Below are 72,089 nucleotides of genomic sequence, written 5' to 3'. Positions count from 1 at the left end.
ACTGAGATGAAATAGGAGATAACATTGATCCATTTAAATATGACATCATAATAGAATATTCTAATTAATTAAATAATTAGTTTCAACACTTATGATATATATTCAATTAAACCAATTTATTTTAATTCCCTCTTTATGTGTATTAACTATAGGTGATGGATTTAATTTAACTAAATTACTTGGGACTTATAATTAAATTAATTCAATTAGGAGATTAATTTAGCTAATTTCAATCAAGATTTAGGAATTAAATTAAGTATGTGATTAATATAGATTAGTATTTTTCTACATTCAACACTTAGGTCAAGTCAAGATGATCAGAATTAGAAATACCTAGTACAATAAGACTTAAATTTGATCAACAAATAGATGTTGTAAGATTAAAACATTGAAATCGGTTCAGTATACCAATGTGCCAATTTAGGGGTATTACACTCCCCATCCAATTCACCCTTGGGCCCCCTCTCCTCTCTCCTATTGTTGTGGCCTCTCCTCTTATAGTCTTTCATCTCCCTATCCCCTCTCCTCCTCATCTCCCTCCTACTATCTCCTCTACTATGGTGCCTCACCCTACACTACCATCTCCACCCATTGTCTCAACCCCCTTGCCTTATATCCCCCCTCCTCACTTATTGGATGATCTCTCTTGTCACCGATGTTGCCCTCCCCACAAGCCTTAGCCTCTGGAACTAATCCATGTACCCCTATGTGGACCTAGCATCTGCTAGCCCCCAAAACCAATCCCAATCATGTGGTAGCATGTCCTACCATGTCTAGAATAGCCCCTCCCTCTATAATGGTAGCCTAAATAGGATCATTGACTCTCTCATCACCTACTGGTACCACACCAGCTCCCTTGGCACATCCTGTAGCCATCCAAATTATCACAATACCTTATCAAGCTGATACTACTCAACTATGTAATCCCACAAACCAAAAATAAGGTATGGTAATTTATGGTATATGGAAGTTGTTTCCTCTCCTTTTCCAATGGCCTAAGACCTAAGTATGGTCTCCAAGTCACCGCCTTGATCTCACCAATCTATACTCTCTAGTAATGCACTTTCTCTTTATGGTGGTAGGTCAACAAATCTCTCCAACTATATGCCACGGGCTCCTTTGGATGCCTATCTCTCCACCCCACCAATCTAAACACAATAATGTGATCCTACAATCACACTTTTAATAAGGTCAAGAAGCCCATACTCCTCCCCTAGTGGCATCTTGCACCCTGGTACATAATCTGATGCAAATCTTGATAAAGATCTAATAGCATCAATGAACTAGATGTGGCTAGGACTCCATCATCCATGATCTGGATAATCATCAAGATCAAGGCCAATGTCACTCCAGTCTCACCTATGTCTATAGAAATATACCCCAAAACTAATCCACAGATGTAGAAATAAATCCATCTATCTGGCACCACCTGATCCAAATGCTCGTCAAACATGAATTGCCCCCTTTGGACCTTGTACTAGACCCTAGGCCCCACCATCCTCCTCATTTCCCTCTCTTTTGTCACTCCCTTCATAACCATCACTGGTGTATCTTGCACTGGTAGCCTGAATATCTTTTATACATCCTGTAGTGTCACAATCATCTCATTTGTTGGTAGGTGAAATCCCCATGTCTCACTATGCAAACAAAGTATTCATGGTGACTAAGGTATTGTGAATTGAGATACATTACAGAATTAGTTAGAAGAGAATGGAGAAAAGAGGTTAGAAGATAGAAGAGATACATTTGATCAAAGGAGGATCAAGAATATATGCAAAGAGATGATATGTTATCTAGTAGTAGACTGTTAACCACGGGATCATTGCTAAGACATTCTAACAGGTGAATTAGTTAAATCTCTTAACAAAGTAGTCTTAACAGGTTGTTGTAAATATTTTAATAGGGTGCTTACTTAATTAAAAGTTAAAGTCCTTTTACTAGGCACACTTCTAACAGGGTTTTGAAATCCTTTAACAAGGTAAGATCTAACAATCTTTTAAGCCTTTAACAAGGTAGACTTTTTACAGGGTAGATCATGTTTTATGATCAAACATTGTAACCTTCATTAGATATACTTTATTACTACAATAGTGGAGATTTTTTAGTGTCATCCCCACCCCATTTTTACCTTCTCATTGGAAAGTTTCTAGGTAGCCAAATTTCTTGTGTCCCACATGTGTTGAATGTTATTTTTTTCCATACTATGGATGAATATGTTTAGGTAGCTATTGTAGTTTACATGCAAATTGTGAGATGGATGTGTGATGAATGAATTTATGGTTAAAGTTTTGAAGGACTGATTCATTGCCCCGCCCCCCCAAACCCCCCCACCCCCCGCTCTCAAAGTTTACTTTCCCTATTTTATTTCTAACACTAGATTCCTTTATTTTAGGAGATAAAAAATTTTAAGAGGATTCAATATAAAATTCATGGGATTGATTCCCTATTAATATTCCTAAAAAATATTAGTAGCACCCGCTCTATTTTTAAGGAAGTGAATGCTCATGGGATAGTTAGAGTAATTAGATATTTCCTAATTAATTATAGTTCACTTAAGCTAAACTTTAGGCATATAATAATTAATTATTATTATGAAACCTAGGTTAGAACTTTTTAGGGTTTTAATCTCCTTTATAAGGATGATCTCTCATTATAAACTCATAGTTCAAATAAACTCAACAAAAGAAAAAAATCACATTAACACAAAATGTTAAACCCATAATTTAGCATGTCAAGCCACTATAAAGAATACAACCCACTAAAGATTTATCATATTGGTTATAAATGGTGGGCTGAATGGAGGAAAAAATAGGGTAGATTTTTCAATTATCCAAGAAGTTTTCATGCACATTTGCTTCCATCCACAGCTAATAGGAGCTTTTTCCTTTCTGTCAAGGTTGTAGATTTTTTGAAGTTAAAGTAGGATAACATGTCCTTGTAGTGGGCAACCTTTGCATTACACATTTTTTTCAATTTTTTAGGGCACACTTTTCTTCCATTGTGAAATAGAAAAATATGCTTAACATGGAAGGTTTATCTATTTTTAAAGGGTTGGAAAGCATATTTGTTGTGACATGTAAAATCACTACAACTTCAAAGGGTCTATGGCCTTAGAAAAAAAGAAAAAGTTCCCAACAACTCCAAGAGGGAACCACTATGCACGTACACTTTCTGCAACATCAACCCTACTATGTACAAGTATCTACAATAAAAGAAATCAAACAAAGCAATTAACTGGCTTTTTAAAATAGTTTCCCTTTAAAAATTCTTGTTCCTTTCATGAGTTGGGGAAGCTAAAAATAATGTCAAGTATGAAAGATATACTACTGCATCTCGAAAAACCTTCCTAGTTCTGAGAGAAAGGAATCTCTCCAGCACTAGGACACCTTAAATTTGAGCAAGACATGCTTTCTCCTCCACACTAAACTCACCCTCATACTTTGAAACAAGCATTACCAAGGGAAACTTGTTCTTTTTCTATAGAGATAGATGCCTTATGGGGAATCCTCTTGATGGTACTAGGTAAAAGTAGTTAGCATTGACGTCTCCAGTGTGTTGCGTAATGATGGCATTGTGTTGGTTTGAAAGTGACTCATCCTTTTCTTGTGAACATTTCATTTCCACATCTTCTATGTGACTACTGTGAACCACCTCCTTCAGAGCTACTAGTATAACATGGCTCTACATATGTTGTTGCTACAACTCTTGAACTTTTGATGAAAGAATAGATTTATAGTTGTCTTTGGATAAGAAAAAAATTTCCCAATGATCTCAAAAATTATCTTCATCATATTCTTCTTGCTCCCTTGCAGTAGTAGGAATAAGTTGATAGACAACCTCATGAATATCGACATGATCTTCTCCAAGCAGAGAACTATCCTTGGGGTCCTCTTTCTTATGCTATGTATTATGGAGGACTTCATATTCTTCTAGTTCTCGGTCTCATCAAGCTACCTCTCCTATACCAGCAATTACTCACTTTGTTCATGAAGCCTCATTTCCATTTGCATACCCCTTTCTTATAGCTTTAAGTTGATCTGGCTTTGGAATCCCAACATCATATCTTCAAGCTTTTTATATGGGGTTGTTGGGACTCGTGGAGAAGGGGAAGGAGGATGGTAAGGATTTTGAGCATATTGGTTATAGCCATCTTGAGGTTGAGATTGGTATTGATAGTTTGAGGGCTTAGGAATAATATTTTCATTATTTAGGGGGGAATGGTTACCTATAAAATTGATCCATGATTAGAACTTCATCAAAGCTGTAATTCACATAAAATGTTAAAAATCACAAAAGGCTAGGAATGGTATTTACATACCAGCTCTTGATCTTCTTGAAGCTAGTAGATATTTGAATTTAGAGTCATCGTGGAGTTTGATGAAATGCCTTATAATGTTGATATCAATGAGAAAAGACCCAAATTCTTAATGAAAAATATTTAAATGGCTACTGGTGGACTTATGTATGTCCCGCCATGCATGCTAAAAACTCTTGACACAAAATTTATAACCCATGCATGATACATTATCCCACAAAGACCTTACATAGCACAAAAACAACCTCTAAGTGTGGGGACATGCGCTTTGAGGTTGAATCTCCAAAGAAGGTTGGCTTCATTAAAATCATGACCACAAAACTTGTAGGAAGGAAACTACTTTGACAATTCAATTAGTGCCTTTGTTTAATTTCATTTTGTTGTAAATGCATGTACATAATAGGGTATGTTTTTTCAGATTTCCAAGAAGTACATGTACACAAGCTTTCCCTCCAAATATTTTTCCTTTTTTCTCAGGTTGTAGATTTTGGGATGTTAAAGTGGGCCAATGCATCACAGATTGCTAAAACATCACGTTAATGGAGTTTTGCTATTTCATAGGACACACTTTTCTGACCCTACTAACTAATGAAATAGGCTTTACATTGAAGGTTTTTCTATTTGCAAGGGATGAAAAGTGTACCCTCTAAAATAATGAAACTCTCCAGCACTGGGAAACCTTAATTTTGAGCAAGACACACTTGTTCCTCCTTGGTAAACTCACCCTAATGCTTTAAAACAAGCAATGATCAAGGGCAATTTGTTGTTTTTTTACAGAGCTAGATGCCTTATAGGGCATCCTCTTGATAGTACAAGGTCTAAGGAATCAGCCTTAACCTCAATATTGTTTTGTGCAATGATGGTATTGTATTGGTCTAAAAGTGTCTCCTCCTTTTCTTATGAAGATATGATATCCACATCTTCTTTGTGATGTTTGTGAACCATTTCCTTTGAAGTTTTTGATATGGTGTCACTCTCCACTTGTTTCTATTGTAACTCATCATCTTTTGATGATGGAATAGAATTCTTGGTGTGTGTGGATAAGAACAACTTTTGCAGCTCATCCCAAAAATTATTATCATCATATCCTTCTTGCTCTTTTGTAGTAATATGCATAGGTTGAAGGGTGACATCATGCATATTGACATGTTCTTCCTTAAGGATAGAGATATCCTTGGGGTCATCTTTCTTATCTTCCATATAATGGAGGACTTTCGGCTACAATGATTGATTTTCTTCCTCATCTACTTGCAAAAAATCCTCTGATTTGTGTGCAGGCTCAAAAGTCATTATTTCTTACTAAAGAGAAGGATATTGGTGTTGATAGCCTTATTGATAAGTGTGATCTTGAAGTGTCATTTATTTCATTACGGCCATTAGTAGTAGGATAGGATCCACATTTTTCTTGAATCTACACACAACCTTTTATTATTGTGTGATACATTGCTCTTGGTGGCTAGGTTCATCTCATGTCAAAAGAGGGAATGTGCCATCACACCCCTATGGGAAAATTTCATTGACATATCATGCATGCTTCATCACACATGCTAAAACCTTGTCACTACTGTATTCATAAAATACATTTCCTTTCTTTTAATTGCAAAAAATGATAAATGGCATGTGTTTTGAAAAGTTTCCTCAAATTTTTGATTCATGGTTGTGGCCATGGGTCATTGCGGAGAACATTGTGTCAAAACTATTGTAGCAGAGCCATGAGTCATGGCCATGGTCGTGGATCATTGCAGAGAGTTGTGACTTTTGGTAATGGAGGACTAATAATGTTGTGATTCAAATAGAGATCTTTCCCTAGCCATTACTAAGCCCTTGTTAGTGCCCTAGCTATCTCCCCTCCTCTTTATTTCCTAAATACATTCAAGTTGTGTGCAATCTCTCTATCATGAGCAACATTTTGAAGCAAATTCATGAATTGTGACCATGGTTGTGGATTGTTCTAGAGAGTTGTGAGTTGTTGCAATGGAGGAGTAATGGTGTTGTGATTCAAATAGAGATCTTTCCCTAGCCATTACTAATCTATTGTTGGTGCCCTTGCCACTACCTTGAAATAATGCTACTTAGACAACAGTTCCAGATGGTTTCTATGGTGCAACTAGAATTCATTCTTCCATAAGAAATATTTGAATCAGAGTCATGTTTAGTCTCTCCATTGTGAGAAACATTTTGAATTAGAGTCATGTATAACATTTGAATCAGAGTTGTATGTAGTCTCTCTACCGTGAGCAGTGGCCTTCGAGTGTTGGGTGTCATGAACTACCATGAGCTATGCACATGTTCTTCTATAATTTATAATTTGAATAGATAAGAAGCATGTGCCATATGCAAGCAAGGTATGGAGTTGCAAAGCTATCATGAGCCCCTGCCATGATCAGGAATCATTATATTGTCGGGGTGTTGGTGCACCAAACCAAGTGTTTGACAATATAACTTTGTAAGAGTATTATCCATGGTACCCTAATATCAAGACCAAATTGCATGAGAACCATTTGACAGAATGTGTGGTATCATATCTTCTTTGGTTTAATCAAATACGACTTAGTATTGTTTATTATTTTTCATATACTATTTAGTATTATTTTGAATCATGGACCCCCCACCCATTCCAGCAACACTATAGTAGATAGTTGACTGCTTGACATTATTAGAGAAGGATAATGTAGCTCTGAAAGTCACAACTCTTTCTCTCTTGGTAGTTTCCCAAGGTCTCTTACTATAGTTACAAAAGTTCAAATTAGTGAACCAAACTCACTAGGATACTATTCACTCCCTATCTAAATCATTAAATGACTTGAACCAGTAGGTTGTGGCTAATTCTTCATGCATCCAAGACCTCTTTGAAACTTTTATCACACAAACAATAGGCATTACAAAAGATATTAGCTCCATTATTAAAGAATTTTGGGATATTGGAAACCTCAAGGATAAGCAGACCAAGCTTGTTTGTAAACAAACATCTCTCTTGACTAAAAGAGAGTAGCATATTAAATCTTGGGCCTCCACTTGCAAAAACTCCAACACTACGCCTCTACCCAAGGTCAAAAAAATTGTCCAAGAGAAGTTGGTAGAAGACAAGGTTAGGCACTTTAGGGAACTCAACCTTCAAGTTAGAGGTCTTCCTTCATCCTCCATTGATCCTCTCCCCAAAGGCTACTCATTTCTCAATTTATTAGATAGAGCATGGTTTGGACATGATGGTGCCCTTTTTCTTAGGTTTCTCTCACTAGCTAATTGACTACAAGCTCTTAGGGAAAATAAGAAGCTCTTCCTTCTTCCCACAAAGATACTTCTTGATGAGGACCTCACAAAATCATAAGTAGCTAAACTAAAGCACTCTAGGAGTCTCATGGTAGAAGCAAGGAGTAATGGAAAATGGGTAGTAATAAGGAATCTAAAAGTAGTCATTTGTGACTCACCTCCCAAGGGTTGGGATACCAGACATACCCAAGCCAAATGAAGGTCTAAGCACCAATAGTTGGGCAAGTCTAAGCCCTCTGTCGGCTCTCTATTTTTCAGTTGTTGAAATGGTAATGGCTCCCTGTGGTCTTTGCTAGGCTTACTGCATGATGTAGTTGGGTATGTTATTTTTTTATTGTTATCAAGACTCATGAGAATCTTGCTTAGCCCCTTCTAAGTTATACAGGGTATCAGTGGCTTTCAATTTGCAGGGAGTAGGTCTGCACTTTAGGTGGTGTACATGGTTTTGGTGGGCTGTCTTGCTTGATTAGAGATGATTTTTTTAGTACGACCATTTTGGTTCTTTTTGGAATTCATGCTAGATTTATGTGGATCCAGGTTGGAGGCACCAGTTGTTGTCAAAGAGATCTCTTCATTGTTGTATGTTACTTTTCACTGACTTCCTCACCTTACACCATTCATAGTGTTGAAGATGGGAACCCTTTTACAGACCTATTCGAGAGCATCTCCAAGTTTAGGGCTATGGGTGACATCATCATCTTAAGATATTTTAATACGCTGACTAAAAATCTCTAGACCCCCCAATGTGACCATGGGTCTGACTTGATTTTACTATTGAGAGGGATCCTACTAGTATGGGGCTTCATTGTTTATCTGAGGATCAGAGTGGACCTCTAACTTTTTGGTCACCACCTTCTCTAGCTCTGTGCATCCTCCAACTTGGTGATTCTAAATGGCCTCTCTTGCTTTTTGGGTTTTGAGCTTTTTACATGTTGGCCTCATAGTGGGAGTGTGAGTGTGGTTGATTATATCCTTATTGTTGCTTCTTTCCTCCCATCCATCCAAAACTTTACTATCTCCCATCTTTCCTTGGTTGATCATGCCCTCCTTAGCCTTTCGATTTGTGTTTCTTCACACCTTCTACCACCCATCCCTCATCACCCTACCTAGATTCACCCCCATAACCTTTTTTTTTTTAGGATAGTGATCAAGACCTCTTCATTTTTCATTTGAGAATATTCCTCTACCCTACTAGCTTCATGAATCACAATCAAGTGTCCACCATGTTTCACTCACTAGCTACCATGATTTGGGAGTCATCTCTCCTCTCTATCCCCTACTGCTCTATTCCCAGCACTTCCAGAACTATTCAACAGAATACTTGTCCCATGAACCTATGATTTGATGATGCCTATAAAACTTTTGACCACTCCTTATGCTTGGATTTTGATACTCATTCCCCTGCTTTCACCAATTTATGACTCTCTTACAAATGCTTTCTTTGCCATAAGAAATGATTATTTATTGCTTCACAAGGCAGATCCCTCCATGACACACTTATTCAGTATCCCAAGTTTTTTTGGAACATCATGTTCCCCCAGCATAGCCAACCTTATTCCACCCTTGACCTTTGCCTCCTTGATTCTCATGTCCCCACGTTGTATGACATCTCGAGTTAGCTCACTCCTCTTCCTAGCCCACTTCCCCATTGTCACTTATTCTCCACCTCTAGAATTTATGAGGCCATCAGACTTATGAGATGCATTAGGGTGGCTGATGAGGAAGGTTTTTAGGCTAAGCTCTTCAATCTTGGTACCACGATCCTAGGCCCTTATCTCTCTACACTCTTTAATAGATTGGTTTCTTTTGGTTTTCTAGACTCATGGTTGAGATACATTATTCACCCAATCCATAAGTTTGGGATAGCCTTTGATCTTGGAAACTATAGGACCATCATGATTGGGCATACATTTTCCAAACTTTATGCTACAGCATTGAATACTATCTTATCCAATGAACTTGATATAATGAGGAATTGCAGGGCTAAGGGTCAAGCAAGATTCAAGGTAGACTACCAGACCATGGATCATATCTTTACACTATGGGCTATTATTGAGGAGGCTCAACACCACTTGAACAAAGTCTACTATTGTTTTGTGGATTTTTGTAAGGTTTTTGATATCATCCCTAAAGTGGCCCTCTTTTAGAGATTGAGAGATATTGGCATTTTTGAGATCTTACTAATGGCTACCATGAGGTTAAATGAGACAGTGATTGGTAGACTTAGGAACACAAATGTCCTCTTTAAACCTATCTAGAGCACCATTTGGGTGAAGCAAGGTTACCCCCTCTCACCCACCTTGTTTGAGATCTACATTGATGAGCTTGAGGCTTTTCTCAGCGACTCATCGCCTTCAGGTGATGGTTGTTATCTACATCAAGTATTGATCTCCATCCTTCTCTTTGCTAATGATGTGGTTCTTCTTGCCTCTTCTCTTGAGGGTCTTCAAAGGATTTTAAATAGACTTGCATCTTTTTGCAACATGAGACAGCTGGTTGTGAACCTTGAGAAGACTCTTGTTATGGTCTTCAACGGTCTGAAGACCTCACATCTCCATTTCCACTTCCAGGGTTAGGAATTTGATATTACATCATCTTACACATACCTTGGGGTTAAGTTTTTTAGATCTCATTTCAGCTTGAGACTAGCCATTTAGCCTCAAATCAGTAAAGAGTTGGGTTCCCTTGCCATGCTCGAGAGACAATGCTTCAGACACCACTTTCAGGACACATCATCTAAGCTATCCCTCCTAGATTCTTTAGTAAGACCCACAGTGCTCTATGGTTTGATGGTTTGGGGTCCTTCCCTTTTAGACTCAAATTGAGCCATGATCAAGCATACCTAGACTTTTCTCCTCCATCAGATTATCAAATGTCATAGATCTACCCCCTACAGCATTATTTTGGCTAAGTTTAGAGCTCACCCATCTAGGCTTGTAGCCATTTTTTACCTAATCTAGTTTCTCCACCATCTTTGTGTCTTTTTATACTTAGCTAAAGGCCAACACAAATATCCTTACTTAGCCTACTACTCCTCAGTTTCTATTATAGACTCTAATCTAGCCATTAGAGCCCATTGTTGGTATGCTCAGGCTACTATCCTATTGAGTTCATTTGAGATCAATATTGGCCATCTCCCTCCCTACTAGATCTCATTGGACACTCCTCCTTATCTACTTCCCTCTCAACAAGAGTTGAATGGGAATGTCAGACTTAACATCTACAGGCAGTATATTATACGGACTTGGGTGGATCATCCAGGGGGACTATGTTCGAGGATGGCTTTCTATGCTAAGCACTTCTTAGATATTCAAGATGGGATTATTGTATGCCCTAAGTAATTACATAGATACTGGATACATGCCCTGCATATCCCCCTTGGTTCCTTTAGGGTGGGCTCACATAGACTCTGGATCCAGGTCAATGACCATATTGCTAGAGAGGATTGAGTGTGTAGACTTTGTACCTTAGTAGAGGTAGAATCTGAGATCCATTTACTTTTCAAATGCCCCATATACTACAAGATTAGAAGGATATTTTATTGTCTATTTAGATATTTTAGATCCCTCTCAGATTTTTTTTAGGTACACAGATTAGTGTTGCATTGCACTCTATCTTTGTGAGTCCTTACAACTTCATGACCATACTTTATAGCTTTCATTTCCCAAGAGTCAAACAAGCACAACTTATTACAACCTTTGTCTCACCCTTAGCTCTGGCTCAAGGTGTGAAGTGACCGTATAGTTTCCCTAACATGGGCCATTCTAGATCTATGAGACCCTACAAGGGATCTCCTCACTAGTGACACTCCTTTTGTAGCACTCAGCTTCATCACAGGGCCTCTGGTAGCCACACAGATCAGTCATTATTGGACTTTTTCCCTATGAGGAAAAATACCTATTCTTTTCCATGATGTCTCCTACTTTCTTCTTCTTTTTTTGTACTTGTTCTTTTATTGTTTGGTACTCAGTTTGTCTACTTTCTTCTTGATGTAAGTTTCTAGTCCCATACACCCACATTGTGGTATTTTGTTGGACATTAATAAAATTACCTTATCTTATCTTATATGTTACCATGTTCCTTCACAAGATTTTAGCTTACATACAACTTGTGTAATTAGGGGAATATAGGAATCCTATGTGGCACCTCATGTTGTTTACTAGTTCTAAACCTTATCTAGGACTAGTGGTCCACTTAGGTTATTCATTTGTTGGGACACTTCGGTAGTCATCAGAACCATCAATAAATTAGAGGTCATCATTCTTATCATCAATCCATTCACAAAATTAATTTTCTATTAGAAATGTATATCACCCTGCATATTCTTATCTTGTGTCTTGCTTTTGTAAATTGTGTGGCACATTTCACATTTATGAACATTCTTATATATGTTATCTTTCATTTGATTGAACATGTTAGTTGTTAATAACATAGAATCATACAATGTATCAACTAGAATGGAGATTTTGAGGTCATACTCCTTAAGATCCTTTATGTGTAGGCTATAATTTTATCTTCTAGGACAACCTTGTGCCTTGGCATCTTCATATATGACTGATGTATTCCAAGTTGAAAATTTGTATTTGAGTGCACATTGGGACATTCTTCATTTATCACATATGTGATTAATGTAGTTATTGATGTCATGGAATTGCCATATATGCCAAGATGAGTTTGGTCTCAAAGGTGAGAAGGGAAAGGGCGATAGGTTTTGCATGCCCACTGGTCATAAACACACATGCTATTAAGCTTATCATTGTAATATGCATGTGTGTGCACGTGCATGTGTGTGTGCGCATTATAAATTGTTAGAGAAGACACATTTTATAGGAGAGATATATTTGGAAGTCACACTAGGCATGCAAAATGTGTGACATTCGTTATTGCAACATGGGAAGATACACAAATTATATGAACATACATATACAAATATATATAAATATGAGTGCTAATATGAGTGTGTGTGCTAGTAGAGAAGGCACATTTCACATGATAAACCTAGAACTAACTTGTAAAGGACATTGTATTTGGATACTAATCTCTAATCAACAAGCCAAACCTAGTTTTTGCTAACTTAGAATTGTCCATCTTTTCTTCTAGATCAACTTGATGTTGTAGAAATAAAAGAAATACTCTCAACTGCACCTCTCCAACGTACAAATTAAGCATTGGATTCAAAATTATTACCCATCAGCATCCTATGCAAGTAGAACTCAAACATTTGGTTTTGCAGGATTTGTGGAGAGCTAGTATAGTCTTCCATAAATTCATAGTCATTTTCATAATCAATCTTCCTGTGTAATTGTATCTAACTAACTTTTCATAATATGAATTATTCTTTTAAGAATAATGCATAGAGACAAGAAGAATTCCTCATAGAAATTATCATATGCAAAAACTAAATCATTTTTTAAATGGTCTATGTACCCTCTGGGAAAAAGCCTTTTTTATTACCCATGAGATCTAAGAGGTTTAATCTTCTCTTGAATTTATTCCAAAAGAAAGATTGACTTCCTTTACAAGTATTTCTAACAACCCCACATTCATCATCCCGAAACTCAATCATGTTAAAATCTCCTGAAATGATCTAGTATGCTTTGGGTAGGGAACCAACCATCCAGTCCCAAAGGTTTTCTCTATCATGGTAGTCATTAGTAGCATAGATGTTACATATCCAAATTATCAAATAGATTCCACTCAAAATGAGTAGCAAAAACTAGTTTGAAAATGGTATGGTCATGTCAACACTACTGACGACTTGTTTATGAATATAAACCATGGAACACCGTTCTTATCATTTGTTTGGAACTACGTGGTTTAACCTTTTCTTTTTTGGTAGTTAACTATTCTTCCTTTTGGCAAGCACGCTCTTCTCCATCAATGAGGTCTCTATGTTTCCATTAAACTCTATTTGATAGAAAGAGTTTGAAGTCATCATCTTGGGCCCACACCCAATGGATGGTCATCCTTGGAACGCATGTCTTTATGTCATTTTAACCATTGAACATGTCACTTTTTGCGTTAGGATGGACAGCTCCTTAGAATATTGGTCCCTAAGAAGAACTTAGAGTGACAAATGTGTATTCATTTTAGAGTTATCAGTACGATCATAGTAAGATATTGATTTCCCTTTTTTAGAATGGATGATATAATGGATTATTTGAGTGGAGCAAAGTACTTTATTAAGATTGATTTGAAGAGTGGTTAATATCATATCAGAATTAGAGAAAGTAATGAATGAAAGATTGAATTTAATGATATGTATAGTTTTTGGATTAGATTACAAGACTAATGAAGATTTGTATGAATGGTTGGTAATGCCTTTTGGTTTAACTAAACGTCCTATTACTTGAAAGAGATTAATGAATGAGTTATTAAAGAATATCTTGGATAAATTTTTGATTGTGTACCTTGATGATATTCTAATTTTTAGTCAGAGTAAAGAACATTGCTACAATTGAGACAAGTATTGTAGAGATTGAAGGAAGAAATGGCGTTGATCAATATAAAGAATTTTTTTTCATGAAGGAAGAAAGTGTGTATCAAAGATTTGTAATTTAAGATGAAGTTTTGAAGCTAGATTTTGAAAAGGTTAAGGTAATTTTGAAATGTGTTACACCAAAGAGTGTTGGAGAAGTTAGATGATTCAATAGATTAGCTAGTTTCTAAAAGTTTATCAAGAATTTTAGTTTAGTTTGTAACCCTATAATAGATACTATGAGAGATGAGCAGAAGAATTTAAGATGGGCACATAGTGCAAACTAGAGTTTTAAGTTATTGGAGTGGAAAGTTTCTTAACAACTAGTTTGGCCTTACTAGATTTTAATAAGGTATTTTAAGTGGAATGTGATGCAAGTTAGATTTTAATTGGACCTATTTTAATTGAATGGTAGACATGTTTCTTTTTATAGTGAGAAGTTGAATTATGCCAAGAGGAAGTATTTTATTTATGATTAAGAGTTTTATGCCATAGTTCAAGCTTTGAAGAAGTGGAGACCATACTTGTTGCTGAAGGAATTTGTGTTATACACTAATTGCAAGACATTTCAATATTTAAGTAGTCAAGTGAAGTTAAATCAGAGACACGTGAGATGGGGTTGAGTTCTTGTACTTTTTCATCAAAACAATGAAATAGATAGTCAAATAGAGTAGCTAATACATTGAGAAGGAGAAATTTTCTAACATAACTAAGGATATAAATTCTTGGATTTCATGAATCAAAGACTTTAAATGAGATAGATCCTAATTTTGTAAACGCATGGAAAAATCTTGCAAGGAACTAATAATAATTGACTGAAGAAAATGGTTGTATTTTTTATTCAGGATGATACGTTGTTCAAAGGAGTTCAACTATGCATGTCTAGAGGATCAATGTGAGATCATCTAATTAAGGAGAAACATACTGGAGGACTTGCCAAATACTTTGGTATTGACAAGACATCAAGTTTGGTAAGTGAAATGTATTATTGATGTATCAAGAAATTTATTAGAGTTGCATAATTTTTCAAGTTGCTAATCATAGTAGTCATAATATGGGATTGTAAACACCATTTCTTGTACCTAGTAGACCTTGGGAGGATAGTAGCATGGATCTTGTTTCGGGATTTCAAAAGACACAAAGAGGTCATGATTCTATATTTTTGGTTGTAGATAAAATTTTTAAAGTGTCATATTTAATTCCTTGTAAGAAGACATGTTTTTTATTAGGAAAATGGGTTTTGAAGGGACTCGTAAACACAAGTACAAAGCAGGTGCCAAACTAAGCAACTTGCAAACCAAATCGAGAGATATACAATAAGCTCTTCAAAAAGAAATGAGGTAGAGACACATGAAAAAAAAAAAAAAGAGGGTGCCACACAAAACACAACCCCCACCAACACAGTCTATGGTCAAAGATAGAGAAATCCTTTAAAAATTGACCACCCAACAAAATGGAAAAGATTACAGAGTGAAGAATTTCCCTTAACCCCCAACTTATGGGATTTAGGAGAAGAAAAAGATGGAAGACTTTTGAGTGTTTTCCTTTAACTATAATCCATCCCACCTGAATCTTGGTAGCCATAGATTGCCAAGCCAATGAGCCAGTTGAAAAGTGAGAATCAGACGACCCACCTCCAATAATGATAGGGCCAACAGGAACGCAACTAGAAACAACAGATCCATATTCCTCACATACATTAAGGATAGGGACAAAATCATTAGACTAACCAATGGAATCTAAAACACGTCCACTTCCCACAGCATCAAACAACTTGCCTTGCTAAACTAAGCTAGCAGCAAGTAAGGAAAGCACAAAGGCTCCTTGAACAAAACCAACCACATGGGGTGTTAGGATAAACCACAGACAGAAATTAAAAAAACTACATGCAAATATAACCAATAACAGAAAATAATAGATCACACATAAATGAACACAAGGCACCAAGATTTAACGTGGTTCACCCAATCCCTGGGCTACGTCCACCAAACAGCAAGTTTGATCTTATTACAATCTAGTGATTACAACCTTATTACAATCCGTAATCCCTTACAGCTCAATACCGCCGCAAGAACCAATTTTGCATCACAACATAATGAAAAATACCCAACCCTAAGCTCTTTTTATACAAGTATTAAACCGCTTTAAGGTTATACATATGTCGGCCATAATATGTCGGCTACCATGTCGGCCACGGCCCAAAAAAATTTGTATGTACAGTACTTTTTTGATCAGTCACCACAATCTAACAATCTCCCACTTGGGGACTGATCAGGCTCCACACTAAACAACAATCTCCCACTTGGAGACTGATCCTGTAGCAATACCACTACCACATGGGGCTACCACTGGATCAAACCACCCTGGACTCTACTGTTCTTTTATTCATGTTCAATCTAAAAGACCAACCAAAGCTAAAGAGGAGTTCAGCTTCTCCCTTGTTACAACCTTTGTCAACATATCTACTGGATTTTCATTGGTATTTATCTTCTCCATCTTTAACTGTCCATCCTCCAAAACTAACTGAATGAAATGGTACTGCAACTATATGTGTTTGGTCTTAGAATGCAGCGCTGAATTCTTAGCAAGATGAATGGAACTCTGACTATCTGTGAAAAAATAATTATCCTTCTGAGGATGTCCCAATTCTTCCAAGAAGAACTGAAGCCATATCATCTCCTTGGCTGCTTTTGTTGCAGCAACATACTTTGCCTCTGTAGTGGATAGAGCATTAATCTTCTGTAACCTAGAAACCTAGCTCACGGCTGCCCCACCAACAGCAAAGACATAACCTGTAGTACTCCGCCTGGTATCAATATCCCCAGCCAAATCTGAGTCAACATAGCCTTGTAAATCAGTATTAGAGCCCCCAAAGTGTAAACACTTATTGGATGTTCCTCTCAAATACCTGAGAATCCACTTGACAGCATTCCAATGCTCAAATCCTGGATGACTCATATACCTGCTAACGACTCCCACTGCATGTGCAATATCTGGCCTAGTGCATACCATAGCATACATCAAGCTTCCTACAGCTGAAGCATAGGGTACCTTGGACATCTTATCCTCCTCTTCCTGTGTCTTGGGACACATTTCCTTAGTCAATTTAAAATGATTGGGTAAAGGTGTGCTGACAACTTTAGTATTCTCCATAGAGAAACGTTGCAACACCTTCTCAACATAATCAGCTTGAGATAGCATCAATGTTTTGTTCTTCCTATATCTACAAATCTTCATACCAAGGATTTTTTTTGCTGCCCCCAAATCCTTCATAGCAAATGCATGTGCTAACTGGCATTTTAGCCCCTCAATATGATCCATGTTAGACCCAGCTACAAGCATATCATCAACATATAAACATAAAATAATGTAGCTATCATCATCCAACCTCTTAAAATAAACACAGTAATCTGAATGACACCTATTATATCCATGCTCGTGCATAAAACTGTCAAATTCCAAATACCATTGCTAAGGTGCTTGCTTCAAGCCATATAAACTTTTCTTCAATTTGCACACTAAGTTCTCCTTACCTTTGACCTCAAAACCTTGTGGTTGAGCCATATATATTCATCCAAATCACCATGAAGAAAGGCTATTTTAACATCCATCTGCTCTAAATGAAAATCTTCAGTAGCCACAAGACTTAAAACAGTATGAATAGAAGTCATTTTAACAACAGGAGAAAATATCTCATCAAAATCAATTCCCTTTTTCTGTGCAAATCCTTTTACAACTAACCTGGCCTTAAATCTTTTCTTACCTCCTTCCTCTTCTTTCAACCTGTAAACCCACTTATTCTGTAAAGCCTTTTTACCTTCAGGCAACTTACACAAATCCCATGTCTTATTTTCCAGCAAAGAGTCCATTTCATCGTTCATTGCAGACTCCCACTGAATCTTAGTATCCACCTGCACAGCTTCATCATAAATTTCAGGTTCACCAGCATTAGTAAGTAAAATAGAATACAAAGAGGGAGAAAACCTTTGTGGAGGTCTAATTTGCCTCGTTGACCGTCTAACATTTACTGGTGTGTGTGGTATTTTTTGTTGTAGTTGTTGCACATCATGAGGAATGGCTAGAACATCAGCTTTTGGAGTATCATCCAGCACTACATAATCATCTTCTTTCTTCTCATGTTGTTGCAACAGATCTTTGTACAACACTTTCTCATTGAATATGACATCCCGACTTCTAACAATTTTAAGATTTTCAAAATCCCAAAGCCTATAACCAAATTCATTAATGCCATATCCAAAAAAGACACATTTCTTTGATTTAGCTTCTAGCTTGGTTCTATTTTCAGAGTCTATATGAGCAAAAGCTTCACAATTGAAGGTCTTGAGAAAAGAATAACTCGCCTTCTTACCAGTCCATGCTTCCTCTAGAATACCACAGCCCAAAGGAGTAGAGGGACCTCTATTAATCAAATATACTGTAGTATTGACAGCCTCCGCCCACATGTGTAAGGGCAACCCAACATGCAACCTCATGCTCCTTGCGCGCTCCATTATAGTTCTGTTCATGTGTTCAGCCACTCCATTTTCCTGTGGAGTCCTTGGAATAGTTTTTTGTCTATGAATACCATTAGTGGAGAAATAATCTTCAAATTCATGACTGCAATACTCACCACCATTATCAGATCTAAGACATTTTAATTTTTTACTAGTCTCATTTTCAACCAAGCATTTCCATTTCTTAAAAGTTTGAAATACATTAGATTTCTTTCTAAGGAAATAAACCCATACTTTTCTAGTTGCTTTCATCAATAAATGTAACATAATAATGAGACCCACCAAGGGAAGATACCTGAGCTGGTCCCCATACATCTGTATGCACAAGCTCTAATTTCTCCTTTTTGTTTTCCTTCCCAGTCTTTACAAAACTCACTCTCTTTTGTTTTCCATACACAACTTTCACAGAAATCCATATTCACACATTTCAGACCTGGTAAAAGTTTCTTTGAATGAAGTACTTTCATACCTTTTTCACTCATGTGCCCAAGTCTATTGTGTCACAGCGTTGTATCAGAATCTATAGCAGCTATTTGTTCTCCCTGCTTAACTGCAGCAATTGTTCCTGAACATTCATTTTTCTCTGAAATAATCAAAGTAGAAGGAACAATATGACCTGTAAAAAGATATAAGGTTCCTACTTTCACACCTTTTTCTACTACAAGGGAACCTTTTGAAACCTTCCAATTTTGATCATTAAAAGTAACTACACAACCCTCATCACCGAGTTGCCCTGCTGAAATTAAATTCCTACTCAGCTTTGGAACATGTCTTACCTCATGTAGTAGCCAATGATTCCCATTTTGCAACTTAATCTTAATTTTCCCCTTTCCAACAATTTGACAGGGTTCATTATCCCCCAAATAAACAAGCCCAAAATCCCCTTGGACATAATCAATGAAATAACCTCTATGAGGTGTAGCATGAAATGAAGCGCCAGAATCTAAAACCCATGAATCATCAACACTCTCTAAAGACAGAAGCAAAGCATCCTCTTCGGATTTGTTACTTACCACATTTGCCTCCTTGTCTCCATCTAATTTTTCTCCTTCATTTTTCTTTCGATTCCAGCAATCTTTCTTTTTGTGTCCTGGTTTCCCACAGTACCAGCAATCATTTGGTCCTCTTGATTGAGACCTCCTCCCCTTTGACTTTCCTCTTGATTTCCCATGATTTCCAGAGTTACTTCCTCTTTTAGTCGTTCTGCCCCTACTTTGTGCATTCAAAGCACTTCCTGATGTAGATCCACCTGAGGATTTCCTACGAGTTTCCTCACTCAAAACAACACCGATCACATCATCATATTTTAGGGTACTAGATCCAAGAACAGAATTACTCACCGCCATTACCAAGCCATTCCAGCTTTCAGTCAAAGAACACAAAATCAAGAGAGCCCTAATTTCTTCATCAAAATTGATACCCACATAAGATAACTAACTAGTAATAGTATTAAACTCATTTAAATGATCTGCAACAGATCCACCTTCTGCCATTTTCGTATTAAATAAACGCTTCATGAGAAATACCTTGTTTGAAGCAGAGGGTTTTTCATACAGTGTCGCTAGGGTTTTCATCAAATCTTTTGTCGTCTTTGCTTTTGTAATATTAAATGCCACCGATGGTTCCAAGCATAACTGAATGCTTTCGAGTGCCTTTTTGTCCAAAAGATCCCATTCAGCCTCTGACATAGTTCCCTGATTCTTGTCTTTGCCTTCCAACGGCTTCCATAAATCCTTCTGATATAGATAGTCTTCCATTTGCATCTTCCATAACTGGAAGTTCTGCCAATTAAACCTATCAACCCTCAGCTTACCCTCTTTTGCCATCACTCCCACTCAACCGTGAGACTCCCACTTAACTGTGAGACTTTCCTGCAGAGGATAACTGAAAAACAACCTTGCTCTGATACCACTTGTTAGGATAAACCACAGACAGAAATAAAAAAAACTACATGCAAATATAACCAATAACAAAAAATAATAGATCACACAGAAATGAATACAAGGCACCAATATTTAACGTGGTTCACCCAATCCTTAGGCTACGTCCACCAAACAGCAAGTCTGATCTTATTACAATCCAATGATTACAACCTGATTACAATCTGTAATCCCTTACAGCTCAATACCGCCGCAAGAACCAATTTTGCATCATAACATAATGAAAAATACCCAACCCTAAGCTCTTTTTATACAAGTATTAAACCGCTTTAGGGTTATACATATGTCGGCCATAATATGTCGGCTACCATGTCGGCCACGGCCCAAAAAATTTTGTATGTATAGTACTTTTCTGATCAGTCACCACAATCTAACAATCTCCCACTTGGGGACTGATCAGGCTCCACACTAAACAACATGGGGGACTGAAGCAACAGAATTCATCTTACTGGGATCAATATCCAATAAATTATCATGAGAGGGGATAACATCTTCTTCCTAACACTAAACAATAGTAGAAGCATCTGAGGGAGCTACACCTTCAAGTATAGGTTTCTTGATTGTCGAATAATTTTACAACAAAGCACCCTACCACCATGAGGAGGGCTTCTTAGATTTGGACACCTCACACATAGCCACAACATGTCTAGTGCTAAAACATTTTCTAAATTTGAACAAAAGGCCTTTGTAATCTAAAGACTACATCCAGGAACCAAAGGGAGTTCATATTTTGATCTTAGTCAGAAGACCATTAGATGCATCACTATCAACAAGGATCCTTGCGTAGGTTGAATGAAAAATATTGAAAGACTCATAATCCACCATTAGGAAGTCACATAAAGCCTCACCAATTACCTCAAGAACAAAGTCATGCTAGAGATGAAGAGGGAGGTTAGGGAGACGTACCCAAATAGGCATTTTGCAAAAAGATTCAGAAGTAGGGTTGAAGCCTTTGTGCTAGGGTTTGATCATCAAGGGAAAATAATTTTCCCATATGACGAAATGGTCACAAAGAGTAGATCTCCTATCACCCACATTATCAAATCTAGCAATAAAAAATCCCTTCACCGGGGAAAATATTTGGATAGATTTAGTAAGATATGGTTCCCAATGCTTAATAATCCAAGCATTAAGTGCCTTGAGAGAAGGCCAAAAACTCCTGAACTGACAAATAATTGGATCCATCTCAAGAACCTCTTCCCTTTATATGACCTCTGAAACTGTGTCTTCATGCAAACCAATAGTAATAGTTTTGCATGTAGGAAAGGGTTTAGAAATTGAAGGCTTAATGCCAAACCCCAGCCCCCCACGTTTACCAGCAGCTTGGGCATAGGAGGGCCCATTTGTACCCCCAAATCCCCCACAATAGCCTCCTTCCAAGCCCTAGCTTCACATAAGATCACATCATCCACAATAGAGTGAAAAAACAAAGATAGCCTAGAAGAAAGAATGCCCTTATCATTTCCCTCAGTCATTGAAAGAGGAGGGACCAAGCAACAATCATTAACCATGATCTCCTTGGAAGCAGACTTAGACCCGCTCAAGACACCTTCAACGACTAAAGAAGCCAAACTAGTGGAGTCTGTTGAGCCATTAACATTCATCGGCTTACACAGCATAGAAGAAGAAGCCTACAATATGCAAGAGTGGACTCGTGTGCACTTAGGGACTTGGAGATAGCCATGTACAGGAAGTCAGCAGCATTCAAAAATCTCAAAAAATGGTTAATGTGTGTGCCTTTCCATGTCTTGTAAGAATACATGTTATCTAGTGCATGTAACTTACATATTTTTTAAGAAGATTGTAATATAGCATGAGTTACCAATGAGTATGGTTTTGAACATGGATAACAAGCTTGAAGGTTACTTTTTGGAGGAAGTTGGATAATGATTTGAGATTTAGTTCTACTTTTCATCCACAAATTGATGGATAAATAAAGGTAGTGAACAAAAGTATAGGAAATTTGTTAAGGAGTTTGAATGCAGATAAGTCTAGTAATTGAGATTTAGTTTTGGCCTGATTTTGCATATAAAAATTTGGTGAATAGGAGCACATGTAAGAAACCATTTGAAGTAGTTACTACTATGAGTCCTAAGGGAGTTCTAGAGTTAAGAGATCTCAAGTAGGAGGATTAAATGGGTGCTGAAGTAGATAAATAGTGAATTACATGAAGAGGTTAAATATGTCATTTGGATGGTACAAATCAAAAGTATAAGGATAAGGAAGATATGACTAGAAAACATAATTACTTCTTAGTAGGGGATGAAGTTATGGCTCATTTGAAGAAATGAAGATTTCTAGTTGGGACTTATAAGAAAATGAAGATGAAGAAGTTTGGTCCTTGTAATGTTCTTAATAAATTTGGTTCCAAGAACTCTTATGAAGTTGAGTTTCTTGAAGGTGTGAATATTTCACCTATGTTTAACATTGCAGATTTGTATGAGTATCATAAGGCTGAAGGAAGTTCAAATGATGAACTAGATGTGAAGCAACAATATACAAATTAGTAGTTGGACAACATAGAGAAAATATTGAAGCATAGAGGAAAAAGAAGTACAAGAGGTAAATAGTATAAAGAGTGTATGATCAAGTGTAAGGACAAAGCACTTGAAGATTCTTCTTGGATTTCTCAAGTTGAGTTGGATCATCTTGATTTGGATCATACATGGAAGTGAGAGACTTACTTTCTTATAAACATTGAGTGTTTTATACACAAGAATCTTGGCTTTTGAGGAATCTCGCATCAACAAAAAAAATTTTATTTCCAATTTTGTCAGTTTCACAAATTAAGTTAGTTTATAAATCATTTCAGCAATACTTGTTTTATTTGAGTCAATATTTACAATGTTTGAAATATGATCTATACCTAGCCTAGGTCCTATTCCTAGGTTCACATCTCATTTAGATCTTTGTTGCTCGAGTTTTGATTCACTTTTTCTTGGTAGCATGTTCTTGTTAGTTTTCATGACTATTAGTAGATTTCAACCCTAAAATCAAAATATACGATTGTGGATCTTTGGTGGCACATTTAGAAATATTCTTGGATCATGTGAGCACTTAAATATAGAATCACAATCTTTTAAATGGTTTATAAACATGTTTCTTATGATTTGAGACTGGACCTATTTATTATTTTAAAAAACCTGTTCTTGGAGAATGTTTTAGATATTAAGGCCAAATTGCATGTTACTATGCCTATATATTGTAATGGAGTGTATCTCTTGAGGCAATTAGCTCTTAGTATCTAGGTAGTAGTCATTGGAATTAGATCTAAGGTCTTTGATTGAAGATTGGAAACAATGAGGCATGTGTGAGTCTAACATATAAGAAGATAGATTATTGAGCCTTTGTACATTTGATTATTTGCAAATGAATGTTGATCTCGCTTGATTTTCTCCAAACATTTGTTGTTTTTGTTGTGTTTATTCTTGTTGCATGATTGAATTGATCTCTCTAAGGTCTCTCCAACTAGGGATTGCATAGTGAATGGCATGCAAAATGAGGAAAACCCCAAAATATCAAAAATTCAAACATCTTAGAATTAAATGAAATTAAAACCCTTTTTCTATTTTCCACTAAAAATAACCCAAATCAAATAAAATTTTACTTTTTGGGCACTAAAAAAATTTGAGAAAACTTAAATTTGAACCCAGTCATTCATAGAAAGCCAATCAAGTCACCAAAAGTTACAAGAATATGGGGGCAATACAAACTCTTATCCCAAAATGCATTTACAAAGAAGAAATAGAACAAATCCTTGAGCAAAGAACAAAATTTTGAAGTCCCTACCTCATAGCTAGAGGTGAAATTTGAAATAAGTGGAATAAATTAAATCCGACATGGAAACTCTATAGCTACACACAAATGGAGACATGAATCCAATGAGCTACCATATGTCTAACAACCTAGTCAATCACAATGAACAAAAGAACAAATTTATCCAAAAAAAAATTAAAGCAAATTCCTAATTCTTGTAAAACTCCAAAGTAAAAAGTGAGTTCAAAGTAACTATTTTTCACAATATAAGGCACTATTTGCCAAAAAACCAAAAAGAGAATTTTAACAAATCACTTGAATGAATCAAACAGTTATAATTTTTCGAAGTCAACTCAAACATTTTCTCAAAAAAAATGAATTTGATTACAAAAAATTAGTGATAGAAAAAAATTAATTTAATTTAATCCCCAACTATTAAAATCAACATATTAAATTAAATCCTTTGGTGATAACTAAGTGGACTCTAAATGCACAAATAGTCACTCATCTATCACAAATTCAATATGAATCTAAATTTATCAATTACATAGAAGAGAGATACAATCAATTATGATATCAAATATGTCATCCATAAGATAAGATAAATTTATTAATGACCAACAAGAGACCAACGAGGGTCTAAAGGACTAGAAACAGTACATAGGGCAAACACTAGCAAAGGGAGCATCAAACAATGTCCGCAGAAAGAACGTGAAAGCAAAACAACAAAATAACCAAGAAAAGGGAATAACAACAACTCCTCACAGACGAGAAGTAGTCTAGAGTGGAAAGTTGGACATTAGGGAAATTAGGTACTCTGGAAGGTCGCCTTTGAGGTCTACTAGAGGGACATTGTTGAGTGTAATCTCTATGGGGTTTCACAAATCTAGTTTGAACTAAGATAGTGCAAAGAGGTCACTTCGATCCTTGGGCAGGAACTATAGGACTGAAGAAAGAGTTGATAACCTATGTAGGGGTTGATGTCGAGCAAAGTTGGAGCTATATAGTGTGCTCGCAAAGCTGCATGGTCTCCTAAAGATAGAGTACAAGATAATGTTGTTCAATATATTTGAAGAATGAGAGAAGAGACCGACCCTCTAAACAAATAGTAGAATATCCCTCAGACCTCATAGTAATTGGGACAATGAAAAATAAAGTGAGACTCGGTCTCAACCTCCCCAAGGTGACAAAGCTGACAGATCCTATCCTCCCTACCAATTTGGTGATCTGTCTAAATACGTAGTCGGTGAGAACCCACCCTGAAAGATCCCAAGGAGATGTGAAGAGCATGAGTCCAACAACAGGTGAGGTACTAGGGACATAAGATGATCCCGCCCTAGATCTCCAGAAAGTGCCCAGCATAGAAAGCCATGCATGGATGGAGCCCACCTAGGGGATTCCTTCAGGTCGTGATAACATACTATCTGTAGATGTCAAGTCTAACATGTTCATTCAACATATGGGGATGAAATTGGTGTAGGATGCAAGGCCAAAGCAATTGTCACTTGTGCTACTATTGGGGATATAGACATTTAATTATTAAAGCTCGGGCATAATATCTCTAGTGTTTATTCACAAAAACAAGAAAATATCAAGTCTATATGCTCACAATACAAATAGTTGAAGCACATAATAAACATGATACAATTAGTGAAGGAGAGCGATAAATTGTGTAGATCTTATGAATGAGTGACTACAACTTTGTCTCAGTTTCTATTGATACAAAGGACATAACACATAACAATTGTGTGGTAAAGCAATAAACATCATATCATTAAATTAACATTACATTTAAATAAAGTATTTTAAAGATTTTGAGCATAAATCACTAAAAGTAAATAACTATATATCAAAAAATATGAAGGGCACAATAATCAAGGATACCTAACTTATAGTCTCACATCTAAAAATATGTCAAATATCATCATAAAGCATCATGTCACATCACTAGCATCAACGTGCAAGTATGATCAAACCGATCGTTGTAACACAATTTAACCATCTTCACAACCAAAATATTAGTGAACAAAATCATAAACTATCACTGATGCATCTCATCATTGAGATAATCACATTAAAAAAAAATTAAAAAAATAAACAAGAGCGCACCTCATATCAAAATTATCATAGCATAGCATACAAACACGAGAGGTACTACATGAAAAAATAGTTTTAGCTGTCTCTTTGTGATTTCACATTTTGCATGAGGGTTGTCAATTTGAAAGCTCCCATGACCTTTTCAATAAATAAAATTTCCATGACCTTGTAATCCATGTGACACATTTTCATTAAACAATTTTGGTGTGTTCTTAATGCAAATAGAACATGCACCTATGCCTTCAAATCATATCATTTGATTCTTAATAGTGGTAGTTCTTTGCAAGATCTAAAGCCTATGTGATTTATCACTGCTTTCACATTTTGATTGCAAGTTGAACATATCATTTCCAATTATAACATCTACGAAAAATCATTTGTCCTCTCTTCTTTTCTTGAAAGTTTGGAGCTTCCTTTTCATTCAATGTATTTGTGCTTTCTTTGACATTTTCATTCTCTTACATCTGTGTGTAGTTGTGTTGTTTCAATGTGCCCATACCTTATGCATGGGCTTCAAAATATATCATTTAATTCTTTATTTTGCATGTATTTTTAGTAGGAAACTAATGTGAAAATTACTATTTCAATAATTAATTATTAATCTCCTATCTTAAACAATTATTTAAATGCCAAAAATTAATCCACAACTAATATCAAAAAATAACACAACTTCAACTTCACCAATAAAAAATGCGAAGAGAAATTTGCAAGACAATATTTTCAGACAAATTGTCCTTGGAAAAATCCCCAAGGGAAAGCCAATTCTACATATGAGGAATTATATTAAACTTTAGGAAATCAAGAGACACAAAATTCATTGCCTCTTACTAGCAAAACTTCGATAACCTCCCAATTTCTCCCCCTAATATTCCCCCACCACTATCCCCAATGTTGTTGTTGCACCCTTGCTAACACTACAAGACTATTTGTTATCACTGCAAATATAGGTGACAAAGGTTATAGAGTCAACTTTACAATTGCTTTTTGAATTTATATACGAGTTTCAAGAAACACTTCTCTACTTCTACATTTTACCATAAACATATAGTATAGTTGCATGACCCATGAGATGAAGCTCAACCTACTTTAATTATACTTGGGATACACATGTTCCTCAAGAGCTTCAATGAGATTGCTGAAGTCCCATGACTGTGCTTTGACATCATACATGCAAAGAAATACAAATTTCTTGAAATAATAAGAGTTGCCTCATTATAGAGTATTGCCATTAGTACAAAAATAACAATATATAACTAAATAAACTACTAAAAATGTAGATATGTGACTAACTTTGATCACGTGACTATTAGTAGTTTATTGTCGATCATTTATCTCGCAACCAAATTTATGACTAAACTACTTTAATCATTTATTTGGTTGCTAAATGTTATTAAATAATAGTTTATTTAGTGATTTATTTGGTAGTTTACTATATTTGGTAGTATTTTTTATAGTTTATTCAGTAGTATATTTGGTAATAGATTTGGTAGTTGATTTTGTAGTTAATTTGGTAATCGATTTGGTAGTCGATTTGGTAGTCGATTTTTTAGTTGATCTAATAGCTGACTTGGTAGTAGATTTGGTACTTTATTTGATAGTCAACTAGTCATTTATTTAATAGTTAATTTGATCATTTATTTGTTAATTTCCGTTGATTAGTACTAAATATAGTTATGAAATGAATACTTTATTTGTTACCATTAATTTTAAAATACAATAAAAAGCATTATATTAAAGTTGAACTAAGACATTAAAGCAAATGAAAATATTACACATGGACAACATTAAAATTAAAAGATTGATTCAATAACACGATAACAAAAAGGTAACCTACAATTAAAATTTTAATACAAATATTTATAAGTAATAAAATGTTTGAATTGTCCAAAGAGTATATACATAAATATTATTTTAAAATGTCAAAAGAGTTTCCAACTCTTTCAAATTAACCTTGAAAGTTAAAATATTTAAACAACACGATCAAAATACTACAATATAAAACAATGAGTCAAATTGTCTAACAAATAACACATTGATTAACTATGCCATTTTCTCCAAATACTTTAGTGGCCATCGTGTGTAGGTTCCCTCTTTCTCTTTGAGACGAACAGCTCCACCTATTTTATCTTCATAAGCAAGTGGTACATTACTTGAGACTGTTATAATGTTTACATTGGCATCTCCAGTTCCATTTAGGTTTGTTCCATAGAAAATAGATAAGGAGTGAATCCTCCCAATACCAGCATCACGACCATCATATGGATCCAAAACTTTAACTACTTCCCCTTCTTTGAGTTTATCAAAACTTTTCTGCAAAATGAAAAAACAATAGCATATTAGATATCATCGATAATTAAAGGCCAAAAATATAAATTGCGATATTAGTCTAGTATTTATGATAAAGGTTCATTTTTCATTGCTAAAGGTAAAAATATTCTTTGTATAAAAATTGGGGACACTCACAAAATGTTATATAAATTAATAATATTATTAATTTATTTGCATCTTTCTCAACTTAAAAACTTTCAAAGATTAATTTGATAGTTAGAAAGACAAGCATGATTGGTTCCATCTTCTATGTGTTAAGAGTAAGTTAGCAATGCAAGATAATAGCAAGCAAGGAATCACAGATGCATATAACATATAGACAACAAGTGTAAAGAACACTTGAATATGGTTGTCAAATTCATTGAATGCATCTTTTATCAACGATGCATCTTTTTATGAATTTTATATTCTTATCTTTGTATTGTTCTTATTCAATATGTTTTGTTTGTCTTTAATTACCAACAAGGAGATAGATGTATTGTTCATATTCAATATATTTTGTTTTGATTGAGGTGGATGACAATTTAGCTTCAAAGTGGCGAGAGGCTTAGGATTCGCAAATGATTGAGGGCTACTTAACTAGGAAGTTCTAGTTCAACTATTATAACATAAAAATTTGAATTTTGACTTGTTTTAAATTGGCAAATAACAATGTGTAAATAATACAGATGTAGATGTATTTTTATAAATTTAGAAACCATATTTGTTCATATGCAACTATGTCAAGTTGAAAATAAGGTTGTCCTTATAATACCTAATAATGTCACCTTGTGTTTTGTTGATTTTTTTCAAGTGCAATAATCTCTTTATCATTTAGCTACTTGAGAATTTGTTGGAAGTTTTACCTAGGAGCTGATCCACTACAGTTGGAGCTTTGACCTAAGGAGTTGATCCTATCTTTCCAGTTATGTATTGACCACTATAATGTCCCCTATACACCACTTGGTAGAATTGGAATAATTGAACCAACTCTCCAAACTCACTCTTAGAAACTTTCACTTATGCTCAATAGTGAAGATTATGTAAGATAACATTCTCTATTCCATATTCAATCCATAAACGTATGTTTGATATCAATTAAGTTTCGTCTAATAAGAATGGAAATGATGTCCAATGATATTCTGGTCTAAAACTCATAAATCTAATTTATTGTTTCAGGTTATATTTAATTCATGTAATAACCCGTATACAATATCTCCCTCCTATTTGGTTGAATAACAACTTATATATACAATATTATATGCCCCAAATAATGAATGCTTGAGAATGTCTAAGAAAATTAAGATGGAATTGAACATTTTAGTTTTCTCTGGACATCTTATTTATTAGTGGCTTTCATTACCCAATACTGATAGGTTTATTTCTCATTGAAATAGAGAAACAATGTGTTTCAATGAAAAAATAAGACCTTCCATACAAAAAATAAAAACTTTCGGTTATAGCGATGGGGTCAATCTCTTCTCCTTTATAGGCCTCTATAATCGCTAATTTCTTTGGGTTTTGTATGAGTTGGAGACAATATTTTATTTTTGTCATATTAATTCCTGTTGCAATATTTCCCTCTAATCGTATACTATCCAAACTACTGTATGGACTATTTTTTCATTGTGGGATGCCCCCTAATCACTGTTTAATATTTTCTTATATGCTAAGTTTATCATTTCTAACCTATTTATTGGAATGACTCGTGTTTGATTTTGTCATTGAGATTCTATGTTGCAAAGATTAATATCAATACAATCGAAAATCTGGAAACTATACACTTTGCAGCATCATTGATTGGGTAGAAAGAGCAGATTTTATCAAATGCTTTGTAGAGAAAGACCAATTTTGCTTGATTTAGGCTGACATGCTTAGGCTTGATCCAGAGTTGGTCCTACATCATTTACCACTGGTGCAAAACCTATCAAGCAAAGCCTAAGAAAAATGCACCCTCAAATTGTTTTATTTGACCAATACACTTTGTAGTAGATATAAAATCTAGTACTATTCACCAAGCCGATTGGGGGCATCTGAATCTATACTGACTTCAGATATTTGAACAAAGCATGTCCTAAAGATGACTTCATTCTGCTCCTACTGCAGCCTTCTCAGCTAATAAAATTCAACACTCAGTGCTGCTCAAAACTCCCTTCACACTGATAACACGGAGAAAACAAAGGGCATGATCTATCGGAAACCAGACTAAAAATAAGAAACAGCCAACAGTACAGAACAGTGTGACTCATCCTTGATTGTTTTACTCATTGACAAAAATAACTATTTATACATGTAGCGATTATGCTAACTCATCTGACAACAAACTGAAACTATTGCCAGGTTCTGTAACTGATTGGCAGATAACAAAATATTATTGACAACAAAGTAAAGCTAATGAACAGAAAACTAAAGACTAATAACCAGAACTAAAACTAACACCTAAAAATTGTTGGAGTGTGTATATCAACATTCCATTGTCATGACCAACCAACATGTCAAGGATAAGTTAGATTGCAAATCGAATTGTTGTAAAACCACTTAGTGTTATCAAATAATTGCATGAGAAGACTTCATTTCACATGATTTGATTCTATTTGGTTTCAATAAGTAAAATGGAAAATCCAAATTGGTTGATATGCTTGTCCCATTAACTAAGAGTGGCAATATCCATACAGTCCCAGGATTTGGCATGAAATATGTGTATCAGTATTTGGATCTCCAAAAGAAGGTTTCCACAAATTGCACAATAGGTAAAGAAGCTGCTTGAATGGATCTACATGCCCCTCGAAAGTGACTTTCCTAGCATGTTCATTTAAGAGTTAATGATAAAAAATTGTAAAATATATCATATGAAATTACACCTGAATCATGTGGGACAACTGATGCTGAAAATCTCCTTCCCAGACAGTTTTTACTTGTTTTCCTTAGCTAGTGCTTGTTTTCAGCCACAACTATGTACATCATGACTTTTGAATATTAATTGTGCTGTTTTGTAAATTATTTTTGCAAAAATTATTGCTTTTCAGATTTCTGCAATTGAGTTGACACCTAATTTACTAGTCAATATGGTGTTATTCTCTTCTATAACCATTGAACGGTTCCCATCTGCACTCATTTTAATACAGCACCTGCACTAGGTAATTTACATCCAAGAATTTTGCAACAAATGGTATAAATCTAACACTTCTCCTTAAAAAAAAAGGAGTGAGTTGACACACATGTATGCGTCACCTTGACTCGCTGAGAATCAGAGGTAATCTTCACTTCTTGCATCACTTACAATAACATCAGAAAGTTAAGGCGCCTGGTAAAATTGACTTACAACCTCATTCAGTCAGATAAATGAGCAGTTAAAGCTAGCTAGATTTGCATAACAATATGCTTTGAAAGAAACAAATCTTACCTGTTGATATCCTGATTGCATAAAGTGATAAGCATGCCATTTAACTTGCAGAATTTCATATCTGTTAACTATTGTCTTTTTTAATACTGCCCTTACTATTTACATTGCCTTATGTAAATAAGGTTTGTGATAAGGATTAGTGCTTGCAGATTACTGTCAACAAGTTGGCAATCAGCCCTATGATTAGCATATTATTCTTTTTCATTCCTGATAGTTAATAATTTGTTAGGAGTTGGCAGTTTTTGTTCCAAGATCTCAAGTTCAACATTAGAAGTTAATATTTATTGTGACTTTGATGATGAGATTCAGCGAAATAGCTTATGAAAGACTGAACAGGAATGTATTGTGGTAAGCAGTTAAGGTACCTGAATTATGAAGCAATGAGAACCATTAAAGTTGATTATGAACATACATTCATGTACATGTTAAACCTTTATGCAATTCCATAACTGTTTCTAGTTATGAAACATCTAACAATCATATCCTAATCAAGGAAACGTTAAGTTTTATAGCACTCACCTCAAGTTCATCACTGCTAGTACTATAAATATCGTGTGCATCCTCTTCAAAATCAGCATAATCACTATCAACATTGTCCTTTCCTTTTTTATTTGTTTTCATTTGATTGCTCTCTATGTGGTTTAATCATCATGCAAAGTTTACATAGATCAAGTAAAGAATGCAAAAGCTTAAATATTTTTCTACAACAACTATTATATTACCTCAGCTTTAGCACAACTATGATTGGGCTGCGAGTTCTTATCCACTAGTTCATCATGATCACTATCAATATTGGCAGCTCCATTGCCATCAAAACATTTTTGTTTTTGCATTGTTTTGATAAAATTGTTCTGCATGTAGTTAAAATTAGTAAAATCTTGGTGAGAGGAAATAGCATAAGACAATGGTGTGAAAGTGCAATAGCAGCAATGCCATGTATGAGAATCAATGCTTAAGGATAGTGTTATATATATAGAAATCTGAAAAGATGTTCATCAAAATGATGCCTTCAACATGAAAAGCTACATTAGTATGACCTAGACTTAACTCATCGATAGAGCCTCTTACCTGATATGAACTTGTAGAATTATGGTTATTCCATGCAGAAACTATAGGCTCAACTGAGGAAGTCAACTGAGAAACTCTCTCATTGAGACGAGAAACTCTCTCGTTGAGACTCTGTAAATAACTCATTATATGTTCATACCCTGCATTTGAGTTAGCGTGATTTGGAGAGGCTCTTACTATGTGTTCCACAGATGGTTGTGAAATCTCTGCTGACAAACTAGATTTCCCCTTCATACTACTCTTGCATTTAGTAGGATCTAATGCTGTCATATAATTGACAATATCTTTTTCTCCTGCTTCTCTATTACTATTTTCCACCTAAATAGAATGTCAATTTTAACACATAGTTTAATAAAAATTTGAAATAAATAACACAATGTAAAATGAAATGAAAAGCCATACACTTACTCCAAGTTTGTTTATTTTGGCCTGCAAACCGCCTCGGCCAAATGTATATTCAGCCCTCACATGATCTCTTGCTCTCTTTGCTTTGTTACTCTTTGTCAAATATTCTTCAGAACGCATACTTGCTTTCAATGTCTCCCACTGTTCGGAAGTTAAAGTGGAGTCTAAACTCTCTTTTCCCTCCATGATTAATTTTCTGCAATTGTATCTAAAGCTGTTCATTAGAAGTCTCATCCTGCTCTTGTAATACTTTCTTGAGATTTGTCCACCAATAGTGTCAAAGGTATTTTCCATTTTCTGTATAACAGATTCCACATGTTGTGGATCTTGCTCCGCAAAATTTGATTTGCAAATATCCAAATGGGACCGACATCTTATGCCCAACTCGGAGGCCCACCTTGCAGCATTTTTCCCAATGGGTTCACCATCTCTTGATACCTCAACAATGAATGGCTTCTTCCCTTCTGCTTTCCTTTCTTTTGCATGTCTCTCTATAGATCTGTACAAATCTTGACTCATTTTCTTTCTTTTAACAAAAGCCAACGCATCTTTTGTTGAACCGCTACCAATAGGTGCACTCTGAGGCACATCAGATGCAAGTGGACTCTCTTCATGACCTTCATCAAGATGCACATCACCATGTGCTATATCAGGTTGTACATCATCACAACTACCTTTTTCACCAACTACACTTGTTGGATCACAAAAGCGTTTACTTTTACGAACTGGCAGCACTGTATCTTTATTTGCTATTTTTTCTTTCTCTTCATTTTCTCTGAACTCTTTTTCTATCCTATAAAATCAACAAAAAATATCATATCAAATCTTACATACATAAATATACTGCTTATAAAATTTCCTCAAATAGTTTTAAACAAATAATATAATTCTTAGTTGATTTACAACTTGCCTGTTTGCCAAACCAAGAAGCAATAAACATTCATCATTCTTGCCCACATGTTCTTCACGAAAGCGCTCATTATCTGTCACTGGAATTTCAGCATTCTGTTTACTACCAGCTAATTTCCGCCTTCTATTCTTTCTCTTCATTTTCTAATGTCCAAAAAAGCAATAATGTATAAATTAGTAACTTTATACAGCCATACTTAACCATAGTAAAATCTTCACATCAATTTAGATGACTTGTGCGATAAAGAGAGAAAGAATATCCTAATCAGCAACGGCTCGTGGATGCTGGACACAGGATTACACAATAAAGGGAATAAGAGCAGCAATAGGAGAGCATTAAGGCTAATGAAGGTAATGTCATTGGACAAGATTAGTTAATATAAAAGCAATGAAGACTGTGATCTACATAATTACACATCATTGAACTTCTTCTTACCTTATATTGTTCCATACTTGGACCAGTGGCATACACTACAAGATAGCATGGAGGAACATACATAGAACACAATTTTTTGTGCATCGAATGATATTCCCATTATTCAAGAACTGGAGAAGATATCATCGGTGATATAAGTGATCAGGAATGATAATTGGGGAAATTTAATGTTGCTTTAGTTGTGTGCTTTTGGTATTCAGTGAGGATGCTAGAAAATAATTTTCTTGTCTTTAGGATTACACATCATAGGGAGTCTCTCAAGCCTTGAGCCATACCTGCATAGTAGGGTGTCAGATGAGATGGCTGCATTAGGCTTTACAAAACTTGTACAGTTATAGTCAATGAGAATGGTTGTCACTCCCCTCATGTTCAAAACATAACCATCAGGAATGATTTTGTCTCCAAATTGGCTTCAGGTAGTGCCATATGACATGCAGAGATTGTGACTTTTGTGCCTCCTTTCAGCTCATTTCAGTGACATGAAATTGCTGAGTTTTAGTAAGTATGCATTAGTGATAAAATCAGATAGATGAAAATACAGGTACACCAATAGATCTATGTTTATAATCGGGTGCACAGAAATGTTTGCCAAATTACACCAAACTTAAGTTGAAACTTTGTATAACTAACATAAAATGTTTATAACAGATTTCAACATGGTATTTATAACAACTCTTGTTAAATACTGGTGCTTACCACAGCAACCTACAATCGAATTGATCATTCTTTATTTTACCTTGTTTATTAAATAAGGATAATGATGGGATAATGATATGGCAACCTAGACTCCTAGTCACAAAACCTAAGGAATTGTAGATGGACATTATTTTTACTTGTTATGTGACCTAACCGAGATATAAGGAAAAGAAAAATCATACCATAGAGATAGTTGAAAGAATTCATGAGATTTGTGTTGGTGTAAATAAGTATTTACTTATTACACTTTACCTAAGTTTACTTAAGTCAATGCATTATTTTATCATTTCTTAGGTGAGACACTTAGGAGTTTGCGTACTCTTGAGAGTTGTCATGTTGACAACATTGGAGTAAGGAACTCTAATTCAGCACATGGTGTCTACAACACTGGAGTTTGCATACTTAACTGAGTTGTCATGTAGACAACACAGTTATTAGCACTCTTAATTAAGCACATGGTGTCTACAGCATAATTTTGCGTGCTACATCTTTGTAGGCTTATCCTCTCATCATCGCACTTACTCCTATGCTTAATGGAGGATAACCCACATATGGTACACATGTGCTTGGTTGTAAGACTTATCAGTATGTTGATTTCTAAGCATTCCAGAGGCCTTTATATACAAGCACTCCTAATGTACTTTGACAATGAATTGTATATCATATCATTATTTTGATCATACTCTTTTGCTCTACTGTTGTGCTTGTGCTTAAGTTCCTTGGTCTTAGGTGAATTTTGCCCTAAGGAAAATTCTTACAATTTGAAATAGAGATGATCATCAAACATCTTAAGAGAACCTTAAGGTTGAAAGGGATGAACCAAATAATGAAGAAAAAACTATATAATAGTTATAGATATTGTTGAAGCATCCTAAAATTTATAAATCAAGAGGGACAAATTGTTGAAGCATACTAAAATTTATAAATCAAGAGGGACATATAGGAATACAAATCCACATGTAGGAACAAAGAATTGGCATATCACGTGAAATTTTGCAACAAACATTGCAGACTTTACATGCAAAATTCATATAACCTATAGATATGGTAGACAAAATTTTCACAGTTGAAACGTATGTTCATGCTATGTTTTCTCAAAAAAATCTTAAATTGTATGAGCTAATGTAAGTTAACCTCGAGAAATTATGGCACAAATATATATTATATACGAAACGTATAAATTATATGAAAACCATATTGATATTGCATCTTAATTTATATATTAAAAAAATCCAAATGACATTCATATAGAAACCTTGTTCAACATTAAAACTGAAATATGTATAAATCTGAAGGACAATGTCCTCAAAACATAAAATAGTCGTAAAACAACATAAAGTCTTAGATAAAAGGTCATAAAATGGGAATCATCAACAGTGATTTGCATTTCCATCAAGATCAGAATCATGATCACTCATGTTTGTATCTACTTGATTTTCCTCCTCATCCCCATTTGTGACATGCAATACATTCTCTCTCTCTCTCAATTTCCTTATTAGTAATCAAAATCTTTTCTTCAAACATAGGCTCATTATCTTCATCCACTTCTGTAAATGTTTCTTGTAAATTAAAATATTGTCCATCAAGCATTACATTGACAACTTCCATGAATTTTTGTTTCGAATGAGATTCTATTTAAATGACAAATGACCAACCTGGACTTCTTACATCATCAACTAGAAATGATTGATTAATTTGAAGAGGGGAAACATATGGCTCATTTGTCTCTACTAAAAATTGTCATGTATTTGCACGTGTAAATCCATACTCATTAACTTGTACAACAGATGGTCGAATTCACTTACATTTTAATAATATACAACTATTTTCACCAAAATCCACTTGAATAATTTCTTGGATAAATCCAACATAAAATTTATTCTCTTGTTCATTAAGAAATTCAGCACTAACAACACAATGACAATTTGTCTTTCCTTTGTCCTTTTCTTCCATTCTTAAATGACTACCATAAGCCCACATTCCACTAAAATGAATAGCCCACATATATAGAGTTCGAGAAAGCTCATTTTCCTCTATTGTTATATCTTGACCTTCTTTTTTTGCATCACTGATTGCATTAGCAATCCACTCTTCAAATTTAGAAAAAGATTCTCTTTTAATCAAATCATGCCTTCTCCACTTTTGAGGTCGATGTTGCAGCCAAGTTTGATTCTCTTCTTCATATTTTGAATTGGATTAACGACAAACAAATACTAGATCAATAATAGAAATGTGTACATACAATTGAGTAGATAAATTACTGTAATTTCTTTACCTCTGCCACTTGTCGAACGAAGATGTGTTTTGAAGAATATAGGTATGTATTGCAATTCTTTACTGAGATCGGAGCTTAGAACAACATACATTGTCTTCTAATACTTCACTTGCAACTCTCTCATCTTCATCATCATCCCATACACATCAACTGACATTTTTAAAATCCTTCATATATTTTGTGCAAAACCCCATAACCTCTTGCATTGAATATCCCTCAGACATGTTGCCTTCTAGTTTTTCCCTAGTCCAAACAAATGTTTTCAAAACCTTCATAGACCATTCTATAGGATACATCCATCTCGTTCTTACTGGACCACAATGCTCTAATTCATATTCTAGATGTATCAAAAGATGCATAGGAATGTTAAAGATTTTTTGTGGAAATTCTCTTTCTAATAAACAAAGGACTTAAAGTCTTAAACAACCTCCTCTCGCAAACAATCAAAGTCTGAAGGATCTAATATATGTAAACTCATTCTCTTTAATATTAGGCCCAACCTTATAATCGTCATTCTTGGCCCTTTTGCCAAACTTGACATATTTACCACAATAGGTAAAATATTCTTCAATTATGACATCATAATCATGACTCTTGAGGCCTATCAAGCTATTAATATGTAATGGGCACCCTGGAAATGCCCAAGAACTGAACCAACTGCTGATAGTGATTTTAATGTCTTTGCATAAATTTGGAAACCATATAACATGAACAAGAAGGAATTTATGCAAACTGAAGATTGAACCGTTGCTGAAATAATATTAGTTCTCAAACTAATAAAATCAAATACATAACAATGAATTCCAAAGACCAAACCCCAAGGGAATGACGTCTAGAATGTCACAAGAGAGGATAGATGTCCTCTAATGCCAAGAACAAATCTCTAACTCACACCTGCAAGCTCTTATCAAATGCAATTCACAATAATCTGATGCTAAAAAATGAATATCCTACCTCTATTTATACTTTTCCTTCACCCTTCTAGAAGGAAATAAAATATTAATTAATTGCATTTACTAGAAGCTTCCCCCTTCCAATAATTAATGCATTCTCTAGAAACTCCTCCCTTGCAATACAATAATTAATTGTGCTTCTAAAAAATTAAATTACTAGAGGCTTCCCCTTTCCAATAATTAATGCACTTTCTAGAAGCTTCTCCCTAGCAATACAATAATTAATTAAATTAATTAAGTATTAAGTCACCTTTTAATTTTAATTTATGTAATGACTTTATAAGAAATTAATTTAATCAATTTCCCCTTATTTCTCCACTTAGTCTTTGGAGAACGTGAAGGCTAAGAACTCCACTTAGTTGGTAAAAAGATGGGGACAGTACATATATCAGTTTGGATGCAAAAGAATATTTATACTCAGCTATCAGATAGATGCACAAGAATGTTTATTTATGAATAAGCAATATCACATAGATCATGACAAATCATTATATTAGATATTTTTCATTTATTTCAATAATAGATAACATATGGTCCATAAGTGTTATGATTTTTTGCATAGTTGAAAAAAACCTCTCAAGTACCTTGTGTTTTATGCACCCAAATAAGCGGATGTTTGTTATTAATCTGGTGGGGTGCGGGGGTATTTCTCATTTATCTAAAAAACAGATGATGTGAGGTCTGTAGGTGTTATGATTCTGTGTAGAGGTAAATGAAAGCTCTCAAGTGCCTTATGTTTGATGGACCTGAATTAATGAGTATGTAGCTTTATGGTTTGAGGTGCTCCTTGCTTAAATAGGATTGAAATAATGTCAATGAATTGTGGTGGTTGCAAATGAACATACACAACCTTTTTAACTAACTTGATTTTCTTGTTGTACTCAAATGCATCATTCAAGGTATGCATACAATTGGTTTGACAAGACTGTCATAAGTAGACTGAACTGATCTACTTGGTGCACTACATACATACTGCATTAATAACTACCTGTGTAGGACCACCCTTCTCAATGACATCTCTTTGGACCTGAAACCAAAATTCAATATCCTTGCATTATCTGGAGCAGTGAGTGGCCATAAGGAAGGGAACTCTTTCTTGCATGTAACTATTACGTTTATGAATAGTTTGTGTGTAATTATTACTAGCGATGCGATCTATGTACCCTTCATATTCTCCTTTGATAGGTTAACATTGGAATAATGATTCATCAAAACTGTGGTCCTCAATTCGGTCTCACCAAGAGGTGAATAATTAACACCAATTATTATCACTTTTTGATCAATATGGAAAAAAATAACCATTGGACAAAGAATTTGCCTATGATTCATCTACCTCATCTCTAGTGTGCTCATTGAACATATGCAATTGGATTTCTTGGTGCTAAATTCTGTTTCTCCCTTGGTTCCACCCTACTCATCTCAAATATTTTAAGTTTATAACACTGAGAAGCTCATGCCCAAACTTTACAAGAAGCCCCTGCGCCATATTTTGAATTGGACAAATGAGCATTCTAGTTCACTCCAAATATTTTAATAGTGGTCAATAAGGTCAAGTTTGATAAATAATGTATCAGGGACCAAATTGACCATATAAACGTTCCTGAATGGTGATGTTTATCATTTTGTTATTTTGGAGATGGACTTCAAAAAGGGGCACAATTTGCATTATTTTTATCAAAACAGGTTTTTTAATCACAACCATATTATTAATCATGCACATAATTGCATGAATTTTCTCAAAGTTACACATAGTCAAGATGTACTATCTTGTGCATATATGTTAATTTTATCACGATGTATATAAGCAACTTCATTGATAGGCAACAACTTATGAAACCTAATTCATTATGGACTGTTGCTTATAGAACAACGGTCCTGTATGGGAAAGGGAAAATGGGAAAACCAGTATCTAGTACTCTTGAACCTGGATCCGTGGGATCCCTCAAGGAAAATGAACCCATTGGGGAAGCTCCGGCTGCTACAAATGTAAATGGAGCAAAAGAGAAGAATGAATCTGTTGTTGGTTTGCCTATTACTGTCTCACCTGCAGCTTCTGTTAGTGGAAGTAGCACAGGAACTGCTAATATAGCAGTAAGCAACATTTTGGTAACTAGACATATGATTTCTGGTCGCAGCTTTGCATCAATGTGCAGTTCTGCTATTGGTAGCATCAGGAATGGCTTATTAGATGGAAGCGAGGCATCCGCTGCTGTTTTACAGGCTCAACTATTGAGTTCAGTTATTCAGTAGCCTCATTTTCCTTTCCCTATTTCAATTAGTGCTTTTAGATCAGCTTATGGACATCTTTTACCACAAAAGGTATCTCGTGTGTTTAGCGAACACCCTTTCTATGACACTCATATGGCATCTCAACAATTAACCAACACAACCTCACCAAGTGCTACTCAAAAGCAACCAAATAATTCTCAGGAAAGTTTCCCTCCTTATTACAATAATAGTCGTCTATTATTAGTTAATGGTTATCTATTGTAAATATCTAATTAGCTTTAAGTTTGCTTTCGTTTTTTCCTTTCTCTAGAATAGAATGTTTCTATTCTTTACAATCGTTTCCTAAGGAAACCTCGTCTCATTCTTTTGTACAAATTGACCATCTGGTCTCTGTTAATAACAAGCAAGTATTTACCAATTACTTCTGTAATATGGTATCAGCGCTAATACTTAAATTTTTTTCAGAAAAATTTATAATTTCTTCTTGAAATTATTTGTTTCAATTTTTTCAAAATTATTTTCAGTTAATTCTCTAAAACCCACGTAGGGTTTTCTGCCTAGAGAAATTCGAAAATCACGAACTAGGGTTTTACGAATCACAACTGTGTTTGTGCAAATCGCAGATTCGTGACTGGTATCTGCAAATCACGATTTTTCCTTGGCCAAACTCCTCTGCAAATCATGTCTAGAATATTAGCGTTTGGAATCTAGAATTCTACTGCGGCTCACGACTAGTCAAACTTGCACCTTCACTCTGCAACCCGTGTGTAATATTTGTTGCAGCTCACATCTGGCATAAATCCGCAAAATGCATCTGCAAATCAGGTCTATTTTTCCAGCCATTTTGCCCCCCATTCATGCGTCCCTTTTGATGGATTTTGAAGGATTTTAGAGGTCAAACTCATCTCTATTAGCAAATCCCGATCTGTGCAAAAATCTGAAACAAAAATCGGCCATTTCTTTCCAAGAAATTGCCATTTTTTTGCAAATTTGACCTTCCAGGCTGCTGGCTAGGGTTTTGCTCAAAACCCTAAATTTTGAGCTTGAAATGTTTTCTGATCACAAATTCTTGGTGGGTTTTTCAAGAGCTCATATGGGTTGTCATCCATTTTTTTGGGTGCCTCGATTTTTGAGCAAGCGGATCCAGAAACCGACAACATATTCATTCTGAGTTTTTCAAGCTCTCTTCAAGGTCACTCTGATTTTCCTAGGTCTTTCATATTTTTGCCTCGAAGAACATGCCTTCACAGATATTCACAATTTTTCAATGAAAAACGTACCATAGCATCTCTGACAAATAGTCTACTCGAGCATAACTCCAAATTCAATGGTCGAAATTATGGCACTTGGAAGCAGCGGATCATCGCCATTTTTTACTATCGAAATATCGATCAACTTGTTATGCGTGTTACGAAGCTTCCGACTTCTCCAAGTCCTAATCAAGATACACGGGCTTTGAATAATCGAGGCAGTGATGCTTCTCAAATTATCTGTGGTTGATGATCAGCTTTCTCAGATTCCATCCAGTAAGACAGCTGCCAAGATTTGGACACATCTCAAAGGTCTTCATGAGACTTCTGACAAAAGCAAAGCCTTCTTTTTAAAAAACACTCTATTTTCTATTGCCATGGATGAGCGCACCTCGCTCCAGGCACACCTTTCACCAATGGCGATTCATGGCAAGCTTCTTAGGTACTTCAGCTTGTTCATGCTGATATCTGCGACCCTATGGCCACTCCTTCTGTTCTTGGGTCCAAGTATTTTATGTTGTTTGTTGACGATTTAAGTAGAAAAATGTGGGTGTATTTCCTTAAAAAGAAATCAAATGCATTTCCTATATTTCAGAAGTTAAACCTTTCGTTGAAAAAAGAGTCTGGGAAATCTATTATTACTCTTAGATCAGACAATTGGGGAGAATTTTGTTCTAATGCTTTCTCCAGGTTCTTGGATACACATGGCATCAAACGCTAGTTAACCACACTCTACACACCACAACAAAACAATGTAGTTGAACGTCGGAACAGGACAATCACAGAGATGGCTCGTTCCATGCTCGAACACAGACATGTTCCGAAGCAGTTTTGGGCCGAAGCAATTAACACTGCAATTTATCTGTTGAACCGGTCACCCACAGTGGCGGTCAAAGGTAAAACTCCAAAAGAGACCTAGTCAGGTCGCAAGCCTAGAATCAGTCACCTGAAGGTTTTCAGCTCCCTTGCTTTTGTTTGGATCCTTGATGCATCACGCACCAAGTTGGATGCCAAGAGTTAAAAACTCACGCTTGCTGGATTTAGCAGTCTTCACAAAGCCTACCGCTTGATCGATGTTGAGACATCTCGTCTCATCTACAGTCGAGATGTAGTCTTTGATGAGCAACGAGGACCATTCATGCCTATTTCTTCTATTCTTGATCCAGTAGACCAGCCTATGATGGCTCGTGATTTGGGAGTTCAGCTTCCATTAGGTCCACCTGATGGGAGGGCTCTAGTAGCTCCTGCAGCTCCAATTATTCCAGTGATACCTGTACAAACACCTCCGGCTTCTCCTGCAGGATCACCTCGCTTTGTAGATGCTTCACCTGAGTTTGATCCAGATTCTTCTAATGAGGATCTTGCTGATCAAGCATCTCCTGGTACTAATGTTGGTCATTCTCCTATTTGGCCTAAGTGGTGGGCTAAGACACTTGTTGATCTTCGTGATGATGAGCTCATTGATGGGAGAACTGCTCGAAAAAATAGCAAAACTATAGATTCTGTTAACTTTGCTCTCATGGCCAACATTCACAGTGTGTTTGAACCTCAAACATATTCCGAGGCTAAAGGAATTCCAAAGTGGGAACAGGCCATGACATCTGAACACCAGAGACTACTAAAGAACAACACTTGGGTCCTTTTTGATCTTCCACCAGGGAAGAAACCCATTGGTTGCAAATGGGTCTACAAAATCAAATACAAATTGGATGGTACTTTGGATAAGTGCAAAGCTCATTTAGTGGTGAAGGGCTTTTCTCATTGTCAGGGCATTGATTATGAGGAGACCTTTGCTCCTACTACAAAGATGAGCACCATCAGATTAGTCCTAGCCATGGCAACACAGTTTGGTTGGAGCAACACAGTTTGATTATGAGGAGACCTTTGATCATTTGATGGCAGCAAAGCGTGTGCTTCATTATGTGAAGGGCACTTCAAATTATGGACTTTTGTACTCTCGAAGTTCTAATCCTAAACTCAGTGGGTTCACAGATTCTAATTGGGCAAGCTCTGTTGATGATAAAAAGTCAACATCTGGATATGTGTTCAGTTTGGGATCCAGTGCAGTCACATGGACCACTAAGAAGCAACAGGCAGTTTCTCTCTCCTCTACAGAGGCCAAATACAGAGGGACTGTTAAGACAGGATGTGAAGTTGTTTGGCTTCGTCGAATGCTTGGGGATATGAAAATGTCACCAACAGGACCAACTACTCTGTTTGTTGATAACAAAGGCATTATCCAGTTAGCACAAAATCCAATCTTCCATGAACGAACCAAACATGTGGATGTTCACTGTCATTACATATGAGAGCTAGTTGAAGACGGGACTATAGATTTGCAATATGTTCCTACCACAGATCAGACTGCAAACATTCTCACCAAGCCTCTTGGTCCTGATAAGTTTATCAAATTCAAAGGACAGCTTGGTGTGATAGATAGATTAACCATCAAGAGAGGGTATTACAATAATAGATAAGTCGTCTATTATTAGTTAATGGTTATCTATTGCAAATATCTAATTAGCTTTCAGTTTACTTTCTTTTTTTGCTCTCCCTCGTTTTTTGCTTTCTCTAGAATAGAATGTTTCTATTTTTTACGATCGTTTCCTAAGGAAACATCTTCTCATTCTTTTGTATAAATTGACCATCTGGTCTCTATTGATAACAAGCAAGTATTTACCAATTACTTCCGTAATACTCCTGCTGGATCTTTGTAGTTGCAATATCAAGAGGCTTTTACATTACAAGCTACTCTAAGTGGAGTTGCATCACATCAACCAAAGCATTTGAATGAAAAAAAAAAATACAGTTGAAAACATGATTTTAACCTAGTGGCAAATTTTGGGGGAAAGCAAACAGGTAAAGCAAAACAGGCACAAGCACAGCAACTAACCCTACAAGAGGTAACAGCTCAAGTACACAGACAGCAGAAAGCCTATCTTGTACCACAATATCACATGACAGCTTCTGATTTGCAAACAAATTTGAATCAATTTGATTCAAGGGTATCAAAGGCACCTTTGAATAGAAGGTCCATTGGGCCTGATTTGGTGGAGATACCAGGTGTTGCATCAATCATGACATCCCAAGGTGAGCTACTCCAAAACATGGCTGATCTTGCAAGGGGGCATGCTGAATCTTAGAATTCTATACAAAATTTGACAAGTGCTAGTCAATTGCACCAATATAGCACACATGCTTATCATGATCGAAAAATGTACCAACAACAACATGCATTTATGGAAAGAGTGTGGGGGGGGGGGAGGTGTAGCTAATACTACAGAGACTGGAAGAACTTTGAATGAAGGAATTTATAGCGAATTTGGAAACGAGGAATATCAAAAGGAATCTATTGAGTGTGAATTGGACCAACCAAATCTAGATTCGACCAGGATTCTTCTCAAAATATGCCAGGTTCCCAAACAAACATAGACTCCAAAAGAGTGAGCACTGTAAATTCAAATGTGATTACATTTTCAGAAGGCACAACTGGAAAGGGTATTCAAATTCCATTATAAAATGTAAGTCTTGGTAGCCAAGTATTGAGACATAGCCATGTTATGCGGGATCCAGGTCAACATAAAAATGCTCATAGAGCATCAGCGGGGTCATTATTGGCTGCAGCATCTAGCACTACACCTCAAGCTATGCATGTGGTCACTAGTAAACTTCAGAGGCAACAGTCAAGGAGCATATAGCCTGCAATGAATTCAATTCAGCAAGGATAACAACTGCACCTTCTATATCTTCATCTGCCTCTACAACCTCTCCTTTGCCTTCTCTTCACCTGGTGTTAAAGTGTGGGGTAGTTGCCCACACCAAAAAAATTGTGTCAGTCAAAGATTCTCATAGAGTTTTTGGGATGGATTTGAAAGGGCAAGGTTGTATCTCTGAAGTAGTTGACAAGTGTTCTTCTAAATCTGAAGTTCAGCTTTTTCTCTTAGTTGCAATGATACATAAGGTGGAGAATAAGCTAGACGTGCTCAGTAAATCTTCAAATTTTAGCTTTGAGCTTAATGCCAGAGTTGTTGGTCAGCATTTCAGTTATCTGAGTATGTTCTTTTCGGCCTTAAGGAATCAGACAATATTTTCATGTGGTCTGCAATGACCACTCAATTTGTTGGCTATATTAACATCATGTATCATTGTGGATTTGATTTGTGACTACATACTGATATGGAAGAAGGGCCTGAGCAAGGAAATATTTTGCTAGAGAATGAAAATGAACAAAGTGGAATGAGTAGGGTAGAGAAAAAATCTAGCCATAACAAACACAAGCTCACTGAATTTGCAAAAAAGTGAGGAAGTCAGATCTAATTATTGATTTCGAGAGTTGTCAGTGACAACAAACTCATTGCTGATTGCTGCTACAGACAAGCATGGATTGGTTTATGTGATTTCTATAGATGAATATTTGCAGGCTCTGAAGATTTTTCTGACAAATCAAGATCATTATCTGAACCTCTAAATATTTTTTATCTCAGTGTTCTCTCTTTCATTCTCATGTAGATAATTTATCATTTGACATCTTATATCATTCATTGAATTGCATATATTTTCATTCAACAGATTGGAATATTAATATACTCTTCTCTAAAAGCTTCAATGAGAAACCTGAAATTTATTTTATAAATCAATCTGACTCTTATTTTCAACCTGTAATTTATTGCACAAATCAATCTGATTCTTATTTTCTAATATCAGTATATAACCTTAAAATATGTTTTTTTCTTGAAGTGCAAGCAATTTTGCTTTTAAGTGCAATGGGTAACTTAATATTAAGTTTCTAACATATTATAGAAATAGAAATCCAGGCAGAAGCTTTATAACAAATTAAGTGAACTGGTGAGGCATGCCCCGGTCAATGTTTAAAATCTGAAAGGAGTGGTCTTTACTTTTAGAGGACTCTAATAACCTTATTATTGCTTCCGAAATAGAAAATGCAATATGAGTTGCAGGATCTAGCTAGTTACCGCTCTAAGATTCAACATTCTTTGGTGAGAGTTACTCAGTGCCGGATCATTTGGATGAACTAATCGAAGGTAAGATGTCCCTGTTCCTTATAGATCTTCCTAGAATGTTACAATGTATATTGAATAGCTATAGTTGTTAACATTTGATTAGTTTAAATGAGGCCTAAAATTCCAAATTAGTGAGGTTATTAAAATCAATGGCGTCCACATTGATTTTGGAACCACCCACATAAAATTTTAGGGGTATATATGCCCACTAAGGAAGGGTTATACTCATTGAGTCTCAGCTAAACATTAATCTTTCTCTGGATATTGCAGTTTTTTACTCGTAATGGGTTTAAGTATGTGTGCGGCATAGGTATAGTCTATAGAGGAGATATGGGGTTTGTCCAGAAAATCCTTGAATGACTTGCTTGCAGTGTACTCTTTTTAGTATATAGTAAACATGTATATGATGTGGCTAAAGATATGCAGCACAGAGATACCTTGCTCTCCTCTATGCAAAAATGGGGATTTAGATTGCCCTTATTCTGTTGCCTTCTCTTTATCTGCTGTTCCTGCTGGAAAAAGTAGGCCTGGCTGCCCTTTTCTCTGATGGAACACTGCAGAAGATTCCCTGGCATGATCGTACTCTTTATTACCATCAAGGTTTTCAACTTTGAAGTCTACATGGTAAGCAGGAATCTGTAAATGCTAGCTTCACAATGAAAGCTGCCAATGAGAAGAATAACATGTTTTCCTTGCCAAAGAAATTAGTCGGGAAATGGTTCAATATAAAGAGCAAAGCTAATGAATTCCATGCAAATGATATTCCAAAAGGATACACAACAAGAGGTAGGGATGAAGCATTTGTTGATAGAAGGTGGAGTTGTTCTAATAAGGATTCATATTCCTTTCGAAAAATGGTTGAAGAAGACTCCTGAGAAAATAAAGCGTGGAAGAATAGAAACTAATGTTTCCCAAGAAATACTTGTCCAATGATTTAGGGTATTTGTACATCAACATGGAATGTTGGAGATAAAGCTCCTCTGAGTGGTTTAATTATAGAAGAATGGTTGAATAAATCACCACCAGCGGAAATTTATGTTTTAGGGTTCTAGGAAATTGTCCCTTTAAAGTTTAAATGAAAGATGTGCTAGGAGCAGAGGATACTGGCCCTATAAATAAGTGGTTTGGACTCATTCATAAGACACTCAATAATCAGCAGGGTGCAAGCAATAACACAAGTTCTAGAAACCCTCTATCACCTGCTAGTGTAAAGTCCACAAACATGAAGCACCCAATTATAAGTTTGATTCTGACTTTGAGGGTTCTGCATCAATAAATAACACACATTTTTTCCTTAGGAGATCATTTGAAGCTTCAATCAAGCCTTGTATAATGTAGGACGATTCCTTCTACAAACAAATAAAAGAAGAGAAGCATTTTCATGTTTCTGATCAAGTCTTGACAGGACGAGCAATTGAAAGGACAGATTCTGACAATAGCATCAAATATGCATCTTCAAATGATGAAAACGGAATATGCATAGGTGATTAAACTTGCACCATGGCATACCCTCCAAATCAAGGAGCCCTTATGCAGAGGCTTGAGCTGGTTTTGGTGAAATGAAATATTGTTTAGTTGCTAGCAACCAAATGGCTGGTATATTTCAGTCAATTAGAGCAAGAAGTGATTTGAACCAATGTATTCATGATGTGAAAGTTTCTTGTGTTGGAAGAGGCCTGATGGTTACCTTGGTGATAAGGGTTCAATATCAATAAGAACTCTCCACCAAACAATCTTTTGTTTTATTTGTGCTCATTAAACATCTGGCCAGAAAGATGGTGATGAGCTTTGAAGGAAATCTGATTTTAAGGAGACCATGACAAGGACATGCTTTCCAGGGTTGCATAAGTTTGGCGGCGACAATTCACCTGAAAACATAATGGATTGTGATCGAGTTATTTGGCTTGGAGATTTGGATTGTAGAATTGGACTCTGCTATGCCTATACAAAGCAGCTTGTAGAAAGGAATGATGGAAGGTACTAATACAAAATGACCAACTTAGGATTGAGCATAGGGTTGGGCATGTCTTCAAAGGTGGAGTGAAGGATGCATCCATTTTGCACCCACCTAAAAGTACTCCAGTAACTTAGATCACTATGTTGGAGAGAGTTTCGGATCTAAATAAAATCTACACACTCCAGCATGGTGTAATCGCATTCTATGGCTTGTTAGATGGTTAAAACAACTGTCATATGTTCAGGGTGAATCAAAGTTCTCTGCTCATTGACCTGTTTATGTTGTGTTCTTAGCAGAAGTTTAAACTCTCAATCATTGCAAATAAAAAAAGTCATTGGCTAGCGCCAGTACAAGAATTGAAGTGGAAGAACTTCTGCCCCCGACTAGCTACATCTAATTTTCCCTTTCCTACACAGGATTGCGTCACCCATTTACACAAGCAAAAGAGATGGCTTTCCAGTTGTGGAAAGTTGCAGAGGCCAGGAAGATTTGTATGAAAGTTCTATTATAGATTTCCAGCATAAGTCGTGCTGGTTTTCACAGAGGTATTTTGGAGGAACATACATTACCTCTATTACCAATCTTCTAATAAACGAAAGCTCCATTATCCCTTTCTGAAGCCAACTGCAAAACTAGGATAGTGGAAAAACTGTGGAGATCAAGACCTAGACAAGCTTCACCTTATTCTGTTATTGTTCACCCTATTACCTTACTCTGCCTTCATCACTTGGCAGATAAAGGCATGTTTCCCTTCAATCTAAAACTCAGCAAGAGTGGGATTTTAGCTTGATACCGATAAGGACAAAACATCTGCTAACAGAAGCAAATCTTATATTGAGGAGCGCAAGCTATCTTCAGGTAAAACATTACTTTGGGAGAGATTAAATCATCTTTAGAGCATATATATTATGTACCATTAAAGTGTTTCAAGCACAACTTTCTCCGGAGATTTAAATGGTTTGATTACAGTTGCAGATTAAAATCCCCATCTTCATGCGTACATAAAGTATGAGCTCTATGACATGTGCAAACAATGTACGGTCTACAAGGTGAAATAACAAACAAGCTCCTAGATAAATATGAATTTTGGAAGATCGCAAACATGATCTGGCTTGTGCCCTTTGAGGTAATATGAGCAAAGAATGAGTTTGGTGCAGCAATACTTTTCTGCGAGCTCTTTGGGTCCAGAAGCGAAAAGGTCTAGGCAATTGCTATGTTGGCAACAATATATGTTTAATATCATTGTAAAGGTTGCAACTTTTCATCTGTAATTTTTTTTATATAATTAACTGAGAAAAAAGACATATCTTCTTGGACAGAAAAAAACGCCCTTTATACAATGGTGGTGTGATGTTGCATATACATTTTATCATTGAAGAACAATCGAGGGTTTCTGCTAAAAGAAGTTGCATTTCACTAATCTTTAGGGGACATCCATACATTTCTTGGAAAATAAAATGAACAAAAGAATTTATCACGACGCATGAAGCCATCAAAGAAGCAAATGAATACAATGGAGTTCGTATATATTTTGAATGAAACCCTACCTCTTCGAGATTTTGAATGCTACGTCTCTAACGAGCAAGCTTCTCTTCGTGAATGGATGTGATATTCATATACATGAAAGTGTTATCCACCAAAGCAATCTTTTTATCCTCTCCTTCGAATCTGTCTTCCTTTATGACAACTTCTATTTGCAATTCATTATCAGCGTATCTCTATGAAATGGATTTCTATTTCTTACGACTTAGTAGTTTCTTGCTCAAATATTTTGAGTTTCTTTTACACCTATTTCATTTTTCCCTAAAGAGGGCCACCATTAATGAACGCATCTTCTCTTCTGTTTCTGACGGCTTAGCAATTTCGCCCATTGGAGGATCCAAGTATGGGTTTATGATCTGACCTTAATCACAAATACGGGTTTGGGATAGCTTTTTAACCATTTGAATGAAATAAAAATAAAATTCCGTGGGTCCTTTCATGTAATTTTTTCTGTTCAACTACTCTTGATTTAAAATGAAAATACCATGAGAATTTCTTGACACCCTGAAATAAAGCACTAAAGAAAACTTTGGAAGGTATAGATTTCTTCTTATTATGCACCTATTTTGAAAATCAAAGAACGCAAGAACGGAAAAGTTAACTTGAAAGCCTAATTTGATACACATTTAAAATTTGTCAATTGAGTCTCCTAATGAAGGTGTTATAAATTCTTTCTTTTAGAAAAGGATTTTAGATCATGTTTCTTTAAGCTTATTTTCATAGAAAAACATGTAGAAGTATTTATGTTTTTTTATATAAAAGCAGTCAAAATAAGGGGGCTAGCCCTATATAACAATGACGAAAATACCAGTAGATAACTAAACAAACATCTTAATGAATTACATCAAAAATAGAAGTAAAATAAAAGTACTAGAGTTCATGCTCTTAAAACTAACAAAGTTAACAAATTAACAAAAGACATGTAGGTGGTCAGCGCATTGTACCACCCATAGTACAAACACAAGTTCCACAGAAAAAACCAAACCATCTAAACTAGACAGAAAGAAACAACTAGCAAAGCACCAAAACAATCACCAAGCACGGGAAATGCCATTAACTGGGATTCTTCTTCTTGCCTTTCCTAGCCAACAAAACTTAGCCTAGTCTTCTGCAAGGAAATTGTAGAGCAACTTCGAATCATCTTTCCCAAGGCCCTCCTCCTCCTTCTCATGAACCAAAAGCTGGAGGGTCGTCGTCGCCGCATGGGTCACCTTTAGAGTGAATTTGGAGAAGAGGGTAAACCCTTCCTCCAGCGCATGGCATCAATCCTTCAGTTCCTGTAGGTCTTTGGGAGTAACAACCACCTCCTCCGCAGTACCTATCTTTAGCTCTTTGTTGCAATTCACAGGAGACTTCCTCTTATCCTGCACATACAAAGTGTTAGTGGGAGCCCTTAAGATTTCCGGACCATCATTCCTTATTGGGGAAGAAATAGTGTCAGGGGAGGCATTGTCAAATTTGGGGTCTGCCTGGTTGGCAATAGATAACAGGGTGAAAGTGACAGAAATATGAGCGGGGTCTTGGGAAGGATAGAAGTATATATATTTCTATATATGAAGTGCTAATATAATAAGGAAATCAAATTGGTTTTAAATTATTGTTGAAAATATTGATAAATTGAATAATAAAAATTAAAGAATACAAATGTAAAGGGCTTGTTAAAGCTTTTAAGCTTTAATAAAATAATAATATACTTTATCTTAGTATTTATTAAGTTTATTATATACTGGCAATTGCATGCAACATGCGCTGATAGAAAATATAAAATATTCATTAATGTAAAAATGATAGATTATTATTTTAATATTTTTAATAAGAAGACAAATAATCCAAAATAAATCAATTGCATCCAAATTAATTAACAAACATTATCAATTCCTAAATTTGGCAAACATGTTCAAAATTATTATGGAAATAAAAGTTTAATGAATAATAAAACCATGTAGTATTCCAAATTATCAATTAAACTATTAAAATGTCAATTGTGTCTTCTCTTATTTTATCAAACATTAAAACACTAGCAGTTCCATGCTTTTGTGCTTGCAACAATAAATTGATAGGTGCTCGATAATAAAATAATTTTTTAAAATATAATATATGTGAACAAATTAGATTATTAATAATTTTCACTTTAAATAACATAATATTTACTAAAATATTTTAAATATATTAATAAATATTATTTATTTAAATTCATTTGATCAAATATGAAAAAAAATTATTTTAAAAAATCCCATCAAAAAATCTATCATAAATTAATAAGAGAAATACAAAAAGATAATATGAAAAAATAATGTCTCTAAAAAATATTCTATTGAATAAATAAATTATAGAAACTGAACAATATTTAAAGAAAAAATAAAACTAATATATAAAATAAAATTAAAATAATTTAAAAACTAAAACCTAAATCAATTTTTAAATTAAAAAAACTTAAATAAATAGATATCACAACATGAGCTTATGTGGAGATCAAAGTAAAAAACATTAATATTAAAAATCAACTTATAAGAAAATAAGTAGTATCATTGAACAAAAAAAAAAATGGAAGGCAGAGCAGATTTTACAAATTATGTAAAATTTGCTAATAAAAATAAACAGCAAACTAGACACTCTCAGCCTTTCAAGAAATCGGCGCTTATGGTGACCAGACCAAAACAAACACCTCAAAAACTTAATAAACATCCAATGCATCAGCCAAGAACATCACCCCAAAGATCTAGTAGAGAAGCAGATAAGTTTGGGATTCATGGCATTGACCCTCCACATTTTAATGTTTCTCCCTTCTCTTGATCGTCAATTTGCGGTAAAAACATTGAATTCATTTGTGGCCCTTACTGGGTATGAGAATTTCAAGTAGACTATTACACCGCAAGCAAATTACAATCATCATATTAGTAATAAAAATGCAGGCACATCCACTCAAAAGCTACTAGTGAAATCTATGAAAAGATTAGGGCTTTGGCTAGTGGCAAAAGTCAATAAGAACAATAGAGTGGGACCCAAATTGGAAAAGAACCAAGCCAATACACTCCAACTCTCATCAGATCATTATAAGGCAAGTCAAATTCTAGTACCTGGACTCAAATCATTATAGGAGATGATTTTTCCAAATCAGGCAACACATTGACTTGGAAAGGCTTTTGCCCTAATATCATTTTCTCCACAGCAAGCTTAGACAAACAAATTTTCTTCTTTAATCATACCAAATATGCAGCACAAATAGATTATCTCTACATTCCCAATAGAAAGGATTTCTATCTGAACCTAATGTTAGGATCCATGAAGCCAATCTTTGGAAGATAGAAAATTCTAAACCCAAATCACATCTTAAACCTACATATATCCCACAACATTGCAGGAATGGTTCCCCCAACTCTCCATATCATTCCCCCATTCAAACCCTCATGACTTTGAGAACCTCTAATGATAAAATTGAAGAACATATCCTGATTATAAGCAATCAGGTTAGCGAAGATCGTTGACAGGAATGTCAAAACATTGGTGTATTTGCATTTTGGAATGGGCCAAGATAAGAAATGACCAATCTCATTAGCTGGTTAAAGGAATTCTATAAAAATAAGGTAAGTATATCTCACCATTCTGATAGATTGATATATACACACTACAGTAATGAATATGTGAAAAAAGATTTCCTCTATCTTTGATTATTGTTATAAAGGTTATGCTATTAAATTCATTGAATGGATTCCAGATTGTAAGGAAGAACAGTTAAACTTCTCTATGCCAGCCTGGATGTCCATTCAATCCTTACCTCCTAAACTAATGCATTTAGATATTCTTAGGAAAATTGGACGCTCAATTGGTAATTTGATAGGAATAGATGTTTCTTATAAATATTGCAATACTATTAAATTTTTTATTAATGATAAGAATAAAAATCTGGAACACAATAAGATTAAGTTAATTTCAAACAACTCTATATATAAATTGAACTATTATAGATTTGAAGGCAAAATATCATAAATAATCCAATTAGATAATGCAAGAAAGATATCATTTGAAACTTTTCAACCCACGTCGAATCTTAAAGATACCTTCCATACGATGAACAATAGAAATAAAAAAGAAAAATAGGGGAAGATCATAAATGAGATAGCTTGTTTGAAGCCTAGTAAGGTTACTATAGGGAAAGTAGATACAGAATTGGAGAATGGTGAAATCATTTTAGAAAAAACAACATCTACAACTGCAACTACAGGGATGGGAAATAGTTTTATATTGATTCCCAAAGAAGATTAGAAGAAAGAAATGGAAACACTACAAGAGCCAAAAGGAAAAGATGCTCAAAGCTTAGAAAAAGGAAAAGGTTTTAACTCTAGAAAATAATAAAGAAATTATTCAATTGTTAGATTTGGAAGAGTGTAAAGGCACTACTCCACATATGACTTTAGATCTTACATATGAAGATCAAAACTATAAAAAAATTCAACAGGAGAAAAGAAGAAATAATAGAAGATAATATTTCAAAAATAAAGAAGTTAAGGATAGTTAGTAGCAGCAAAAGATTAAGCAAAAAAAAAGAGGAAATCATAGAAAACTAAGCTTATTTAGGTTATAAGTGGGAAAAGGAAAATGTGAAGAAAGGAATTTTGATTCCAAGAGGAAAAGATCTTGGAGAATAACAATAAGAATCTTGAAGAAACAGAAAATAAACTTCTTTTCTCTTAGGAATCTCTAGAACAAAGAAATGCTAAATGCTTTAAAAGAATATCAGAAACTCCACAGCAAAAGATGGAAGAGCTGGTGAAAGAGAACATAGACACTAAAAAAGAGGCAATAAATCTATGTACCAAATTTTGACAAACACCAACCTTAACTCAAGAATCACCATTTTATAAGATGAGTGAGCACAATACAAAGGAAAAGGATCAAAGTAAGACAAAAGGAATTATAATACAAGATTTCCATGACTTCCACAATGATGCACTAAAGAATGAAGATATGGAAATGAAAATTTTAGATGAGATAGAGAAAGAGAACCTGGAATGATTAACTAATGAATTGATCCAAATTTTTAACTTTGACAATATTGATAACAGCAGTGACTTACACAAAAAGGATTTAATACAAGTACTAGAAATAGGTGGAGATAATTACACATTTGAAGATTTGAGAAGAGATATACTAGTCATTGAGGATGAAGATAAGAGAAATAAAGATTTGCAAACAACTAAAACTGGAACAATAACAAGTCAAGGAGATGGTATAGAGTTAGATAGAACATGGTATAATCCAGCTTTAGTAGATGATATACATACAGGTAATCAGATAAGACTTGTAGAACAAATAATGAAAGAATTAGAAAATGAAGAAAAATGTGAGAAAGAGGGAAAGCAATCTGAAAGTGCTTTAAATGCACAGGAGAACATAGAGCAACTAGGTATTTTGATGAATCAAGAAGGGATAAATTCCCCTAAATATGGCAGAGTGAAAGCTAAAAGAGGAAGGAAGTTGCTTAAAAAACTCAGAGAAGTAGATGAGCAAGTAAAGGAACAGAAAAAGATTAGTCAGTTACTTAACATAGGGAAGGGGAAGATCCTTCCCAAGGCAACATGAAGATCACTACTTGGAATGTTAGGGGCTTAAATATGCCTAGCAAGAAATGATTACTAAAACATAATTTAAAACAATTTGATTCTAAAATTATAATGATACAAGAAACAAAACTGAATAAGGAAGAAGGAATTAAGCTAGAAAATATATTAGGTAATTGGAACATTAACTTATATGAATCGAGAGGAGCCTTCGGAGGATTAGGAATAATTTGGAATCCCAAGAAAATAATTCTAAATGTAATTCATTCTAATAACTCTTGGATGAGTAGAAGAATTAAAAGCATAAAGACTAACTTATAGCTAATTTTAATAAACATATATGGACCGATCTGAAACATAGATAAAAAATTGCTATGGGAAGAAATAAGTCTATTTATAAAAAAATCACAGGAATGAACACATTCTTATAGGTGGAGATTTTAATACTATCATAAATTTAGATGAAAAATTTGGAGGCGTCCAACAAAGTTCCCAAGCATCAATGGAATTTTAAAAATGGATAGACATTAATAACCTTATTGATATTCCTATTAACAACAGTACATACACATGAATTGAGAAACTGGACAGATTCTTGTTCAAAGGTGAATTAAGTTAATTAGATTTAGATTTACAAGCATTAATACTTCCTATAGCAGTATCTAATCACTATCCTATTAGAATTGAATTTAGCGAACCTACTAAACCTGTCAGAAATCCTTTTAAATGTGAAAAAATGTGGTTTTTAGACAAAAATTTCATGGAACTCATAAGAAAATGGTGGACAATTTTAAAGGCTCCAAAATGTACATATTTGTATCTAAGATGAAAATGATTAAAGAAAATATGCTTAAGTGGAATAAAGAACAATTCAATTGTTAGATTGTGGTGACTAATAAGGAAAGTATGTATATACTTCATAAATTCTTTAGGGCTTAGGGCATCGCCCCAGAGAAAAAATTGGGCCCTATTTTATCAAGATTTTGGGTTGACATGTAATTATTAATTATTGTAGACACCTAAATTTGATTACACTACTTTGGTAATCTAATTTAGCCATCTCTAAAGGCATCATTAATTAAATTCTTATTTAATTAATCCTTTGTCATCCCCTAGTTGATTAATTTAATTAATCATCTATAGTCCTAATTGATAAATCAAATAATCTATTATTTATCAATTAAATCCTTTTCTCCTATCTAATTCCAAAAATCCCCATTTATTAAATAAATCTATTTGATAAATGAAATCCTCAAATTCAAAAAAACCCTAACCTATCTCTAATCCTCCATTTAGCCTAATCCACCCCATCCACCCATACTAACCAAGCTTAGCCACTAACTCACCCACCCTCATTAATGCCATCCACTTGCACATCTCTAACATCCCTAATCTAATCCTAAACCCAAGCCTAATCCACCCCCTAATGTTGTCACATTCCTTAAACAAGTTTAAGACTTTCCTAATCCAAATCAAAGTCTCCCCTCAAAAAAACCCAACCACTAAGTCATGAGTGCTCTTACAAAACATAAAGACTCTTACAAGCCCACTCATGACTCTTACACCCATCTTCCACACTCTTCCCTCTTCCACACTCATTCCTCTTACATCCCTCTTACATACTCAACCCCACTCATCATGCCCTTAACCAACCCTTAACCCTACCCTCTCACACTCATCCTCCTTGTGACAAGTGTCACCTTCCCATTGGTGCTAAACAAGCACAATCCATGTGCTCCCCTTTGAGTGCATCTTAGCCCTCCTTAAGCCTTCATCCATCCTTGCATCTAAGCCCTCCATCCCTCTACCCCTTAGCCTATAAATTGAATCCCATCCCAAGCCATTTCATCAACAATCTTTGAGCTAAAGTTACCATGCTATTTTGAGAACCAAAGCCATCAACCATACCCTTATAATGCCAAATTGAGAGCTCACAAAGCTACCAATTTGCCATTACCCATCTCCATTGAAGCAACTTTTGAGCATCTTGAGCATACATCCACAGCAAAAGGACACATCTACAGAATCAAGAAAGCATGGAGTGTTTTCTCTCGTGAGATTTGCACTTCTTATTTTCTTTCTTAGTCTAAGCATATATGTGAATTTAGTTTTTGGTTTGTGAATGTTTACTTTATTTGTTAATGTTCTTTGCATACTGATTCTGGTTCTACATTTTGGCACGCCCGGTGGGACCCCACTATGGGTCATTTAATCATCTATTTTCATCTATATGTCATTTTTCTAACCATCTAATGTTTGCTGTTGTTTGAGTGTGTTGTGAGGGTGTTTTGCTTATTTTTGCAGGTTAAAGAATGCACTTAGGAAGAAGAAACACCATCTAAAAAATAAAAAAAAAATTCGCATTTTTCAGCTTTTTTTGGCGCGGTTTTGGCGTCTGCGAAAATCGACTTCTGCGAAAATCCGCTTCTGCGAAAATCCGCGTCTGTGCAAATCAGCTGTCTGCGAAAATCGACTTCTGCGAAAATCGACTTCTGCGAAAATCAACATCTGCGAAAATCCACGTCTGCAAAAATCGACGTCTGCGAAAATCTGCGTCTGCGAAAATTGACATCTCTGCTTGTCACCTGGGTTCTGTGCTGCAAATCTATTTTGTCCTCTTCATATTTTGGCGCCTCTGTAGTTCAGCATCTTTGTATTTTGGCAGACTGTGTTCTCTGCTTGCTTATGTTCCATTTCTGCTTTACTATTTCTACACTTTGTAGTTAAAAATTTTTTTTTAAAAAAAAAAAAAAAAAGTATAAATCAAAATTTGACTTTTAGTGGTTCCGTAGGATTTAGACCGTTTTAAGCATTTTTACGCGTAGAAAAAACAACAAAAAAAGTTAAAATTTTTTTTCCCATAGTTAAGCTCTCATTTTTGAAGATTTTGGCTAACTAACTAAATTGCTTTTTTTTTTGTCTCATTGCAGGTTGGAGCACATATGGAACCACTAACCATGCTTCTTGCAGGTTTTCATGTTGCTAAAAAAATGAACTTGAATGTTTAACCATTTGTCTTTAAATGCATGTTGCTAAAAAAAAATGAACTTGAATGGTTAAACACATTTTTCATTGAATGAATGTTGCTCAAAAACACACTTTTGAATGTCATGGATTAAAATCAACTTTCTTTGGAATGCATGCTTAAAACAAAAAAATTCAATCTTGAATGCCAAGGATCAATTAACCATTACAAATCTCTTTTTCACATGCAATCTAGGTAAAGTTGGATTTTTGGACATTTAAGAAACTTTGTTAAGTTAAAATACAAATTTACAAAAATCAATTTGAGTAGTTCCTTGGACTCACCTCTTTTCTAATCACCCATCAAATATTAACCATTGGTTGCAATCTCAGCGCCATTTATGGGGATGGGTCTACTTGAAAAAGGTGTTAAATGTTCCACAATCTAACTCACTCACTTGGTCTTTGAACGTTTGCTTTAACTTTATCAAAATTCTTAAATGGTCAAAACTCTAGATTAAATCGATCACACTTCAAGTTTGGGCACTAAAATTGAACAACAACTGACATGGAGAGCCTCCGGGCGTGCGCTTGAAATCGAATCTCACACACTTTTGTTTTGGGCTTAAAACAAACTCACACTCAATCTTGAATGCCTTAAAGAAAATTAATCGATACTTGACGTGGAGGGCCTCCGGGCGCGCGAGTTTGCTTTTGTTGACCCTAACTCTTCTTATTGTGTGCATTCTTCGATCGATTTACTTTTGTTGGCGCTTCAAGTTGGAATTGAACATTGTCTCTTAAACATGAGTGCTTGCAAAGTCTAGATTAGCACACATAAGAGTCAGTTGGTAAAAGAACAAGTGTGTTTTTTAGCCCAAGGTCATCCGAGTCTTCTCTCCCCTTGTCGTCTTTCGAGGCCATCTTGGGTGCATAAGATTAGGATCCAAAACCTTGTTTCTTTTTTAGGAGGCCTGCTTGGGGATTTCATCACCCCTTGGACGACCTCAACTCCAGCGTTCCGGCGGAGTATAAGAATCGGGAGGTGAATCGAAAGACACCTCTCTTGGGATCAAGATTTTGTCATTCGGGCTAAGCCTCAAGGAACTTTATACCCTTGAGAAGTGAAAGAGGAGAAGTGGGTTACCGCTCCTCTCGGTTGTGTGACATCCTTTTGGTCTCATCTACGGATTTGGGCCTCACGTACCTTGCGTATATCGAGGACTCCCTAGCTAAACCAATTGTCTGCCTTGCAGAAAACCATCTAGGATGTTAATGTGTTTGGAGTGACTGATCGAAACATTTGTAGAACATACACACTCCTTGGTGCAAGTACCACATTCTGAGAACCACAAACTTCTATCTGGGTGTTCCTATCTATTGCTTGTTTTTATTTTACTTGTTGAATGAATGTTTGCCAAACTTGGTCAATCCTAGCTTAGGGCACACTTAGCGTAGTCACTGCCTATTTTGGAAGTTGAACAAGTTGAAGCAAAACAACTGAGATTTTTCCCAAAGCCAAGCAGATTCAGGAATTTATGTCGGAACAACTCAAACCTAAACAGAAGTTTCACAAGGTCAAACTCAAGCCATCTCTAGCATACCAAGAACTTTCAGCCAAGAGAAAAGCAATAACACCAAGCCCACGAATTTCCAAACTCCACAAAGCAGAGGACAAAGCTACCGACGAAGCACTTCAAGAGGCCTGGTTAGAGCGCACCATCAAATTTAGCCAACATCTAGGAGTTAATCCTGCTTATGCCTTACCAACTAGGCATGATTTCTATGATTAGACACCCTTGTTTCTCCACATCTTCTTGGATAAGCTCCACTCTAGAGTCATCTTTGTAGAAAAGCCAGCCATCTTAGGTTATCCCCTTAAGCATTATTAGCTCATCCATCTCATTTAGAATCATACCATCTAGCCAGTAATCGAAATTCTACATATCTAAGCTTTCAAAATTGTTGTCACCTTGCTAAAAGTTTGCCATTCCTAAAATCTTCCAAATCCACCAATCTCACCAAGGTTATCCCTTTGACATAGCTTTGTCTAGGGTAATCTAGCTTTGTCACTTGTTATCCCTCATCACCTTGAGCTAAAGGTTGGGATTCACAAGTGGTCAATCTCGTGTTCTTCCTAAAGGATCATCAGTCTATCCTTAAGTTGACACAATCACCACCAAGCTTCCACATAGGAAAGCAGACCTTTTGTACTTTGACAACATATCTTTGAAGTTAGAATCCCCAACCCAATCCTCCTTAGGTTTTGTCATATAGCTTTGCCTCAACCTAGGAAATCATTTGCATAGAAAAGCCTTCCCACTTTTGCATCCATCAGCATTATTGCATCTCATCCCTAGGAGCATTTTTTCATGCCACCCGTCACTCGCTTAGCCAAGAAGAAAGAAACAATGGAGCCCTATCATTTAGATCGAACAGCCTCACCCCCCTTGAGCACTCAGCCATCCTTCAGCCCAAAGCCAGCTATGCCATCACCTACTGACATTGAAGCTTTCATGAACCAACCAAGAAATGCAGTATTGGTAAACGCCATTATAGACAAAAACAAAGAGACAATCATGGCTAATTTTCAAAGGGACAATGTAGGAACCTTTGACTTTGGAAGACCCCCTCCATTATCAGATCCATCTCACCCATTGTTTGGGCAGCTACCACCACCCATAGGCTCTTATGATCCAAATTATCCTCAATATATCCCAAAAGAAGAGCCTCCAGCCAATCCATATGACTCAACAAACCCAAACATACCATCATCCACCCAAGTTGAAATCTCCATGCCGCAAGCCAACCCAGCCACCACCACTCCATCCTTGGTTCATACCTCTCCACTCCAAACCCCCTTTACCCAAAACATCTCACCGTTCACCCCCTTCACTATTGCTACTGCTCCCACACCTAGCCTTCCAAATCCACCCATCTCCCAAATCAGTGCTAGCATCTTTGGCCAACCTCAACAATATACAACAGGGATGCCACCCATGGGGCCAAGTAATCAACCTTTTATCGCCCCCAGCTTGTTCACCACAGCCCAAAGCACAATCCCATCATTTCCATTAGGTCTCGGGAGCTCAATACCACCAGCCACAAATCCACAAGCCACTACCTTCACTCCACAAAGCTATCAAATCCCACAAGCTACTACCAATCTTCTACCAAGCTCCCAAGTGACCCTAGCTCCCACCACCACTCTACCAAGCTTCCAAATCCAGCCACAAAGCTATCAAACCCCATCAGTTCCATTCCCAAGCTTTCAATTCCCACCACCTGCACCACCAACTAATCCATTACCTCCACTTACCAACTACTTTTCAATGCCACTGCTAGGAGGTAATCCACCACCCCAGCCAACCACCAATTATTTGCAGATGCCATCCCAAATGGGGGCACAACCCACATATATTGGTCAAACCCCACAAGCCCTCCGATCCTTTCCCCAAGCCTCACAACCATCTTATACCTTACCTCCACAAAGCAATCCATTTAACCCACATCCAGCTTATGTTCCTCAATCCCAACCTCAAATCCCATATCAACAACAAGCCTCGCAGCACATGCAGCAATATGCGCCACCTCCCCCTCAACAACCCATCATCCACCATGCAGCTGCCCAAACAATGTACAATCCCTATCAACAAATCCCTCATAACCATCCATATTCAATGGCCCCATCCAGCACATACCTACCTCAAGGCACTCCTACATTGGGGGCACCCCAACCATCACCTATCAATTCAGAGTGGGAGCAAATGAAGACAACCCTGAAAGCCATCCAAGAAGGGAATGATCCAAAGACATTCAAGTTTGAGAATGTGTGTCTTTACCCATTTGACAGAGCCATTACCACAACACCATTTCCCAAACACTTTGAGGTACCTAAATTTGACAAATTCAGAGGAAAAGGAGACCCTGTCACACATATCAAAGAATTTTACATGCATTGCCAGGACGTGGCATACAATGATGTCTTCCTCTTGCGCCTTTTTCCCAAAAGCTTGGCTGGACCAGCTCTTGAATGGTTTTATAGAATCCCCTATGGCACAATTAAGAACTTTGCTGAATTATCTGAGGCATTTGTAGCCCAATATGCCCATCTTGTTGAAATAGAGCTATCAATAGTTGATCTTGTCCACACCAAGCAAAAAGGTGGAGAAAGCCTTGCCGAATACCTGCAAAGATGGCAAACGCTTACCACCCGCATATCCTGCACCTTGCCAGAACGCCATGTGGTGAAAATGTTTATTGATAATGCACATCCCAGCTTGGCTCACCACATGACCATGAACTGTTTGCAAACCTATAAAGATATCAAAGAGAAAGGAATGATCCTTGAGCAAGGACTCATCAAAGATGGTGTGGTAAAGATTTACAAAGAGGCCAACCAAAATCAATCACATTCCAATGACAAGTCTAGGTATTGGAACAAAAACAAGCATGTTGCAATAGATGGGGTTACTAACACCAGACATGTGAATATCATTGGTCCTTCTCGAAACCAGTCTAACCCACCATATCAAACAAACAACCAACAAGCTACCAATTACCAACAACGAAATAACCAAAGCTATCAAAACCATAATACAAGACCCAACTTTCAAGGGTCTAACAATCAAGCTAATGCCATCAATGTAGCTGCAGGGCAAAAGCCCAGATTCCAACCTGCACCTAGAAACTATACACCCCTTGGTGAGCCATTGGATGTTATTTTTAAGAAATTGGCTAAGGAAAACCTTATCAAATTTCCTCCTACCCAGCAAATTGATCCAAGCCAATCCAAAGCTGCATGGTACAAGGACAATGAGTATTGCAAGTTCCATAGGGTAAATGGTCACACCACCCTCAGATGCATGAAACTGAAAGACTATGTGCAAGACCTCATTGATCAGAAGGAAATCACTGTTGGTGCCCAAAACTCTCCCAATGCAGGCTTACAAATTTATCAAAATGCTTTTCCTCCACACAACAACCAAAATCTTGGAAAAGCACCTATCCAAAACAACACCAACAACCGCCAGCCAAACCAACAGCATGGGAAGAACATTGACCACACTTCATCCTATATAGACTATGGTAGCCTTATAGGTTGTATATCTGAGAAAGAGCCTTCAGTCAATGTTATCAATATCCGAGGACCAGACAATGAGTGTGCGGTCACCACTCGAAAAGCGCGATTTAACATCACAGGCCCACCAGTTTCATCAGCACCATCAGCTCCATCAAAAAGCCGGTACAATATCTTGGAACACCTTGGGAACATGCCAGCCCAAATATCCATTTTAGACCTTCTCCGCACTAGTCCTGTGTACAAAGACATCCTTGACAGTGCTCTCATAGAATCCCGTGTCCCTTCTGATATCAATGCTACTGATTTTCGTAATCTTGTTGGACACCTTTCATCCTCATGTGCCCTATCTTTCAAACCCACCGACATACCTGCGGTTGAGCCAGATCACACCCTTCCACTTCGCATAGCCATCATGGTATCCAATTTTGCCGTGAAAAGAGTAATGATAGATAATGGATCAGCCTTGAACATTTGCACCCTAAAATTCATAAAACAAGCTGGGTATACTGAGGCAGATATGATCAGTGAGGTTATCACCATCAAAGCTTATGACAACTTGGAAAGGACCACAGAAGGGACTATTTTGCTACCAATCAAGGTTGGGCCAGTCATTCAAGAGACAGTTTTCCATGTTGTTGATCTAAACCTACCATTTAACATCCTCCTCGGTCGCCCATGGATTCATGCTATGAAGGCCGTTCCATCCACCTACCATCAGTGCATCAAATTTCCGCATCAAGGCACTGAGGTAACCATCCATGCCGATCCAGAACCCTTTTCTTACTGCAATGCAGTTGAAGCTTCATATACAAACCATTGCCCTGGAATAGACATCGGCACAGCCATCGCCAGCTCATCCCACACTTGTAATGACGCAGAAACCATCCTTGCCTCTACCCTATCTACTGTAAAGATCAACAACAAAGGATGTGGAGAATATAGTCTATCAGATGCATTTGCTGTCAGAGCAATCCCACTTGATCCACATACCCATGGACGGCCAACATATCACAAAGCTAAGGAGATTCCACCTCCTCGATACAAACAGTTTGGCCCAACCACCTTTGTGTCCTCAAAAACCCCTCTTCATGAGGAGCTCACTCCAGATATCAACAATTGGCTACATAAGGATGCACCTCCAAGAAATCAAGCACGCCTTGATCACTTCAGCCAAAAGTATCCCCAACAACATAAGCTCGTCACTGAAAAATGGAACTATCAAGGAGGTGGACTAGGACCAGAAGAAAGGGGCATGCAATGTCCCATCGAAGCACATGATTGGGAAATAAAGTCAGGTCTTGGCTTTGGCATACCCACAACTGGGGGCACCAACGAGAATGGTCACGCTTTTTCGAACATCCACCGCGACCTTGTTGAAATCGAAGACATTCCTGAGGAAGTTGAAAAGAGAGCCTACGACGATATCCCAGACCAAATCTTCCTAGGAGACTCTGTTCTCCGAGAACTATCCATCCATCTCATTGACCTACCACTTGCTCATCCACAACTCATAGATTGGGACCAACCAAGTGTCATACATATTGATGAGTTCGCATCAGAGGAAGCGCTTCTAAGATTCATGGGAGCTGAAACTCCTCATAAGAAGACAAAGCCAGATTTTGCCTACATCTACAAGCTAGATCCCAAGGGGTATTTTGGAGAAAATCCCCAACCTAGTTCTGATACACTCAAAACTGGAACTAAGGTAAATCTGGGACTAGCTAAGGCAGCGAAGAGAACCCCTCAGCAAGAAAATCCAGAGCCACAAGCAGAACATGAGGATTTAGTATTGCTTCCTCAAGATAATCGACCAAAGGTGTCTTCTATTCTAATAGAGGATACTAGAGAAGTCAACATTGGTTCTTCAGAGATCCCTAGAATTGTTCACATTGCTGCATCCCTATCACAAGACCAAGCTGACCTCCTCTTTGAGGTTTTACGAGAGAACATTGGCCGATTTGCATGGTCATATCAGGACATGCCAGGACTCGATCCAAAGCTTGTAGTTCATCATCTTGCAGTCGATCCAAAGATCAAGCCCGTCAGACAAAAGCTTAGGAAAATGCACCCCAAGGTGGCATTACTAGTCAAAGCTGAACTAGAAAGAATGTTAGCTGCTAAGGTTATCCGACCTATCGACTACTCAGAATGGATCTCCAACATGGTCCCTGTCACTAAGCCTTCCGGTGACATCAGAATCTGTACTGATTTTAGAGATCTTAACAAAGCTTGTCCAAAGGATGATTTTCCCTTGCCCAACATAGATATGATTGTAGATCTTACAGTTGGACATGAAATCCTATCCCTTATGGATGGATTTTCTGGGTATAATCAGATCAAGATTGCAGAAGAGGACCAGCATAAGACAACATTCACTACCCCTTGGGGAACCTTTTGCTACACCATGATGCTTTTTGGCCTAAAGAATGCTGGGGCTACCTATCAAAGAGCTATGACAGCCATTTTCCATGATCTTATCCATAGCATTTTGGAGGATTATGTGGACGATATCCTAGTCAAATCTCACACCTTCACGGATCATCTTGCTGACCTGGAGAAAGTCTTTGATAGGTTGGCCCAATATCATCTCATGCTAAATCCCAAGAAGTTTGTCTTTGGGGTCACATCTGGCAAGCTTCTAGGCTTCATAGTTTCTAAACGAGGTATAGAGATCGACCCCAAAAAGGTCAAGGCTATCTTAAACATGCCTCCTCCCCAGACACTGCGACAGCTTCGCTCTCTTCAGGGAAAACTTCAATCTGTCCGGCGCTTCATCTCCCAACTTGCAGATAAGTGTACACCGTTTTCACACTTGCTAAAGAAGAATGAGAACTTCAAGTGGGATCTTTTATGTCAGCGCAGCTTCGATCAGCTCAAGCAGTATCTCACCAATCCCCCTATCTTGGTTCCACCAGTTCCTGGTCGTCCCTTGATCTTGTATATATCAGCAACACCTACTGCTCTAGGGGCACTTCTAGCACAACATGATGATTATAGCAGAGAGAGAGCCATCTACTATATCAGTAGAACCCTAGTTGGTTATGAAATCAATTACACTCCTATGGAAAAAGCTTGTTTGGCAGTTGTTTTCTCAACTCAAAAGCTTCGCCACTACATGCTAAGTCATACCATCCAACTAGTCTCCAAGATTGACCCTCTCAAGTATATGCTCTCCAGAACAGCACTTACAAGCTGTTTGGCCAAATGGGTTATGCTACTAAGTGAGTTTGACATCCAGTATGTGGACAGAAAGGCAATCAAAGGGCAAGCTATAGCAGATCACCTAGCTGATGCACCTCTAGTAGATGCATATCATTTGCTCACAGAATTTCCAGATGAGCATATTTGCCTAATTGAAGAACAACCCCCATGGAAGCTTTATTTTGATGGCTCATACACCTCTCATGGATCAGGGGCAGGAATATTATTAGTTACACCTCAAGGAGATTACATTCCAAAAGCCTTCAAGCTACAATTCCCTAGCACCAACAATATAGCAGAATATGAAGCTCTTGTAGCAGGATTAAAGATAGCTGCAGAATGGAATATCACCGAGTTACAAGTCTTTGGTGATTCCCAACTCATCATCAAACAAGTCTTAAATGAATATCAAACCAAAGATGAAAAGTTATTACCCTACAAAGAGCTAGTTGATCAGCTGACCCAGCATTTTACAAAGCTTCAGTTTACACAAGTGCCTCGAATGCAGAACAAGGCAGCAGATGCCATGGCCACTATCGGCTCGCTCTTGGAAATTCCCCAAGAAGCTACACAGTATGAGTTTTTAGTTGAGCAGCTCCTCACACCTGCCTATGCGAATGAGGATTCAAACCGTGTTTGTATCTTGGTTGGTCCCCAATCCCCTTGGTACCATGAAATTCACGCTTACCTTAACGATGGTATCATATCCCCTCACCTCACACGTACCCAACGCCAGAACCTCATCTAAAAATCATCCCGCTATGTTATCATAGCCAATACCCTATATCGTCGGGGTTATCACGATACTCTCTCTCGATGTTTAGATGAAAATGAGGCCGCGATGGCATTAAAAGAAGTACATTCCGGACTTTGCGGTGCCCACACGAGTGGTATTTTCCTAGCACGACAAATCCTTAGAGCAGGCTACTATTGGCCTACCATTGAAGAAGACTCTTGTGACTTTGTCAGAAAGTGTCTCCCATGTCAGCAGCATGCAAATCTTGTGCACGCTCCAGCACAGGATCTACAGCCTATTGCACCACCTTGGCCTTTCACTTGTTGGGGCCTTGATCTAGTTGGAACTATCACCCCTCTCTCATCTGATGGACATAAATGGATAATAACAGCTACAGACTATTTCACTAAGTGGGTGGAAGCAGTCCCCCTAGTCTCAGCTACAGGAGTTCAAGTCTCCAAGTTCATCTTGTACCACATTGTTTGCCGCTTCGGCATCCCATCCACCATCTTCACTGACCATGGAGGTAATTTTGAAAATCTCAACATGGAAGAATTATGCACTTCCCTCCGCATCCATCACCGCTTTTCTAGCCCATATTTCCCACAAGGTAACGGCCAGGCAGAGGCAACTAATAAAACCCTCCTCAAAATCCTAAAGAAAGTTGTCAATGATTTCGGCCGTGATTGGCACCTTCAAATAAATTCGGCTCTATGGGCCTATCGAACTTCCTTCCGTACATCCACAAGCACAACTCCATACTCCCTAGTCTATGGTGCCGAAGCGGTATTACCTATAGAAGTTGAACTTCCCTCACTACGCATATCTTTGCAAGGGCAAATCTCAGATGAAGAATACAGAGTAGCTCGACTCACCCAGCTAGATCTCTTAGACAAGAAGAGACAACAAGCCTATGACCATCTCACAGTCTATCAAACTCGTCTCAAAAGGAATTTCAACAAGAAGGTGCTCCCACGACACTTTCAGCCAGGTGACATGGTCCTCAAAGAAAATATGAAAGTCCAAGCAGATCGAGAAAAGAAAGGCAAGTTTGAACCTACATGGCTTGGTCCCTATGTGGTTACTGCCTCCTTTGGCTCCGGAGCCTATCAATTATCTACACCAGAAGGAGAACTCTTGAATGATCCCACTAACATCATTCACCTCAAGAAGTTCTATGCTTGAAGATCCTTGGTATACCCAGCTTTTGAAAAAATACAAAAAAAAATAGTAAAGAGAAATAAGCGTCCAATGGTGAAAACTTGGCAATTCAAGCGCCTTGGATAGGTACCTTGGTAAAAACCTGGTAATTCAGGCGCCTTGTGTGCTAAAGACTAATCCATTATCTATCACTATCCTATCCCTCATCCATCCACCCACCATCCCATAAAACACCTACTTGTTCCCTTGGTGTTCCAATCAAATATCCAAAATCTGATGGAGCTTGTCAATACCTCCTGTACAGCTTGTAAATCTTGTACCAAAGCTTGTATTATACCTTGTAAATCTTGTACCATACCTTGTATATAGCCAAATCTTGTCCAAAGCTTGTACCATATTCCAGCTTGTAAATAATCTTGTACCCTAGCCCGTATCCTATCACATGCACACACAGAATCCCATTTTCCTTAAGCTTTTCACAAACCATCTACCTGTCCACCTATCAACTATTATAGACATCCCATCCTTCACAAAAATTTCCATCTCACAAAAAACCAAAACATGAACAAACTTGTACATTTGTAACATATCTTGGTCTGTCAGCTTATACATCCTCTTTAGCTTAGTATCATTGTATCTATCCGGCTTTCATGTTAGTTCATCCTTGGTCAACATCTTGCACACATTGCACACCTTGGTTAGATATTCCAATGCATCCTTTAGCTAGATCTCCTATCACCAAAGTGTTATCCTTCTTAGTTCAGCTTGCCAGACACATCACTCATCCAGATCCATCAGCTTAGGTGCTCTCTGATAGATTTTTGCAGGATATAGCTTTCCTCATGTCTGATCTTGGTCCGTTAGTACCTCGTCTTACCCATCTCGTTGGCAAATAGTTCTCTTTTGGATTTTCACTTTCTTTTGATTTGGGATCTTCCCTTTTGGGTTTTGAAATATCTTTTCCAAGCAATCTCCTTGTTCCCTCCTCAAGGTTGCCATGATCTTCCATATCATGGTATGCTGCGAATGGGGCAATTAGAGCGTAAGGTCTTGATCAGGTCTTTTGCTTGTTTTCTTTTTCTGCTTGTGGGTTACCTAGTGTCATTTCCACGCTGCCTCCTTTGGGATTCATGTGTGATACTGGGGCAATCCTTGTGTGTTTGTTTTGAGTCAGTTCGTCAGTCCTCTGGACGGTTGGTGAAAAGGCCTTGATGTTCTTGGTAACCTTGGCAATTAACCAACAGTCCTATAGCAAATCTAGTGCTAAACTACATGGTGGTACTTCTCTTTGAAGTATCCCCCTGCTCAAAAAGCTTCAATGGATTCCTTTTATAGCGCTCCGCTCCTCCATCTGCCCCCCCCAATCTTGGAAAGTCTTAAGCTTGCTTTACTATTGTGCCTCTGATTTCCCTTTATCATTCTCCCGTAGTGAGAGTTTGAGCTAATTCAGCCCCTTCTCTTCGCCAACCAGCGTCTCAGCTCATCTCAAGTTCTTGTACTTTTCAAGAAGTCGTCAAGCCTCATTTCTCTCCCCGCCGCCTTCTTGAGGGGGCATCATCTAAGTCTAGTCTCTCCTCTTCTTATTCGAGACTGGGGCAACATTGTTGCTAAAACATCTTCCTCATGTTGTCTTCATTCAAACTTCTTTGAAATAGTGTTGTCTCGACACTATGTCAAAGAGGGGCAAAATGTAGACACCTAAATTTGATTACACTACTTTGGTAATCTAATTTAGCCATCTCTAAAGGCATCATTAATTAAATTCTTATTTAATTAATCCTTTGTCATCCCCTAGTTGATTAATTTAATTAATCATCTATAGTCCTAATTGATAAATCAAATAATCTATTATTTATCAATTAAATCCTTTTCTCCTATCTAATTCCAAAAATCCCCATTTATTAAATAAATCTATTTGATAAATGAAATCCTCAAATTCAAAAAAACCCTAACCTATCTCTAATCCTCCATTTAGCCTAATCCACCCCATCCACCCATACTAACCAAGCTTAGCCACTAACTCACCCACCCTCATTAATGCCATCCACTTGCACATCTCTAACATCCCTAATCTAATCCTAAACCCAAGCCTAATCCACCCCCTAATGTTGTCACATTCCTTAAACAAGTTTAAGACTTTCCTAATCCAAATCAAAGTCTCCCCTCAAAAAAACCCAACCACTAAGTCATGAGTGCTCTTACAAAACATAAAGACTCTTACAAGCCCACTCATGACTCTTACACCCATCTTCCACACTCTTCCCTCTTCCACACTCATTCCTCTTACATCCCTCTTACATACTCAACCCCACTCATCATGCCCTTAACCAACCCTTAACCCTACCCTCTCACACTCATCCTCCTTGTGACAAGTGTCACCTTCCCATTGGTGCTAAACAAGCACAATCCATGTGCTCCCCTTTGAGTGCATCTTAGCCCTCCTTAAGCCTTCATCCATCCTTGCATCTAAGCCCTCCATCCCTCTACCCCTTAGCCTATAAATTGAATCCCATCCCAAGCCATTTCATCAACAATCTTTGAGCTAAAGTTACCATGCTATTTTGA

The 72,089-nt window shown here is 36.5% G+C and overlaps 1 protein-coding gene and 1 pseudogene across 1 annotated transcript; one reads left to right on the top strand and one right to left on the bottom strand.

The window, feature by feature from the left end:
• Positions 1 to 28,206: 28,206 nt before the first annotated feature.
• On the bottom strand, positions 28,207 to 51,303 carry LOC149554319 (uncharacterized). The gene is made up of 6 exons (XM_089828439.1): positions 50,827 to 51,303; positions 34,464 to 34,606; positions 33,557 to 34,346; positions 33,149 to 33,466; positions 32,803 to 32,931; positions 28,207 to 28,680 (listed from the first exon to the last, which is right to left on the bottom strand). The coding sequence occupies exons 2-6, from the start codon at positions 34,601 to 34,603 to the stop codon at positions 28,411 to 28,413; spliced, it is 1,647 nt and encodes a 548-aa protein (XP_089684565.1). The 5' UTR covers positions 34,604 to 34,606; positions 50,827 to 51,303; the 3' UTR covers positions 28,207 to 28,410.
• LOC149554320 (type IV inositol polyphosphate 5-phosphatase 7-like) lies at positions 48,882 to 49,583 on the top strand (annotated as a pseudogene).
• Positions 51,304 to 72,089: the final 20,786 nt, after the last annotated feature.

This window comes from Cupressus sempervirens, chromosome 5, assembly GCF_028749045.1.
Source record: "Cupressus sempervirens isolate cs-2001-9-10 chromosome 5, ASM2874904v1, whole genome shotgun sequence".
Lineage (NCBI taxonomy): Eukaryota > Viridiplantae > Streptophyta > Pinopsida > Cupressales > Cupressaceae > Cupressus > Cupressus sempervirens.
Note: the sequence above shows the minus strand (reverse complement) of the source record. Positions and strands in the feature narration are given on the sequence as shown.

What these genes read in the sequence shown, in the direction of transcription:
- LOC149554319 (XM_089828439.1), bottom strand. Translation starts at nt 34,603, where the DNA reads ATGAAGAGAAAGAATAGAAGGCGGAAATTAGCTGGTAGTAAACAGAAT. An exon ending in CTTCTTGGTTTGGCAAACAG is followed by an intron (nt 34,347 to 34,463) that starts GCAAGTTGTAAA and finishes TTGATTTTATAG; the next exon opens with GATAGAAAAAGAGTTCAGAG. An exon ending in ATAGTTGTGCTAAAGCTGAG is followed by an intron (nt 28,681 to 32,802) that starts GTAATATAATAG and finishes TTCATTTTGCAG; the next exon opens with AAAAGTTTTGATAAACTCAA.